This window comes from Emys orbicularis, chromosome 12 (genome assembly GCF_028017835.1).
Source record: "Emys orbicularis isolate rEmyOrb1 chromosome 12, rEmyOrb1.hap1, whole genome shotgun sequence".
NCBI classification, from domain to species: domain Eukaryota; kingdom Metazoa; phylum Chordata; order Testudines; family Emydidae; genus Emys; species Emys orbicularis.
The window spans coordinates 36216996-36288568 of NC_088694.1; the positions used below are offsets into that span (position 1 = coordinate 36216996).

The 71573-nt window shown below is 45.1% G+C and overlaps 4 protein-coding genes and 1 pseudogene across 4 annotated transcripts; 2 read left to right on the forward strand and 3 right to left on the reverse strand.

Moving 5' to 3' along the window:
• Positions 1-539: 539 nt before the first annotated feature.
• On the reverse strand, positions 540-1505 carry LOC135886079 (olfactory receptor 6A2-like; annotated as a pseudogene).
• Positions 1506-10098: 8593 nt separating this feature from the next.
• Positions 10099-11064, reverse strand: LOC135886080 (olfactory receptor 6P1-like). The gene has a single exon (XM_065413965.1). It carries the CDS (start codon positions 11062-11064, stop codon positions 10099-10101), a length of 966 nt encoding a protein of 321 aa, XP_065270037.1.
• A 10238-nt stretch (positions 11065-21302) lies between these two features.
• On the reverse strand, positions 21303-33032 carry LOC135886081 (olfactory receptor 6B1-like). Its single transcript, XM_065413966.1, is given in 3 exon segments — positions 21303-22259; positions 32431-32724; positions 32727-33032. Coding segments are annotated over 3 exon segments (1557 nt in total).
• Positions 33033-44360: 11328 nt separating this feature from the next.
• On the forward strand, positions 44361-47365 carry LOC135886082 (olfactory receptor 5V1-like). Its single transcript, XM_065413967.1, has 3 exons — positions 44361-44399; positions 46403-46854; positions 46915-47365. The coding sequence occupies exons 1-3, from the start codon at positions 44361-44363 to the stop codon at positions 47363-47365; spliced, it is 942 nt and encodes a 313-aa protein (XP_065270039.1).
• Positions 47366-57402: 10037 nt separating this feature from the next.
• LOC135886083 (olfactory receptor 6C4-like) lies at positions 57403-59888 on the forward strand. The gene is made up of 2 exons (XM_065413968.1): positions 57403-57441; positions 58926-59888. Exons 1-2 carry the CDS (start codon positions 57403-57405, stop codon positions 59886-59888), a joined length of 1002 nt encoding a protein of 333 aa, XP_065270040.1.
• Positions 59889-71573: the final 11685 nt, after the last annotated feature.

A 71573-nucleotide genomic window follows, 5' to 3' on the forward strand; every position in this document is an offset into this window, starting at 1 on the left:
TGCAATCTAAAGAATACACAAGCAAATCAATCAATAGGATGGCGGCAAACGTCATGTGAGTGCCACCATTTCTTTCTTCCTTGGGTGAGTTTAATTAGGAGGGTATTAGCAAAATGGAAAGACAAGGGAAGGGAGAAGGAACAGGTGGATAGAACAGGGGAAATGTCTGGGAGGAAAATATGAGGGGCAGGTGCAGAATGAAGCTGAGGTTAAGAGACTGTGAGATGGTGGGAAGGGAAGAGGGTGTTGGAACAAACTATGTCAGAATTGTAGGCTAGGGACATGGGAACAATGTATTGGTTGCTGTGTCCCCAGAGAACACAAGGACTTGATGGTGCTACTGCATGCTCAAGTTGAAGTTCTGCTCATATTGATAGGCTTTAATAGATTCTGAGATTTTAAGGCCAGAAGGGCCCATCATGATCATCTAGTTTGACCTATGGCATAACACAGACCAGAGATTTTCACCCAGCAATTCCTGCGTTGAGTTCAATTTTGTTTTTTCCATTTTCTTCCTTCCCCGCGCCCTCCATTTCTAACTAAGTGTACTGATGTTTCTGCAGTGGAACTCCTTTTCTGATCAAAGTCTTCTTCAGGGCCTCTTTGACCTCCTTGTTCCTCAGACAGTAGATGATGGGGTTGAAGAGTGGGACAACAATGGCGTAGAGAGCAGAAACAATTTTGTTGGTGTTGTGGGATGGAAGGCCCTGGGGCCGGATGTAGATGAAAATGCTGGCTACATAGAAGATAACAACCACAATGAGGTGTGACGCGCAAGTGGAGAATGCTTTCTGGCGGCCCCGTGTGGAGGGGATGTGGAGAACGGTGGAGAAGATACAAGCGTAGGAAAGGATTATTACAGAGGGAAAGGATTATTACAGAGAGGGGAATCAGCAGGATAAACAGGGCAGCAACAAAATCTGCCAGTGCTGCCTAGGTCATGTCTGTGCAGGCTAAGTTCAAGAGAGGGGACACATCACAGAAGAAATGGTTGATGACATTGGGACCACAGTACGTCAGTTGAGATATAAGAAACACCTTCCATGCAGAGATGAAGAAGCCGCAGAGCCAGGACCCAGCTGCCATGCGGATACATAGAGCCTGGCTCACAATGGCCCGGTAACTAAGTGGGTTGCAGATGGCAACATACCGGTCATAGGCCATGAAGGCCAGGAGGATGCACTCAGTGTTCCCCAAGCCGAGGAAGAAATAGAGCTGCGTCATACAGCCTCTGAAGGAAATGTGTTTGCTCCCCGACACAAAGTTGACCATAGTCTTGTGACATACCAGATTTCCAGGAAGGACAGGTTACTCAGGAAGAAGTACATGGGACAGTGGAGGTGACAGTTCACCCGGATCGTCATGATGATGATGACATTTTCTAGCACTACTAAGGTGTAGGCAATGAGAAAGCTCATGAAGAAGAGGAGCTGCAGATGAGAAGCTACGGGGAACCCTAGGAGAATGAATTCTGTGTCACTGGTTTGATTTCTCATCTCCATGTCTAACAGCCAGCTCTGTAATAAATATATATATAATCAGAACAACAACATATTTACTACTAGTGATTATCAGTATGTTATCTATCGATCAATTGATTTATCCCCTTATACACACATCTATCAACCAATCAACCTATCTGCCGATCTAATTCCATATTTCTCTCTCTCTCCCACTGTCTTTTTACATTTTATTTTCAATCTTTTTCACACTACAGATAATGCTAATGCTAATCAGTGAGATTTTCAAAAGTGGTTAAGTGGCTTACTATTAAAAAATTCATTGAAATTCAATAGCATTTGTGCTCCTAAATTACCTAAGTGCGTTTGGCACCTAACCTGCTTAAGTGGTTTTTAAAACCCCACTCAGTGCCGAGCTGCATCTTTAGGTCCCTAAATACCTTTGAGAATCTGGCCCTTATGCATATTTGAAAAGCAAAACTACTAATAATACTGGGTGTCCTTCGTGCTTATGTCAACGCTGGTGAAGAATATATGACTTTAGTATGTAATAATGATGAAACCAGTACACAGGTCATTACTTAAAGATTTGAACTGAAGAAAAGGGATAGTCTCTAGGCACTATTGTAGCATAAATATTGTAGCATAAAAACAACAATGATAATTGTCTATATGTTTGTACAGAGCCTATTACAATGGAGACCAGAACAAGCTGTACTCTAGGAGTTACTAAAATTAATATAAAAGACAGATTTGCATCCAGGGAGTGAGGGAGTAAAGGAATGCAAGGAGCCAAAATATTACCTTGCACTGGATACCTGTACCAACCTTCTACTCAGTCATTACTTAGTCAATCAAGTTGCTAGTTGGATTCAATAGGTATGTTTACATTGCAAAAACAAACAAACCAACCCAAACCTGCAGCAGCAAGTTTCAGAGTTTGGATCTGCAAACACAGGCTCATGCTATGGTGCAAAAAATAGCTGTGCAGACATTTGGGCTTGGGCTGGACCTCCATTATGTGACATGTACTAAAGAGAGTGGATTGTCTTGCTGTGATCTGTATGACACTTCTTAAATAAATGATCAACAGTCATTTGATTTCATTTGAAGAATCTGAGCTAATTATATTTTGACTGATCTTTTAATTGCATCTCTTAACCAATTTGTACAAAATAAGAAATTTAAGAAAGACCTCTATAAGATAGATAGATAGATAGATAGATAGATAGATAGATAGATAGATAGATAGATAGATAGATAGATAGATAGATCTACAGACTGTACAGTCATCACCATCAAAATCTCTATCTCTCCCCTCATTATTCCTCGCACTGTCTAATCTCTATTTTAATGCACTCAGCATCCTAGTAACTAGACATTCTCCATGTATACATGTCATCTATGTATACATTTCTAAAATGCTTCCCTTACACCTCCCGGAATGTGATACCTTTTGGAAGGTTTTGTAAGAAGGCTAGCAAAGTTGCCAACTTTCCCATAAAGTGTTCCCTTAAATAGGGAAGTGTCGAGAAAGAAGACACATTTTGATGAAATACTTTTCATCAGCTCCACGACTCATTCTGTAAAACACTACTCGGTATTCCATGGGAAAACACCATCTGGCTTGTAAAGATAACAATTAGAATAAAAATCAACTTGCTCTTAACAGATATGACTCTTCCCAATGGCTTTATGTAGCTTGGAGTGTTTAAGGTGCAGAGAGAATATAAAGAACTGGCAGTGTTCTTTGCCTCATGCTGATGCAGGTGTAGCTAGCACATTATCAGCCCTTCTCTGTCCTGTGAGAATTGGTCTGTAAATTATCATTACTCTCCCAATGGAAGCAATCACACAAGATAAACAAATATCATCTCACCCTCCTAGCCATAATGTTCATCAGTCTAGAGAAATCAGCCTATCCTATGTTCTCTCACTGATCTGCTGTGTTACCTTCAGCAGGTTGTTTTCCCTCTGACCCTTTGTCTGCCTTGTCTATTTAGGTTGTATACTCTCCACAACCTCTTGTTCTGTATATACAGCACCTGGCAAATTGTGAGTTGATCTTGCATGGAGCCTCTAGGTGCTACTTTAGTAATAATGAGGGGGAAAAACAGCTTCTGAGAGAAGCAACAAGCAGCAGTTGAAATGAATTCAAGATAGAATAGTGTGATTGTGGGCAGGTGTGTAAGACACAGGTATACGGACACTGGGCAGACAAATGGATGCCAGCTGGATAAAGAAGTGCGGATAGACAAATAGATGAGAGAAGTATAAAAAAAGATAAACCAAGGAGGAAGGGGAAATAGATGCTGTGGTTGAAAGGATGGCTCGTGATTAGGTCTGGGATTTTCAAAGGTGATTAAGGGATTTAGGTGCCCAACTCCCATTGAAATGTATGTTCCTTGAAAATCTGACTGTACACAGAGAGATAAGGGGGGGAGGGGGGAGAGAGAGAGAGAGAGAGAGTATCTTGTAGACTTAAGGCAACATTTTCAAAAATGCCTAATGGACAGATTTTCAAAGAATTTAGATCCCAAAAGCTGGAGATAGGCACCTGTGGCTCGATTCACAAAGGAACTTAGGTGCCTCAAAATTCACTGGGATTCACAAAGACTGAGTTGGGTACCCAGGTTCCCTCTACAATGAATGGGGAGAGAGAAGCATCTCAGAATGCTATCCACAAAAGCCAATATGCTAGGCAGGGAGCCGTCTAAGCTAGCCAAAGGGAGATGCCAAGGAGAGGGCTGGGTGCTAAGCCTTGCACCACTCAGAGAGTGTGGTGTCTTAATCCAGGCTGCAGGGAGGCACCTATCTCTGTTTGGGATTCTCAGCCATGAACCGTCTCCCGGAGTTAGGCACCTGTGCCATTTTTGCAAGAAGTCAGGAGGAGACTAACTCCCTGAACAGGGATCTGCTAATTCTCACATGAGGGCCCTAACCTCTGGGCTAGGGGCTATTCTGACATGGGGACCCTAGTCCCTCCTGTGAAAGCTCTTCCACTGTGGATAATTAAAGCATCCTCAGAGCAGGAGGACTGGATCCTTGGTCTCCCACAGCCCAGGAGAATGCTCCAACCACCAGGCTACAGAGTCGGTCTCATGCTCGCAGTCTCTCTCTCGCTCGCTGGTCCATTGACGAATTATTTAGTCAAAGTGGAACAGTTTCAACAATAGCAATTGAGGAAGCTGCACATCAGATTGTCCCTTAGCCCAGTGGTTAGCACACTCATCCAGCAGGTGGCTGAGCCACCAGCAAATCCCTTCTCTCCATCAAGAAGAGGTGGGCCTTGAACCAGTGGTCTCCCAGATAAGTGTCAGTCTCAGGAGAACTGCAGCTGTATTGTCCTCTCCACAAGTGCCCAGTCAGGCCCCACCTGCCACCTGTCTCTGGTCAGGATCCTTGTCCCACTACCTTCTGACTAGGAGATTTTAAGGCTGAACAGCTCCCTGCCTTCCCCTGTGATATCCCCAGTCTGTCAAACTGCCACAGCTGGCACTTTGCTTTCTCTCCGAGGGCTCTGAATGGTGTATTGCCAGTTACCACCCATCTCTTTCTAAGCAAGTACCTTTAATCCGAAGGCGAAAGCATTACAGAGAAACTACAATAAAAACAATAAACAGATTGAAACCCACACAAAACATACCAGGAGTCACCCATCACTCTTATCGGGCCCTAGCAGACCAAAGTCTTTCCAACCCTTCTGCAACCATTGGGGTCCCTGTAGGACAGAAGGTCCTGTCTGTTTTCTGGACCAGAAAGAAGGCCCTGAATCAGTTTAAATGCAGCATTTTTAAGCTAATCGCTTTTTCTTTGGTTTCCTCGTCTCTGGAAATCCAGCTCGAACCATATATGCAATCACCTCTGGTGGTGGCATCCCTCTGGAGGTGTTTAGAATGTGCATGATTCTCCTTACCCACCCCCCACTCGCCGAAGGAGCTTCGGTAACCCTTCCCCATGGAGTAGAACCCAACATCGATACAATCCCTGCCCTGCCATGAAACGTAAACGTAATGCCATATGTTCCCTCAGAGATATTGCATGTGATTGTAATATCTATCATGGTGAGCACCCTGGCCACTGGGCTAAAATTTATGAGGCAAGGCTGCTGCTAGGTGTGGACTTAGGTGTCCTCAGAGCACACCTAGAACGTCAGGGCAAGATAGGCGGAGGAAACCTATGTTTTCCCCAGGCCGTGTAACACACTGGGCCTCTAGGCACTTGGACATCTACCATGCAGCAATGAGCATGGCCAGAGGCAGAAACATAGGTGCCTGGGAAACTTTTACTGCAAACATTTAGGTGTCGAGTGATGTTAGGCACCTTCAGGGTTCAGTGGCAGCTGAGCGGGGGTTTTGTGAATACCAGTGATGCCTAAATCTAGGAATTAGGCACCTAAAGTGTCTGAATAAGTCCCTTTTTGAATCTAGCCCAAGGTGCCTAACTCCCATGATTTTGGGAGTTAGGCAGCTAAATACCTTTATATATCTGGCCCTAGATGCCTAAATCTATTTCAGTGTTGATTTGGGCCCTCCCTCCCTTCCACTCCTTTGAAAATTGCAGCCTTAAGACCTTCGGATGGTGGATTGATAGATGGATATCCGTCCCAAGACATCACAGCACCAACGTCATCTACTGATGGATCTTTTTCTGTTTTCTCATTGTGTCTAAATGGCAACATAATGTAGGTGTATGAGCCTCACTTTCGGTCTTAAGGAGTCTGTTGTATTAATTTAAATGGAATAAATGGGCCGAAGGTGTTAACATAACCCAGTCACTGTCCAACATTAAACATGTTAAACAAGGTTTGATACACAGAGACCTCAGCCTGCTCAGTGCAGTTGCAAACACACCATTAAAACCCCTTTGACCTTTTATGAACGGTACAGAAAAGGAGGAGAAACAGTTAAAATATAATGTATTAAATAAATCTTTCATTGAAACATCATCCCTTGTTCCCTTTCCCTGGAGCTGGAGAGAGCTTTTAGAAGGAAAAAAAACCCTTGTTTGACAGTCTCCGAGGTTGTATCAAAGATGGTGATAACTGTCCATGGGCTCGCAGCCATGATGGAAAAGCTCATTCCAGTAGCCATTTTTCCCCAAAGTTTCTTTTTTGAAGCACCCCAAAAGGGAGTGATGGGTGGAATACCCCATCCCTTCGTTGTTTTTTCTACCAGTCAGGCCTCATTTCTTACATACCAATTTTGTTTCACAGATTTCCACACTTTTCTTGTTTACCAGGGATAGTCTTAAAACAGTCTCTGAGTTTTAACAGGAGACCTTTTAGTTTGAACTAATTCAGTTTTTCTGATTCCCATTTATACCTTTTCCCATCAATGTTTCCCCATTGTTATTAGAGGTTATTGTGATATCTTATGATCTTTCACATACTTTTTACAGTTGAGCTCACAATTAGAGTAAATTTGTAGGCCTAATTATTATAACAGGTCCCATGTTCAACTCTGAAATGAGCCCAAGTTTAAAAGGCTGGGATTTTCAAAGACACTTAAGGGAGTTAAGCACCCAGATGGAATTGGGCACCTAATTTCCTTAACTTCCTTTGCAAATCCTTAGGCAATTGTTATTCTTATGTTTTCCTCCAGAGCATCTGGCAATGGTGACATTTCCAAATTCCTGTAGAGAGAGAGAGCACTAGAAACTACTATAAATATTTATGCTGGAACTTTTAAAGTAGTCTATGGAAGACAGGTATCCCACTACCACTGAATTTCAAAGGATTTTAGCACCTAACTCCCATAGGCACCTTTTAAAATCCCAGTCTTATGTTATGGTAGCATCCAAAATTATTCATTGTCCAAACACAGAAGGATGTGCAATGTACAAAACCAAGGCAGACCAAGAGGGACAGTCAGGGATGTAAACAACAATCAGTGGGCTTGAGTCTGCTTTCACACACCATGATGTAAACAAGCATAAGTGGAGTATGGCCAATGGACTTGATTCTGCTCTCCTTTAAAGAGTTTTAAATCCAGAGTAACACAGTTTTAGTCAAAAGTCCTGATTTCTCCTCTTCTTTACCTGGAGTAACTTAACTGAAGTCAATGGGCCTAATTTTCATTTACTTTTCCAGGCAGGCCAACACACCACAACTTGTAGGTTTGTAGTTTGACATGTGGTGACATTAGTGCTTTCCCATGTGTTTGATATGTAAGTATATTTGTGTTTTGACTTTTGTGGATATTTTTTAGTGTTTGTGGTTGGTGGGCATGTGTTTGGGTTGTTTGTATTTGTGTTTGCGCTTTTGTGCGTATGTGTGTGCTGGGTTTTGTGAGCTTGCTTTTCATTTTGTTTTTGTTTTTTTGTTTGATCTGTATGTGTGTTTAGAGTTTGTATTTGGTGTGTGCCTGAGACCTCTGTGTAGCTCAAAAGCTTGTCTCTTTCACCAGCAGAACTTGGTCCAATAAAAGATATGACCCCACCCACCTTGTTTCTTTGCATTTAGCCGTGTGTTTTGTTTTTATGTTTGTGCTTGGTTTCATTTGGTTCCTTTATTTTGCTGTATGTGTCTCTGTGTGTTTGATTGTGTTTTTGCTTTCTGTTTGTATTATGTTTTTGCATTTGTTAAGTTTGTATTTCTCTCTGGTTTTATGCTTCCCTTTTTCTATTTGGGTTTGGAGGATCTTTATGTGCTGGCATTTGGTTGTGTTTGTTTTGTGTGCTGTGTGTTTGGTATGGATGTGTATTCATGTGCTTCTTTGTGCTACCTGCTGTTTTTCAACTGGGAAAACATAATAATGTATGTGGCTAATATTTGTTTATTTATATTCTTATTTATTAAGCAAATCTGGAAAAATATGTAGGTGCACATGCAATTTATCATCATCATCATCATCATCATCATCATCATAACAAATCCCAAAGAGACGTGGCCTCCTTGCAGATCAAGCACCTCCCAGATTACTCTCTAGCTATGTCCATAAGGTGGTGTGGCTGGGTAGTCAGTTCATGTCCATCATTGGCAATGTTATCATGCCTCCAAAGCTTTGGTGATCATGCAATTGCCGGCCATGTAGCAGCATTCCTTAGTAAACAGTTCCATAATTAATTTTTCTTCCATCCTAACAATATGCAATTTATAGATTCATAGATTCCAAGGCCAGAAGGGACCATTGTGACCCTCCAGTCTGACCTCCTGGATAACACAGGCCAGAGAACTGCCCAAAAATAATTCCTAGAGCACAGCTTTTAGAAAAAAACATTGAAAATTGTCAATAATGGAGAATCCATCATGATCTTGGTAAGTTGTCCCAATGGTTAATTACTCCCACTGTTAAAAATGTATACCTTATTTCCATCCTGACTTTGTCTAGCTTCAATTCCAGCCATTGAATGGTGTTAGACCTGTCTATGCTAGATGGAAGAGCTCATTGTCAAGTATTTGTTCCCCCTGGCGGTACTTACAGACTGCAATGGAGTCACCCTTTAACCTTCTCTTTGTTAAGCTACATCGATTGAGCTTATAAAATACGTACATTTTATAAAGAATCTAAGCCGATGCTGACCAGGCTTTTCAAATAGGCCTCGGGTTCTCAATGCCCACCAACCATTGAGTTTCAATGGAATTTAGGCATCTGATTCTTTTAGATCCCCTGGGACATCCCAGGCACTTTGTTAACTGAGTAGAGCTCCACAAACTACCCAGATACCTTGGTTAGCTCCTGGAGATCCTGATCGGAGCTGCCCAGGTGATTAAGAGCCAATCATAGATGAAATTCACCCCTCTGTAGAAGACTAGCCATGAGAGAAACTGAGGGAGGGAGACCCACGTTCTTCCCCCTCGGTGGCAGGAGGATACCCCGGCTGCAGGCAAGGTGGGTGACAGCTGCAATGTTGCCTTCTGAGGTCCCCTTTACAAGGTCTGAGCTGGGGGCAAGCTGGGGTCTACAGCAGACAGCGATTCCAGTCAGGGCTGTATCCCATGGGCCCACTGGGGGAGGCTGTTGTCAGGGTCACAGGTCTTTCAGACTGTGTAAGCTACATCAGGGGCTTCTCAGGTATGTCGAGGTACCTTTGACAGCTTTGAAAATCTCAATTTAACTGGAAAAAGGTGCCTCAAAGGCCAACAGATTCCCAGACTGTCAGGCCTATCAATAAGAACAGAAGTACAATGAAAAATGCTGGGCCAGATCCCCCACTGGTGTAAATCAATATGGCTCCATTGACATCAATGGGGCCAGATCCCCAGCTGGTGTAAATCAGCATAGTTCCATTGGTGTCAATGGGGCCAGAGTGCCGTCTGTTGAATTCTGAAATGAGTGGAGCTATGCCATAGATTGACAGATGCCCTGGCTCTATATCAAATGAAGATATGACCCTGTCAATTATTTATTTATTCATTTATTCACCACTGTGGGAGCACTTCAAGGCCACAGCCCAGTTGGGCCCTGTTATATTATGTGCTGTACAAAGGTATAGCACTGTTCCCTTGCAACTGGGAGGCAGAGTCTTTACCAAGTAAAGCTGATGCCTCACAAAGCCAGGACCAATGAGTGAAGAATAGGGCTGGAGAACTATTAGGAGAGGAAGGGTAGCTATAGGCTCCAGGGGGGTTACCCAACTTCTAATCTGTCCCATGGGATCTCCAACAGAAGCCATTAACTGAGCCATCCATTCCCCATTAACCTATCTGAGACCCAAGAACATTATTTTCCGGTTTACTTCTGCCCCTAATCATTTTCCTGAGGGCCTTTTTGACATCCTGGTTCCTTAGGCAGTAAATGACAGGGTTGAAGAAGGGTACTATGACCGTGTAGAGCATGGACACCAACTTATTGGAGTCAAAGGCGTACATGGCCCTGGGCCGGGCGTAGGTGAAGAGGGTGGTAGAGTAGAAAATGATCACTACCATCAGATGGGAGGTGCAGGTGGAGAAGGCTTTCCATCTCCCCTGAGCCGTGGGGATCCGCACAACAGTGGCCACTATGCAAGCATAAGAGGCCACCACCACAAGAAGTGGCAGTAGGATCATGATCAAGGCCAGGATAAAGTCCACCCTCTCTGCCAGTGACATGTCGGTGCAGGCCAGGTTTAGCAGAGGTGAGATGTCACAGAAAAAGTGGTTGATGACTGAGCCACAGAAGGTCAAGCGGGAGATGAAGACGACCTTGAGCATGGAGCTCGTGAAGCCACTCACCCACGACCCAGCCACCAAGCAGAAGCAGAGCCCATGGGTCATGATGGCGGAGTAGCGCAAGGGGCTACAGATGGCCACATAGCGGTCATAGGCCATAACAGCCAGGAGGACACACTCGGTGCAGGCCAGAGCGATGAAGAAGTAGAGCTGGGCCATGCAGCCCAGGAAGGAAATGTGCTGGCTTCCCCTCAGTAAGTCGAGCAGCATCTTAGGCACTGTGACGGTGATGTACCAGATCTCCAGGAAAGAGAGGCTGCTCAGGAAGAGGTACATAGGCTTGTGGAGGGGGTAGCTCACCTGGACCGTCACAATGATAACCACGTTCTCCACGAGCGTCAGCATGTAGATGAAGAGGAAGATGAGGAAGAGCAGGATCTGCACCTCCTTCAGAGTGGTGGGGAACCCCAGGAGGATGAATTCCTGGACACTGCTCTGGTTTTCCTTCTTCATCTCCACCTTTGAGAAAAACCTGCAGAGATATAGTAATAAAAACAATACTCAGCGATTGCCTAGAGTCATAGATTCCAAGGCCAGAAGGGTCCTCTGGGATCATCCGATCTGACCTCCTGTATAACACAGGCCAGAGAACTAAAATAATTCATAGAATAAGTGTAGCATGGCTCATCTGAACCTCTCACGCCACATTATAAAGGAGGGGAAGAATTACAGAGAGGTGCTCTTAGAGCCATGCTAACTGTATGTCTACACTGCAGTTAGACCCCCGTGGCTGGCCTGTGCCAGCTGACTCGGGCTAAGGGGCTCAGGCAAAGGGGCTGTTTAATTGCAGTATAGACATTCAGGCAACCCAATCTCTGGGACCCTCCCACCTCACAGGTTCCTAGAGCCCGGGCTCCAGACCGAACCCAAATGTCTACACCGTAATTAAACAGCCCCTTGGTCTGAGCCCTGCAAGCTCAAGTGAGCTGGCATGGGTAAGCCACGTGTTTTTAATTGCAGTGTGTCCATAACCTCTGACTCAGGTGGTCTAGGTTCTCGTCTTGGCTCTGGCTTTGATAGATACCTGCAGGAACAATGGGCTGGGTTTTTAAAGGAATTTAGGAACCCAGCTACCTAGTCCAATATTAATAATAGTCATACTTAGCTCTTTTAAAATAATATTCAGCTAAATATCTCAAAGAGCATTACAAAGGGAGTTAAAAGCAAGACAAGAAGCTACCAGAGAAGTTGCCCATTGGGAGCTGTGAATTCAATAGCTTGCTAGCTCATATAGCATTTTCAACAAAGCATTTTCAAAGGAGTTAAGTCTAGAGACGAGAAGGCTGAAGGGAGGAGGACAGACATGAAAACAGTCTGAATAAAGAGACAGTTCAAAGGGTGTTTGATTAGAGTTAGGGCTCTGTATCTGTCAGGGAGGTCACGGAAGTCGTGGATTCTGTGATTTCTGCAGGGGCCAGAGTGGCTGACCCCAGGGCTGCCCAAGCAGCTGGCTCTGGGGCCAGCTACTGAAGTAGCCCCAGGGACAGCCACACCAGCTGCTGCTCCAGCCTCTGGGCAGCGGTTCCTGGCCGGCCGGAGCAACTGCAGCCCACGCTTCCGGGCAGCAGTCCCCGGCCAGCTAACTGGAACGTCCATGTCTGGAGCCCTCCAGCAGCAGCCCCACACACACACCCAGTGCCCCCCCCCATTTAAACACAGGTATTTTTAGTATAAGTCATGGACAGGTCATGGACCCTGAATTTTTGTTTATTGCCCATGACCTGTCCACGACTTTTACTAAAAACACCCGTGACTAAATTGTAGCCTTAGTTACAGTTTATAAGTACCACATTTTATAATGGGCTCTTCATTCTAGCAGAGAAAGGTGTAGCACGATCCCATGGCTGGAAGTTGAAGCTAGACACATTCAGACTTGAAATAAGGTGTACATTTTTAATAGTGAGGCTAATTACCCATTGGAACAATTTACTAAGGGTCGTGGTGGACTTTCCATCACTGACAACTTTAAAATCAAGACTTGGTGTTTTTTCTTTGTTTTAAGATCTGCTCTAGTTCAAAGTGGGGTAAATTTAGGGAAGTCCGATGGTCTGTGTCATGCAGGAGTTCAGACTAGATGAAAACATTGGTCCCTCATGGCCTTACAATCTATAATGTGGTGGCTTTAGTCAGTGGCAAGCAACCTGAAACTCCCTAGACAACTTGGGGTCAGAGGGATCTGATGTCTAGGGGTGGGATGGGGGCAAAGTAGGAGTTAAGAAACCTGATTTTATTCCTGGATCAGACAAATAAAATCTAGAGACTTGCTAGATGGTGTAGGGCTATTGTTTCTCAGACACCCTCAGGGGTGAACTGTCACCCAGGCGGGTTTAGTGCTTTGAGATCTACCAAGTAGCACCACTTAATACAGCAGCCTAAAGCACCATACCAAAATCTGTTAGTGCCTCCTATGAAACAACACAGGAACCAGCGCATTGCCATCCTGAGCGGCAACTCACCAGGGTCTGGCAGGGAGGTCCTTAAATATCAGGAATGACAGCTGTTGCTGACTGGAAAATGTAATGTAAGGGAGAATTTTACATATACTGCAAACTGGATTATTTTTTACCCTGCATTAAATATCTTACTCTGCGGAGCATTTACATAGTACTTTGGGGCCAGATTCTTAGTGGGTGTAAATTACTGTTGTTCCAAATTAGCCTCAAGTCACAAACAGGTGAGGATCTGTCCTTTGATCCATGCACCTCAAAGTGGGCAGATACTGTTAACCCAAATTCAAGACAGGGAACCTGAGGCACAGAGGGTGTGGTGAAGTGGCTTGTTTGTGGTCACACATCGAGACAGTCAGTGGAAGAGGCAGGAATACAACCCGAGTGTCCTGACATGACTTAACCACTGGACTGTGCACATTTATAAGAACAGATATGGAGACCAAATCAGTAAACCTTACCCACCTGAGTAGTCCTGACTCACACGAGTAACTTCAAATAGGCTTCAAAATAAAAGAAAGAAAGAAAGAAAGAAAGAAAGAAAGAAAGAAAGAAAGAAAAATTAAACAGTTATGTGAATAAGTGTTGCATGATTCTACCAATTAGCAACTCATTGTTATGACATCCATGTCCATCTTCTGGACCATTTGTCCATTCAACAATCTTGGAACAAACCCCCATCTAAGCAAGTGTTCAGTTACTCCTCAGCCTCACATTACTCATAGACTCATAGACTTTAAGGTCAGAAGGGACCATTATGGTCATCTAGTCTGACCTCCCGCATGATGCAGGCCACAAAAGCTGACCCCCCCACTTTCCCTTAACTCAGCTGTTGAAGTCTCCAGATCGTGATTTAAAGACTTCAAGTCACAGAGAATCCTCCAGCTTGCGACCCCTGCCCCATGCTGCGGAGGAAGGCGAAAAACCTCCAGGGCCTCTGCCGATCTACCCTGGAGGAAAATTCCTTCCCGACCCCAAATATGGCGATCAGTAGAACCCCGAGCATACAGGCAAGATTCTCCAGCTAGACCCTCATTTTACCAGCGATGACACGTTATTGCCTAATTGACTAAAATCACTTATCCCATCAAACCATTCCCTCCATAAACTTATCTAGCCTAATCTTGAAGCCAGAGAGGTCTTTCGCCCCCACCGTTTCCCTCGGAAGGCTGTTCCAAAATTTCACCCCTCTGATGGTTAGAAACCTTCGTCTAATTTCAAGCCTAAACTTCCCCACGGCCAGTTTATATCCATTTGTTCTCGTGTCCACATTAGTACTGAGCTGAAATAATTCCTCTCCCTCCCTGGTATTTATCCCTTTGATATATTTAAAGAGAGCAATCATATCCCCCCTCAGCCTTCTTTTGGTTAGGCTAAACAAACCGAGCTCCTCGAGTCTCCTTTCACAGGAAAGGTTTTTCATTCCTCGGATCATCCTAGTGGCCCTTCTCTGTACCCGTTCCAGTTTGAGTTCATCCTTTTTAAACATAGGAGACCAGAACTGCACACAGTACTCCAAATGAGGTCTCACCAGCGCCTTGTATAACGGAAGCAGCATCTCCTTATCCCTACTAGAAATATCTCGCCTAATGCATCCCAAGACCGCATTAGCTTTTTTCACGGCCACATCACATTGCCGACTCATAGTCATCCTGCGATCAACCAGGACTCCGAGGTCCTTCTCCTCCTCCGTCACTTCCAACCGATGCGTCCCCAGCTTATAACTAAAATTCTTGTTAGTCATCCCTAAACGCATCACCTTACACTTCTCACTATTAAATCTCATCCTATTATTATTACTCCAATTTACAAGGTCATCCAAGTCTCCCTTCAGAATATCCCGATCCTTCTCCGAATTGGCAATACCTCCCCACTTTGTGTCATCCGCAAACTTTATCAGCCCACTTCTACATTCGGTTCCGAGGTCAGTAATAAATAGATTAAATAAAATCGGACCCAAAACCGAACCTTGAGGAACCCCACTGGTGACCTCCCTCCAACCTGACAGTTCACCTTTCAGTACGACCCGCTGCAGTCTCCCCTTTAACCAGTTCTTTATCCACCTCTGGATTTTCATATCGATCCCCATCTTTTCCAATTTAACCAATAATTCCTCATGCGGTACCGTATCAAACGCTTTACTAAAATCGAGGTATATTAGATCCACCGCATTTCCTTTATCTAGAAGGTCTGTTACTTTCTCAAAGAAGGAGATCAGGTTGGTTTGGCACGATCTGCCTTTCGTAAACCCATGTTGTAATTTGTCCCAATTGCCATTCACCTCAAGGTCCTTAACTACTTTCTCCTTCAAAATTTTTTCCAAGACCATTACAGGCTGAACTCTACACTTGTAAGGGCATTTCAGTGCCCGGCTCCTGTAAAATCATCGACAACCAGATATGTCAGTATCCCTGTCTTCAGTGTCCTCTTCCAAACATAGTCTCCTCGTAGCAGAGAGATCTGGATTGAGATTTTCATAGGAGGCTAAGGGAGTTAGGTGCCTAACGCCTATTGAATTGCAGTGGAAGCCTTGTGCCTAACTCCCTTAGGCTCCTGTGAAAATCCCAGCCCTGTATATACATTAAGAAGGAACTCACCTCAGAGAGGCAATCTGGATCCTGGCCATTTCGTGTTGCCCACACTCTATAATTCCAAAAATAGTTGTCTGGCAAAAAGAAAGTCAGTCACTTCATTTGCAGCCCACCTTAAAAGTTATTATCACCTGATGCACACCTCTGAGAGGTGTGTTTGTGTCTGTGGGTGTGACTCCTGCTCCCTACTGGACGAAATGAGACCTGCTTCCAGTGTATGTATCTTTATATTCTCAGACCAGCTAATGCACCTCTCAGAAACCGCTATCATAATTTTCACCAGAGAGACATGATCGAATGGCATCAACAGCAGACTGGGAATCAGATACCTCTGGGTCCTAATCTCACACTGAATTCCTCTGTAATCTTGGGCATGTCTCTTAACCCCAAGGGCCTCAGTTTCCCCATCCATAAATTAGGCATTCTGACACTGGCTGAGCTCCCAAACAGGGCTGCTGCATGGATAGACTGACCTCCAAAAGTGCAACATGTTGGTGTAAGAAATTGACCCCAAGCACCACAGCCAGGGGCAAGACATAAGGCTGGGATTTTAAAGGATTTTAGGGGAGTTAGGTGCTCAAATCCCTTCACATTTCAAGGGGAACTGGACACCTAACTCCTTTAGGAGCCATTTGAAAATCTCAGCCTTAGCTCCTACCTGGAAGAGCTGTGGAGAGATGCAAGAGGCACTGAGTTGGGATGTCACTGAGCTAGGAGTGGAACGTGATCTGCACCGTCCGTGCCGTACCTGAGCCAATGCTTCTGTGTATTGCAAATGAAACCAGTTCAGACATAGGAAATTTGCTGTCTCCAGCAGAGCCCTTTCTCTGAAGATCTTCATCGATTTACTCCCCACGCTCACACATATAAATGTATCCACTCTGTGGGCTTCCTCAGTGACCCATGAGGACAGGTGTATAGACAGAGCCCTAGCTGAATGCTTCATATCTGCAATCAGCAGATGCTTAGTCTGTGGGGAAAAGGAACCTGCGACGATTGTGTCTGTGTGCTAATTAGAGGTTCCAGGCTAAGCAAGATGGGGTGTGAAGAAACCTCGCTGAATTTCCCTGAGTGCTGGCAGATTCTGGGAGTGTGGATGAGATTTTCCAAAGCACCTAAGTGAGTGAGGGAAGTAGTGCACCTGAGACACAGTGGCTCCTGGTGCAGGGCCTTATACCCCACCCCCTCTTGCTCAAGGCTGGGCCTGAAGTCACACTTCAGCCCAGAGTAAGGTTCTGAGTAAAGGGGGCTGAACAAAGGGGGCCTGACAGGGCAGCTTGCAGAGGGCTAGATTGTCACCACAAGCCTGGAGCAAAGGAGTGCACTGCCCCCAAAGCAGACCAGACTGGCACTTGGAGATCCGGTCCCTAGTTCCCATTGGTTCCACATGGGAGATAATCTCCAACTGATACAGTTGACTGCCCCCTCTGCACTATCTCAGGGTTGGGGACGGAGTTGCGTGGAAGCAAGATTTTGTCCAATCCTCTTTCTGCCTGTCCACAAACTGATCCCCATCCCCCCACACACACGTTGCAAGCAGCACTAGAAAAAGTAGAGCTGGGCAAAAAAAATTAAACAAAACTTTTTCCCCCAAAAAATTCTGTTTGGGTCGATTGAAACATTTTAGAAATTTCTGTGGATTTCAGCAAATTGGTTTTATTGACCCCTTTCCCACCCTTCCTACCAAAAAAATCTAAATATTTCATTTTGACATTCTCTTAACAAAAAGTTTCAACACTTTGAGTTGAAATGACCTTTTGTTTCAAAATTATCTTTCATTTTATTTTTAAAACAAATTGGGTTTTTTTTAAAGCTCAAACCTGAACTGAAATGTTTCATTCACTAGAAACACAAAAATAATTGACTTTCTGATATGCCAAAAAATGATTTTTGGGTCAAGCCTAAACAATTTCGTTTTCCAGTTTTTCGGACCTGCCAGCAAACTGAAAAATCCCTTATTTGCCCAGGTCTGGTGAAAGGCCCATGCGGGAGATACAGAGCCCAAAAGCTACCATCTGACCCAGATTGAAGTGCCATGCAAGGTGCGTGAAGGAATCAGATTTGCCCTGCACAGCCCACTGTTCCAGGGACACAGGTGCCCTGGCTCCTCTTTAGAGCTATGGGCCTAGACAAGTCACCTTCACCTTTCTGTGATTCTGCTTCCCCTAGGGTGATCAGATGTCCCAATTTTTTAGGGACAGTCTTGATATTCAGGGCTTTGTCTTATATAAGCACCTATTACTCCTACCCCCTATCTTGATTTTTCACACTTGCCATCTGGTCACTCTATATTCCCCTCTCACCCTTTGTTTATTAAATATACCCGTGGCTGGGACTGATATTAGGACAGAACCCTCTAGTCTCTGGCCGTAAAGGCGTGGAACTCTGACCCCTGAGTTAGAGGAATGGGTGTGATGGATTGCACAGTATTACCCCAGGGCTGCTCACAGTGGGGTTGGTGACACCTTCTCCCTCTCCACCCCTCGTGCCACAACTCCCGGCTGGGCTGTGGGGCTCATTTCAGCACACCAGCCCTTGGGTACTATGGACCAGCCCCTCCACATCCAGCTCCCGCTTCCCAGCTCCCCCTGCCATACCTGAATGGCTCCCCTGACAGCTACCTTCCCTGCTATGGCCTGCTCTTTACCCAGCCTCCCTGCTGACTCAACATCTTACAACCAGGGGGGAGGGATAGCTCAGTGGTTTGAGCATTGGCCTGCTAAACCCAGGGTTGTGAGTTCAATCCTTAAGGGGGCCACTTAGGGATCTGGGGCAAAATCAGTACTTGGTCCTGCCTAGTGAAGGCAGGGGGCTGGACTCAATGACCTTTCAAGGTCTCTTCCAGTTCTAGGAGATAGGATATCTCCATTAATTTAAAAATAGCTGGCCTCGTGGTGCAACAGTAGTGCATCTGACTCCAGATCAGAAGGTTGTGTGTTCAAATCACATTGGGGTCAGGCAGGTGACAGTTGTGCCTTTGTCCTGGTGCGCCTTACTTGGGGAGAGTGCCCTTCCAGAAAGGACCATGGCCCTTGCTTTTGGGAGAGGGATAGCTCAGTGGTTTGAGCATTGGTCTGCTAAACCTAGGGTTGTGAGTTCAATCCTTGAGGGGGCCATTTAGGGATCTGGGTCAAAAATCTGTCTGGGGATTGGTCCTGCTTTGAGCAGGGGGTTGGACTAGATGACCTCCTGAGGTCCCTTCCAACCCTGATATTCTATGATTCTATGAACCTCCCCAGTGCCCTGAGAAATGCTGCCCTAGACAGTGATGTCCTTCAGGGAGAAAGGACTTCAGGGTTTGACCCAATAAGAAGGGCATTCTAATTTTAGCCTAATATTATCCCTGCATTTTAGTTCCCCTTATTCCTGATACTGCAGAAGGAAAGGACAAGGATTCACACTGCTCTTCCTTTATTTTTCAGTATTGGTTCATTCTCCAGCCACAAAAGTAAACCTCACCATCACACGCACCTCTGTCTGCAACCCTTCCTTAAGGGGGGAAGGAGATGTCAGAGGAGATTCTGGCCTGAAAAGTGACAGTGTTTGGGAACCTAATAAGCTTTTCAAAAGCCTCCAGAGGCTGAATGCTCAATGAGAGTTGATTTCAATAGATGTTAGGAGCTTAAATAGAACTTAGGAACCTAAGTTCTTTTGAGCATTGAGCCCTGCATGACTAACTCCCATTTAAATCAATGACTTTTAGGCACCAATCTGTCTTAAAACTTCCTACTAGACACATAAAAATCAGGACCTGTTTAAAATTAGCCCTGTTTTCTTCCGCAAATCTACTCCTGTGTGTGTTTAGAGTAGGGCTGGTCAGAATTGTTTTTTCCCCCAGTGGAAAATTTTGACTTGTCACTGAAAAAAAGAAAACTAAACATTGTGCTAATTTCTGGCTAACAATTATTTTTTCGTAAAACAAACAAACAAACAAGGTATTTTGGCCAAAAATTGATTTTTTTTTCAGCTGAAAACTGGAACCATTTTGATTTTCTGTTTTCCAATGAAAAATGAGGAAAAAATGCAAAAAGCAGACATTTTCCATAAACATGTTTTTTATTTGAAAACCCAGTTGTCTGTCAAAAATCATCAATGGAAAATTTTCAACCAGCCTTATTGCTCCCAGTGACTATTGTGTTCCTCCTTTTGGCTTTGCCTATCCAATGCAGCTGGGGGAGAATTAAGTCAAGTCTATGGCTGCTTGTCCAACATCATCAGAACTGTTCACTAAGTTCCAAGCATCTGATGAGGGAAGACTTTGAAGATAATGAGTTTGTACAGGTAGAGCTGAGGGTAGGATTTGGGAAAGGGGGGTTACGCAAAGGTCATGAAGTTCAGGTTTTGAAGGTGATGGGGCTGAACAGGGATCACAGAGTGCAGGGTGAGAAGGGGATAGGGGCTACACAGAGGCCATTGAGGCTGTAATTTGTCCTACAGAAGCAGTGTTGCTGAGGATTCTGTCTGAGAAGGAAAGAAACCAGCTTGACACTCAGATCCCAGGCGGGTTTGTAGGGCCGGTCTACCCTGTATTACTTGTAAACTGAATGCATGTGATCTGGAGTCATCAAGAGACAATAGAGCAGAGGTTTAATCTATTTTGGTAATTATACGGCCCTCATCTCCCTAGTATTAGAGCAGCTCACAACCAGTAAAGGATTTCTTCCTGAGAACAGAAAAAAATATCCTAATTCACAGATGAGGAGCTAAGGTACAGGGTAGCTAAATGTCTTATGTAAGGAAATCTGGCCTGAGATGATGACTGAGTCCCAGTGCAGTTTCCTACCCACATCCCTCTTAACCACCTATGGTGCCTACCTAAGGGAATTATCCACTCAATTGCCTAGTATTTTGGTGCCTAAATCCTTTAGGCCTCTTTGAATTGGGGGAAAAAATGCTTAAACCCCAAAATATCACACAACTGTGAAAATGTAAATCAAGGAAAATAGAAAAAATGCTTAAAAATAAACATCAAAATTATAAAAATACAAAAATCATATTCTGCTGAGATTAATTATCCTATAGAATAGAATCCACACTGACCTGAAGTGGAGACACCCAACTCCCAACTCAATTTTTATTCAGCTATTACTCAAGAAAATTCACAATGACTTCTGTGGAATCTGCATGAGTACAGAATAACTAATGCCCCCTGGATTTGGTCCATTGATTCCTTAGGGCCAATGAAAAAGTTATCGTGGCAGAACATTTCCAGGACTTTGTCCAGCCTTATCCCAGGAGATTGGCCTCCCATCTGTTCCCTTGGGGACTTAACTCCATAGTCTATATCCCAATTGCCAAATCTCTTTGACTGTTAGACACCAAATATTGGCTGGCATTGGAACACCAGGTCTAAAACGCAACCCAAATTCCAGGACCTTCCAACCCATATTGACATTTTTACACCTCAGCCATGTCCTATTTTATGGTCCCCTGAAGGCAAAGAAGAGACAGGATTTGGATATACTGACTAGAAAGGAGATTCGGTATTGAGGCTTCTGGAGACAGACTGGCTATGTGATTGCCTCAGGCTTTTGAGCACCCATCTTGTATTGCAGAGTCTCCATAACTACCAGCTTTAAATTCCATCATAAGTGTGCTCCACCTTCCTTCTTGCCTCCATACCTAATTTTCCAACAGTAGGGAATTCTCTGTCCTACTGAGAGATGGTGACCAGGATAGGAACCTTGTGGACAGCATTCACACCACAGAAAGCTCTCCTCAGAGCTCCCTTCACTTCCTGGTTCCTCAGGCAGTAGATGAAGGGGTTTAGCATGGGGGTGACGATCGTGTACACCACCGAAACCAGTTTGTTCAAGTCAAAAGGGTGGATCCTCTTGGGCCGGGCATACATGAAGAGGGTGGCTGAGAAGAATATGACAACCACAGTGAGGTGGGACGCGCAAGTGGAGAAGGCCTTCCTCTTGCCCTGGGCGGTGGGGATGCGCAAGATGGTGCCGATGATGCAGACATAGGAGACAATGGTGATGGACAGTGGGACCAGCAGGATGAACAAAGCCAGGATGAAGTCCACTATCTCTGCCACTGTCATGTCTGTGCAGGCCATGTTCAATAAAGGACTGATATCACAGAAGAAGTGGTTGATGACATTGGACCCGCAGAACGACAGCTGGGAGATGAAGATGACCTTCAGCATGGAAGCCAGGAAGCCCACTAGCCAGGAGCCCACTGCTAGCTGCAGGCAGATCTGGTGAGTCATCATGACTGGGTAGCGCAGCGGGTTGCAGATGGCCACATACCGGTCATAGGCCATGACGGCCAGGAGCACGCACTCGGTGCATATGAGGGAGCTGAAGAAGTAGAGTTGTGTCATGCATCCCACAAAGGAGATGCTCTTGCTCTCCAATAGGAAATTAACCAGCAGTTTTGGGACAGTGACTGTGATGTACCAGGCCTCCAGGAAGGAGAGGTTGCTGAGGAAGAAATACATGGGCTTGTGTAGGTTATCATTTGTCTTGATCAGGGTGATGATGACCACGTTCTCCAGGAGAGTCAGCAAATAAGTCACCAAGAATACCATGAAGAGAAGCACTTGCAGCTCCGGGACAGTTGGGAATCCCATCAGGATGAACTCCTGGAATCTGGTGTTGTTCTCCCACTCCATGCTGAGAGGCACAGAATCAAGCAGCAAAGAAAGAAATATGTGGGAGAAAAACACAAAGAAGAAGAAAAAAGAACATAAGAAATAGAAAGCAATAGTAAGAAAAAGAGGAAAGGTGGAGAAAGAAACAGGAGAGAGAAATATGGAAAGGAGAAGTGATGAAAAAAAAAAATGAAGAGCGGAAAGACAAAATAAAGTTATTTGGTATTGACTACATACAGCATTTCAAAGATACAGACACCCAATTCCTGTGATTCTTCACAACAATGCTTTACTTCTATATTTTGTGGATCAAATTTTAAAAGACACAAATAGGAGTTGGGTGCCCAAATCCGTTTGACTTACAATGTGCCTTCAAAATTCTCTCCCTCCAGCAGCAGACTCCGCACCATAGTTCTGAGGACCCCTCGCCAATGTCTCGCTCTCAGCTATATTGATTCTGAAAACTTTGTAGCCCTCCAAAGCTGAATGTTTAATGCAGGAGGTCAGGCTGTGGTTTTAAAGAGCATAATGGAGGTTGGCCCCCAACTCACTGGATGTCCCAGCCTAAATCTGTAGTGAATACTTTGGCCAGCTCATAAACTAGTCTACAGTGCCAGAGAACATACTTCAGACCTACAAGAAGCAGTGTGGCCTTATGACTCCAGTACAGGGTTGACACTCAGGCGATCTGGGTTCTGCTCCTGGCCTGCTGGGTGACCTTGCTCATGACCCTGCCTCAGTTTCCCCATTTGTAAGATAAGCGTAATGATATGGCCCTTGTAAGTAAAGAACTCTGAGCTCCATTGATGACAAATGTGTTGTTATTATTGTAACAGATTAAGGCTTAGAATTTCAAAGGAACCTAAGGGAGTTTGGCACCCAACTCCCATTGAAATTTAGTGGCAGTTGGGTACCTAAATCCCTCAGGCAAACTTTGAAAGTCCCCACCTAAGCCCAATGTTTTCCACATTTCTAGTTTGCTGATAACTGCATGGGCCTTATTTAGTCCATGAGTTGGTTTGTTTTATGTTTATTTGTCATTTCTTTGTTTCTTTAAAACAAACAAACAAACAAACAAACAAACAAACAAACAAACAAACAAACAAACAAACAGTACTTTGTGTAATCACAGGAGCAAGAAAACGGTGGGCCAGATACCCTGCTGGTGTGAACTGGTATAGCTTCTTTGACTCCCGCAGCGTGACACTAATTTACACCCACTGGGGATCCGGACCAGCAGTCCTTATTGGTGCAGTGTGGGGAAGTAGACCTGGAGCTTAAGAACAGTGAGAGGAAAATAGACTAATTGATTCACACACACTCAGCTTTGCACCTAGGACTTCACACCAGCATTAGCATCAGACAGGAGCAATCAGGGCCATTCCAGGATCCAATCTCTGGAAGAGACAAACATTTTAACAACAATTAAGAAATTGTATCAGTACCTATCTATCTCTCCCCATTTGTACTTTTCTCTTCTATTCATGAGTGTCAGAATGCCTTTTCAACATAACTTTAAATTGTACTAGTTTAACATTCATTTCATGTTGTAAAAATATTTGCAGTTAAAAAAGGAAACAAAAATATACACAGACTCATATTTACCTCTGATAGATGAGACCTCATTTTCCTAAAATAAATATATTGAAAATTGGCACAAGTAAATCTATAAACAGTCATAGATTCAGAGGCAACAGTGCATATGCCAGACACACTATGGCCCAATCCTGCAAATTTCTGTGCATAGGATTGGTAACACTATGAGCCTTTAGTGACACAAGTAATGTCATTTACTACAACAGGGATAACAATGAGTTAGGGATGTTTCCCCACAGACAGGACTAGAGTAGAGTAACTAGAAGTGATTAGAAACTGAATAAAGAGTTTCTGGTGGTCTGATCTAATCTCTCCCCCTCCCTGCCCCCCCCCCCCTCAGTTCTGTACACACACAATTTTTCTTCCATGGTTTTTATAGTGCTTATCTTAAAGCCTAGCTGTTTAGCAACTTTTTTTAAGTAGTATAATTTCTGCACCAATCTAAAACCAGATACATATTTGCAAAAATTCCCAGCACATTATTGTTCAAGAATCTAATAAATCCAGCCATGAGCAAGCCCTCCCAAGAAGAAATAATAATGACAACGACAACAGCAGTAATGGTGTTTCTAAATTAAACCCACTGTTTATATTTCTCTTTGGCTCATTTTATCTTTCCGTCTATTAAAAGGTATTACCTCACCTTCCCTGTCTGTCTCATATCCCGGGACCAACACGGCTATAACAACACTGCAAACATCTATCTATCTATCATGATGACCCTGAGTGGATTCCCAAAATTCCCTTTAAAATCAACGTAATTTTGGTTACATTACAGATTAAGGATCTTATCCGAGCAGAGTTCCCAAGTAAGAATAAAAGAAAAGAAAATTCCATTCCTTTACTTTAGCAGCAGATCGACAGCGAGGATCTAGTCACATCCTCGGACTCATTAGCCAAATCTCCTCCCTGCATCCTCTCAGGGCCACATGCAAAGGTGATGTAAGCAGGTGCAACTCCACAAACTAAATGCCCTGCTTCTAGCAGTTCTGACTTTGTCCCAGAAGCAAGGAACAGCACAGTAAATATATCGTTAACCCCTGAGGTCTAATTGTCCCTCTGAGCCCCAAGCGCTGGTAGCACACGTATGTCATTCATGCCAGTCGAGAGAAATTTGGGGCCCCCTTACATCATGTGCAATGAGCCCCTAACCCCTCACATTTCACTTTATTTACACAGATGTTACAGACATTTTGGGCGGGGGGCACCTGAGCTCGGAACGCGAGTGCAATTGTCCCTCCCTCACCCTCCTCCTCAGCCCTGTGTATGTGTAACCGACTAAAGGCTGTATAAGCATTGGCTGAATGGGTCCTAGACATCAAACCTGCACACAGACAAAGTTGATTCTGTGCTCATGGGTATGTAGTGACCTAGAGCCCATGCAACCCAACTAAATCAGGGTGCATGTGTCTGGCCCAAGGAGAGTAATTGCTGTTATTATTATTGCTGTTACTTAAAGGAAGATTTTAGGCAGGAAGATGGGTCATCGGGTTAAGACACTGTAGGCGGACTCAAGCAAGCAGCAGTCAATTTCTAATTTTACTACACACTTCCTGTGTGATCTTGGACAACTCATTCAGGTCAGATTTTTAAAGATACAAAACAGGTAATTATTTCCCAGGAGGTCATATTACATGATCATGATGGCCCATTCTGGCCTTAATGTCTATGAGGTACCTAGAAGGCTTTTCAAAGGTGCCCAAGGGGTTTAGGCACCCAGCTGTCATATAAATCTGTGGGAGTTAGATGCCTAACCTGCTTGCATGGTTGGCAAATCTCACTAGGTGCCTGGCTACAGTTTTTGGTACCTAAATACCTTTGACAGTCTAGCCTGTGCCTCTGTTCTCCAACTGGAAAGAGTGGACGATAATACTTAACGTTGTCTGTGCAGGCTGGGCTTTAAAGGAGCCTAAGGGAATTAGAAACCAAACTCTCAATGATTTAGAATAGGAAATGGTTATCAAACTGCCTTGAACCCCTTGGACAATCCTAGCTATAGAGGATCTAGGATAATGTCACATTAATCTGAGATAGGACCTCTCTATGGAGTTATAATAAAAAAAGTATCTCCTGCACTGGCATGAACTGCCTGATCAGTAGTGTGAAAAAATCTGGTTAGTTATTTGGAAAGCAATGGTTTCTCCAATTTATATAAATGCAATTATAATAATAATCTGTGTCTTTATCCATAAATATTTTATGCTGATCTCCTCTCTATCCATTCCCATGCACACATCTATCTGTCTATCAGTGCACAACAGCCCTTGCAATGGGCATACTCACACTATTACATATTGTAATATTGAGAATGAGGGACGGCTGGTTTCGGGCCCAGATTTTCAAGTGTCCACTAAGTTGAGATCCCCTAGGGCCCAATTTTCACTGAGTGTCCTTGACATCAGTGGCTGCCGTGTGTGCTCAGCAGCTCTGGGCATGAAGTCCAAGTGGTGTCAGGTTGGGCAGTTAAGTTTGGTGGAAACTTTTGAACAATTTTGAAAGCACCAAAACGCCATATGTTTAAAGATAGGTAGGCACTGAGTGGGATTTTTCAAAAGCTCCTACGCACTTAATACCCATAGATGTTAGGCACCAAGATCCCACTAAGCACCTAAATACCTTTTAAAAATATGTCCCTAGGTGACTTAGATACCTAAGGCCCACTGACTTTCTATCACACTGTTTAATGGATCTCATTTGGACGTGTCTCAAGATGTCATCACTCATTTGGAAACATACCCAAGACAACCCAATGCTTTAGTAACGTAATAGCTATTTTGTGTATCCATGAGCGGTCCCACCCTCCAGTGGCTAATCCAACAAGCAGAAAAGAGCTTTAACCTTGTTTTTTTCTCTGCTTGAGTGTTGGAGGACTGACTTCTCAGAGCCAAGGGTTCCAGTCCGGTCACTAAGTACAATCTACATAGTTTTGCATGTGGTCAGACTCGATATTCATTGTGGTCCCATCTGACTTTCAAATCTATGAAGCAGGAGTTAACTCAAAAGATTTCCAAAGAAGCCAACAATGTTAGATGCCTACCTCCCATTGAACGGATGGAAGCTGAAGTTACATACATTCAGGTTTAAGATAGGAGGCGAATTTTTAACAGTGGGAGTAATTAACCAGTAGAACAACTTACCTATGGATGTGGTAAATTCTTCAGCACGTGGAAACTTCCAGTCGAGACGGGATGACTCTTTCTAAAAAATATGCTGTAGCTCAACTGCAAGACATGGGCTTAATGCAGGAATCGCCGTATGAAATTCTCTGGCCTCTGTTAGCCATGAGGTCAGATTAGATGGTCATTATGTCCCTTCTGGTTGTAAAACATCAATGACTCTATTAATTTCAATGGGAGTTGGGCTCCTGCTGCCCTTAATCTCCTTTGAAAAGCCCAGCCAGAGTTTTCAGAATGTGCCATTGATTTTGGATGCCTCATTTTTTAAGAGCACTGTTGGACCCAATCTCCAGATGTGCCACAAGTCCAAGATGTCTCATGTACGTCCACATCTTGAACACTGCATGCAAATATGGTCACCACATCTCAAAAAAGATATATTGGAATTAGAAAAGGTTCAGAAAAAGGCAACAAAAATGTTTAGGGGCATGGAATGGTTTCGGTATGAGGAGAGATTAATAAGACTGGGACTTTTCAGCTTGGAAAAGAGATGACTAAGGGGGGATATGATAGAGGTCTGTAAAATCATGACTGGTGTGGAGAAATTAAATAAGGAAGTGTTATTTACTCCTTCTCATAACACAAGAACTAGGGGTCAACAAATCAAATTAATAGGCAGCAGGTTTAAAACAAACAAAAGAAAGTATTTTTTCACACAATTCACAGTCAACCTGTGCAACTCCTTGCCAGAGGATGTTGCGAAGGCCAAGGCTATAACAGGGTTCAAAAAAGGACTAGATAAATTCATGGAGGGTAGGTCCACCAATGGCTATAAGCCAGGATAGGCAGGGATTGTGTTCCTAGCCACTGTTTGCCAGAAGCTGGGAATGGGCGATAGGAATTGGATCACTTGATGATTACCTGTTCTGTTCATTCCCTCTGGGGCACCTGGCATTGGCCAGTGTCAGAAGACAGGATACTGGGCTAGATGGACCTTTGGTCTCACCCAATGTGGCCGTTCTTATGTTCTTATGTTGGGAACCCAAACACCGACACATCCAAAATCACTGGCCAACTCTTTGGCAAATTTGGATGCTATGTGTATTGGTTGCATAACCAGCTAGCCCTGTGTATGTTTTGCATCTTCCTTTTTTGCCTGCTCCATAGGAAGTACAATGTTAAAACCCCAACCAACATCAGCTGCCTCTTCAGCTCATGGTATAGTCACTTATGTCTTCAGCTCTTAAGCACCCTGGTTCCATCCCTGACAGCTATCCTATTTGTGTAACCTGGGTTCTGTCATTTCTTTTGATTGTTTATGCTAGGGGGTTGGGCAAACCAGACTGGAGCACAGCAGTGAACTTTTTTGTCTACTCGTAAGGAAAACAAAAATCCTCCCTTCCCACCATTAAGTAGTTTTTCAATATTTCAGGGATGCATCTGAGCTAATACTGATGCAAGATGACTCTTACCTCTTCCTCTTGGTATCCTAGTCACAGCCATGCAGAGAACTTTGGGATTTTAGAGGGATGGGTTTTGCAGAAGGCAGTGGGGTCTAATCCGGAGGTGTAACAGGGTGGCTTGCCCCATTGAATGGAGAGCCTGGGGCTAAGCAAGCCCTGATGAGCCACACCTGGGTTGAATCAGGTGCTCGCAGAATAAAAGATCAGGAAGTTGCAGCGAAGAGGAAATCCCAGGGGAGTGCAGCCATGTCTGGAGTTACTGCAGGGTCCATGAAGTCTCCTGTGGGACCTTAAGCCAGCAGGGGAAAAGTTGAAAGAGCAAGAGAGAGTGGGAGAAAGCTCTCCAGATAGAGAGGTCTGGGACAGACCCTGCTCAAGCTGGGGAGAGACTGTACAGGCCCAGCTGACATGAAGACTATGTCAGTCTGCATTCTTTGTAATTCTGGATGAAAAAGGACAGGGACACTGAACGGGGCTTGAGGCCTGGTGGGCAGTATGTACCAGAGGACTCCATATGTGGGACCCCTTGTGGGGATTGTTTGAAACCCCTTTGAACTGTGAGTTCTTAAAGGGGCCCGGATGAAGGGAAAATAGAGGTGGGATGGCCACAGAGTTCAACGCTAGCCATGAGGAGATGCAGCACTTGTCTGGGACTCAGCAGACCCTGGTTCTGCTGTAGGCTTTGCCACTGATGTGCTGTGTGACCTTGACCAACTCACTTCCCCAGCCTGTGCCTTTGTTTCCCATCCCAGTCTTCGTCTGTCTTATCTGTAAGCAGTAAGGACTGCTTCCTGCTCTGTGTCTGTGCAGTGCCTGTCTGTGGGAGTTGGGTGTAAAATCCAAGTGCTGTGCCTATAGCACCCTGAGGTCCCATGAAGTCTTGGATCTCCCCCTCGGAGGTGGATATCTGTGTGAGGGGTCTTCATGAGTGCTCTCCAATTAAGGCTTTATTAGGGATGTCACTTGCTATGGGGCAGGGGGGCAGTTGCCCCCCCCTCCCTGATCCCCAGACTTTCCCCCAGCCAGCTCTGTGGTGTTTCCCCTGGGTCTGTGGGGGTTCTTGTGGGTATGTCGACACTACAGCTGGGCCCGTACTAGATTTGCGTGGTGTTGCGGCCTAATGCACTGGGTCCCACACCAGCACTCACATTTGGCCAAACCGCCCATCCATCATAACGTAAGGGCAGCCAGGCCAAATCTGACACCCCAGGCCTATGAGGCATGGGGGTGGCAGATTATATTGAGCGAATCTGTCAGCACCACCCCCTTCTCCCTGCCAGACAGAGAGGAATCAATGGTGGTGGCCTAGGCTTCAGCTGAGCATGGCGCAACCTGGGCCCAGATATCCACCCCAGCCTGCCACCCAGCTTATTCCCTGGGATAGGACTGGTCTGTCACATCCCTGCCCCTGTCTGGGATAGGAACAGCCTGCTAACCCCACACCAGCAACTGCAGCCTCAGCAGGAAGGAAGAGACAGGGATATTGACACAACTTTGCCCCCAACCCTATTTTTTTTTCTAAAATGATGCCTTTGGACTTTATGGTAAGAATTTTTCAAAGGAGACTAAGGGAGTTAGGTATCCAAGTCCCTGTTGACAGATCCTGTGAGTAGAGGTGGGTGAATTTTTTCAGGTGTGTGGCTAATTCACCAAACAACATGCAGTTTGGGGTTGAGCAAAATTCATTGTTGACTTTGGGTACAGTTGGCCAAATAGTTTAATTGAACCAAAAAAATCTGAAAGGTTTTGGTAATGTCAAAACCAAACAAAATGTTTCATTTTGAGCCCCAACTACAGCTTTGTTGCTCAAATTTCCAGGCTTTTGTCAAAAGCAAAGGCGGGGTCACTAAATGAATGAAGTACAGGTAGGAGGAAGTGGTAACATTTTCTCCTTTATCAACTTTAGCTCAGGCTATAGAGTTTGCTTATAGACAGCAGATGTGTTCATCACAAGATCCTGTAATGCCCTGTCAGGTATAGCTGAGGTTCATTTAAATAAGGTATGTTGCACACAATGGCTGAGCAGAATAATACGGATTAGCATTCTGTTACAGTTAGCATGCCTACCTGGAACATCAAAGGCCTGCATTCGATTCCGCGCTCTGCCTGAGGTGGGAAAGGGTTTTGAACTTGGATCTCCCAAATAACAGAAGAATGCACACCACAAAAGGCTGACAATCAAAATGAAATATTTCAGGTCAAAACAAAACATTTCATTTCAACATTACTGAAAGGCTTTATTTCTACTTGAAAAAAAATGAGCTTTCAATTTGTTGAAAAATTTCAAACCATGTCAGTTTCCATTCATCCTGAAATTAAAATGTTATTTATTTTTTGAATTGGCAGCAAACTGAAAAAAATCATCATTCATCCAGCTGTAAATGTGAACTATGTGATGACTCCTGTATACCCCTTTAAAATATTCAAGACTGCGTGTTCTTAGCGTTTGGTTTGGTTTTCTCTTTAATCAGAAATAAAAACTGACTGAAAATGCATGATCTCTTCTCTCTCGATCTGGGGGGAAATGTAACCTGTAACCACTTATTGTTTCACTTCTAATTCAGGGCCTTATTCTGGTGTCACTTACTCTGCCTTTAATCCACTGTAACACCAGGAATGTCAATAGGGTTACTTTTGGTTTACACCAGGGTGAGTCAGAGAAGAATCAGACCCATTGACTCCAGAGGAGTTATTCCTGAACAAAAATGGGATGCATAAGAGGAGAATGAGCCCCATTGACCCCCTGGAGTTACTTCTGATTTACCCCAATCTGAGTCAGAGGAGAATTAGGGTTTTCAGTTTCAATGAAGTTATTCCTAATGCATACTGGTGACCGTGGATTGAACCCATAACCCTACTGGGTGGAAGGGGGTTCCGTTTGTGATGGCTCAGTGAAACTGCAGCTTTGTTGCTCAAATTGGCAAGAGTCTGATTTTATCCTTGTTATCATTAAATAGAATTGTTTTACTTTCAGTTCGGTAGCCAAACTGAGCCAGAACTGAGCATACACTCAGCCAGAGAGAGATCCAGACCACACAACTCATTTCACATAGACCTCAAAAAGGAAAGAACGACCTTTCAGTTGTCTTTGCCCTTGGTCACAAACCACTTGATTTATGTTCAGAGCTTGCATAAATGTCCTTCCTCCTGTTATAGGACCATAACAATGTTTAAAAGGGGACTGGATAAATTCATGGTGGCTAAGTCCATAAATGGCTATTAGCCAGGATGGGTAAGAATGGTGTCCCTAGCCTCTGTTCGTCAGAGGATGGAGATGGATGGCAGGAGAGAGATCACTTGATTATTGCCTGTTAGGTTCACTCCCTCTGGGGCACCTGGCATTGGCCACTGTCGGTAGACAGATACTGGGCTAGATGGACCTTTGGTCTGACCCAGTACGGCCTTTCTTATGTTCTTATGTTCTTATGTTCTCCTCTACATCTGTACATTCTTTGCTTCTTTACACTCAACGTACTTCGGTCGAGATACAGCTCAACCTTGACATGAAACTCAGTTCATACTCAGGTGACCTCATGCCACCTATTGTCCCGAGTAGAATCCCATCCAGCCATTCTTAAGAGGTCACTTCCAGTGGGCCCCTTGTGTGTGATGAGAGAAGGCAGATTCCAAGGGTGGGATGATTATCAGCCCCATCCAAAGCTAGTGTTCACTGCTGAAGACCTTGGGGACAGCACTCTTGACACACAGCATATTTCTTAGTGCCCCCTTCACCTCCTGGTTCCTCAGGCAATAGATGAGGGTCACAATCGTGTACCCGACTGACACCAGCTTGTTGAGGTTGAAAGAGTGGATCCTCCGGGGCCGGGCATACATGAAGAGGGTGGCCGAGAAGAATATGATGACCACGGTGAGGTGGGAGGCACAGGTGGAGAAGGCTTTCCACCTGCCCTGGGCAGTGGGGATGCGCACGATGGTGCCGATGATGCAGACATATGAGGCGACGGTGATGGACAGCGGGATGAGCAGGATGATCAAGGCAAAGACAAAGTCCACCATCTCCGCCACCGTCATGTTGGTGCAGGAGAGGTTGAGCAGCGGGGAGATGTCGCAGAAGAAGTGGTTGATGACATTGGGGCCGCAGAATGACAGCCGGGAGATGAAGAAGACTTTCAGCATGGAGATGAGGAAGCCGGCCAGCCAGGAGCCCACCGCCAGCTGCAGGCAGAGTTGGTGGCTCATGATGGCTGGGTAGCGCAGCGGGTGGCAGATGGCCACATAGTGGTCATAGGCCATGACGGCCAGGAGGACGCACTCGGTGCAGACCAGGGCGATGAATATAAGTATAGCTGGGCCATGCAGCCCATGAAGGAGATGCTCTCATTCTCTGCCAGGAAATTCACCAGCAGTTTTGGAACGGTGACCGAGATGTACCAAACCTCCAGGAAGGAGAAGTGACTGAGGAAGAAATACATAGGCTTGTGGAGGTGATGGTTTGTCCTGATCAGGGTGATGATGACCACGTTCTGCAGGAGGGTCAGCAGGTACACGGTGAGGAATACCACAAAGAGCAGCACCTGCAGCTCCAGGATGGTCGGGAACCCCAGCAGAATGAACTCCCGGCCTCTGGTGTGGTTCTCCTGCTCCATCTTTAGGCTGAGGGTCCTCAGAGGAGAAGGAGGAAGTCAGAAGAAGGGAATGAGAGAAGGGGAAAGAAAGAACAGACATTTTAAAATCACAGATGCCCATTTCATGAGATCTTTTTTTATCACCGCTCTTTAGTTTGATATTCTTTATTATGAGATTCCCATCCTGCAGTTTTTAAATCCCTCAGCACTGAGGGGAAAAAATAAACTTAATCCTCAGATACCTGCATGGGGAACAAGTATCTTTAATAACGGGCTCTTCAATCTAGCAGACAAAGGTATAACACAATCCAGCGACTGGATTATGAAGCTAGACAAACTCAGACCGGAAACAATGTGTATGTTTTAAACGTGTATCCTCCATCACAGGGAATTTTTAAAGCAAGGTTGGATTTCCCCTCACCCCTAAAATATCTGCTCTTGTTCAAACACGGATTATTCTGGGGAAGTTCTACAGCCTGTGTTATACCGGAGGTCAGGCTAGATTATCACTATGTTCCCTTCTGGCCTCTATGAAACTAATTGCTGCCAGATCTCTGCCAATTTATCCCAACTGAACATCAAACCCAGGATCCCTCTCTCAACTCAACAGTCCCTAATTCATTAAAACTGAGTAGGGGAGATTTTTCAAAGGGACCTAAGGGATTTAAAATCAATGTGATTTGTGTTCTTAGGCACATCTGAAAATATTGCAGGTGGTTGGAACACGATTTGGGGAAGGTGGTTATGGTAAACACTGACTTTTTGTGAAAACTGAAACCCACAAAACTGAAAATACTCAGTTTTCAGACAAAAAAGATATTTTCAGTTTTTGGATGAAAAGAGAAATGTTCCATGGAAAGCAGACAAGTTTCATAATAACGTTCATTTTGTCACAACCTCAATTTTCCATCAAAACCAAAATGAAATAATTGTTCTATACTGAAGATTATCTTTTTGATGTTCATTTAATAGCCCACTACGATCACGTTCTATTCAGGGGACAAAAAGGTCAATATAAAATCAGCAGCAGCAGCAGAAGAAGAGGAAGGACAGACAGAAATTTTGGGGTTTTCGCTTCAAATCCTGCCAGTGTCAAACTCAATTCCTATTTGTTTGTTTGTTGTCTTAAAAAAAAAGGTTTTCATGCTTAGGCTTAGAAGGATTTTTTTTTTTTTGGTAAATGCCAGTAAATAGTAAATATCTATTTCATCATACACACACACAGATGAAAAAATATTTCCATCGATAACTGAAATTTACAGCTCGGCAAAGTAAGAAAAATGCTACTTGAGAACTTCTTAGTTTCATCTAAGGCTATTTACTTCATATCTATTGACACAATGTTGACAATTTGTGTTTTAATAGTTATAAAGCTTTGACACTCAATCTCAGTGTCTACCATCATTAATAATTAGACCCGTCCATCATTTTCCAAAACGGAACGCTTAAATTGATAAAAAATGAAAAAAATATTAAATAGACATTGATATTATCTGTTGAAATTATGAGATTAAAAAACCAAATTCTGCCAAGCCTACTTATTTCCCAGTTTGGCAAAGACTTAAGGCATGTCTACACTATGGGAATGACAGTGGAATAGCTACCTTGCCATAGCCCTGCCAGTATAATGCAGGCTACATGTCTGGAAGGTTTTTTGTTAGTGTAGAAACACCACCTTCCTGAGCGACAGTCGCTATGTTGACCAAAGCATTCTTCCATCAACCCATATGTGTCTACACTGAGGGTTATGTCAGCATAGGTATATCAGTCAAGGATGTGGATTTTTCATACCTCTGACCCATGTAACTACGTTAACCTTTCTTTTAAGTGTAGAGTAAGCCTTAATCAAATGCTTGACTTAGAACACATGAGTAACTATATTTTCTTGAAGGGGATGACACAGGTAAATAAAGATCAGTGTTCTGTCTTTGCAGGGCTGGGGCTTTATATGTAAATTTCAAAATTTTACTACAAAAATATTTGAGTTACAAAAAGTTAAAACAATAATAACACTTGCATTGTTTATTACAGTGGTTGTCAACCTTTTTTTTCGTGGACCACTTGAAAATTGCTGAAGGTCTCGGCGGATCACTTAATGATCTTTCCAAATGTTGTTTGTACTGTTAGCTAACGTGCTTTGGATGAAAGCGCTATATAAAAAAAACTTAATAATAATTGTCATAAACAGACAGTTAAGAGTTAATTCCTCTTTTACCAGTAAAGGGTTAAGAAGTTCACATAGCCTAGCTGACACCTGACCAGAAGGACCAATAAGAAGATAAGATACTTTCAAACAGGAAGGAGGAAAAAAGTCCTTTGTTCAGCTCAGTTCTGTAAGTTTTGTGCCGGAGTGAAGGATCCAGGAATCAGCCATCTAACATTTCTTAAAAGTAGTAAGTGTTTAGAGAAGGAATGTATTAGATTATGTTTATTTTCTTTTGTGACTTCTTTTGCATAAGAGGGAGAATTAAATTGGGTTTTTCTTTTATGTAACTTCAAGGTTTTTGCCCAGGGGGGACTCCTCTGTGTTTTGAATCTGTTGTCTGTGAGATTTGCTTGCATGTTTATCTCACAGAGGTTTTTCATTTCACCTTTCCTTTTCTTTAATTAAAAGTCTTCTTTTAAAGAACCTGATTGATTTTCCTTGTTTAAGATCCAAGGGGTTTGGATCGGTGTTCACCAGGGAAGGGTTATAATACTTGGGAGGGAGATATTTTGGGGGGAAGACAGAGTTCCCAAATGACTCAAATGGTTGTTTAAATGATTTGGTGGTGGCAGCATACTGATCTAAACTGGTAATTAAGCTTACGGGTTCTCATGCAGGTCCCCACATCTGTACCCTAAAGTTCAGAGTGGGGGTGAAACCTATGACAATAATTAACATTTTTTATTCTACAAATAAAAGCACACAACTCATATTTTAATATCAGTAGTCTTACCTTTCTAATGTTACGGATGTGCCCGCACTCCCCTGCCACAGCAGCCCCTGAGCTGGGGCTGGGAAGGAGGGGGGGGTCTCTCCCCCCACCACAGCAGCCACAGAGATGAAGCTGGGAAAGAGGGCCATCTCTCCCTGGCAGTCACAGCCCTGGAACTGGGGAAAGTTGTCTCTTTCCCTGGCCGCCCCAGCCCTGCACATCTCAAATTCCCCCACCCACTCTTCTCCCCCCTGCCCCCTCCCACCTACCCCCTATTCCCCCCAAGGGCACCACCTCATCTTCATGTGCGTCTTCTCCAGGGTCCAGGCACCTAATTAGTGGAGCCTCGCCTGCACGACTCCACTTAGGTGGGTGGCCCTTCATTCTCTTGTGTGTGGCCTCCCAGGTGCGCACCTTAGAGGGAACTATCCGCCTGGTGGTCCGCGGACCACAGTTTGAGAGCCTCTGCATTAGATCATTTAATCTGGCCTCCTGCATAGCACAGGCTATTAATTTTCACTCAATTACCCTTTCTCCCCATATATTATTATTATAATAGCTACTATGATGTGCCACTTCCTTTATTCCAAGTCAGAACTGTTTTGTCTCTCAAAAATCAATTTCCCAGAAAACAGAAATTCTGGTTCCTCACCAGCTCACCTTCAAACTCTCTTGGAAAATCCCATCTTAGCAAAGATGAGTCTTCATTTTCATAACAAGACATAGGTTAAGAAATAGCACAGCTAAGAAAATGAAGCTAGTAATGATTTATGACATTCCTATTTAGGAACAGCACGGACAATACATTTATGTTGCAAGGTTTATCTACATAGGAAAACATTTTGGGCTGCTTTTCTAGTGGCGTGGAGATCACTTTCTGCATCATGTTTAGATCCAAGTCAGCAGGAAAGAGAGAAATTTAGCAACAGAAAAATAAACTGCAGAAATTACAGCAAAATAACATAAAACTGGTTTGAGCATTGGCCTGCTAAACCCAGCATTGTGAGTTCAATCCTTGAGGGGGCCATTACGGAATCTGGGGCAAAAAATCTGTCTGGGAATTGGTCCTGCTTTGAGCAGGGCATTGGACTAGATGACCTCCTGAGGTCCCTTCTATCCCTGCAAGCGGGAAGGGATAGCTCAGCGGTTTGAGCATTGGCCTGCTAAACGTAGAGTTATGAGTTCAATCCTTAAGGGGGCCATTTAAGGATCTGGGGCAAAAATCTGTCAGGGGATTGGTCCTGCTTTGAGCAGCAGGTTGGACTAGAGGACCTCCTGAGGTCCTTTCTAACCCTGGTACTGTATGAAAACAAAATACCTCAAGTGTGTAGACCTTTAGCGATCTGAGAAAATAAGATGAGTCTGTAGCACTGATATTCTCCCAGGAAGCATGTTGCCCCTCCTTGTGACAACTGTGCAAAGGGATAAAAATTCACTCACTCCTTTGTGAATGTAACATAACCAAATCTGGACATTTTAATTTCATTTTATTTTGCTTAGTTCTTATTCAGGCAAAACACTCAATGCAGTTTTGCCTGACTAAGGATTAACTCAAATCTAGGCAAGGATTTTGCTTTCAAATCTATTTATCTGTCCATCCGTATACAAATCTGTTTATGCATTTATCTACTCTCTATTTCTCTGTCTTTCTGCCTACATACCCCTCTATTTAATATCTGCATGTGTCTCTATACCTCAGACTTTCTGCATGATCCTGTGCATCCCAACTCTCCATCACCACTTAAACTCATGATTCGGGGTGCACGGAGAATGCTAGACTAAGCCCTGAGAAAGTTCCCAAAGAACGATAGATGAATAGAAATTTCTGCCCCATCACCTGTGCAGCAGGTCAACAGCTCCAGGCACTTCTCATCTTCCAGTTCTTAGCCAGCACCTTTGCCCTTTGTTTTCTTCGCAGGATCCAGCAGGCCGGATTCTGAACTGCGAGTAGGTGCAATTCCACTCACTCCTGAATTTGGACCAGCTTCCACTGGGCGGGAGTTGTTCCAGGTGTGTCAAGAGCAGCTCATTAAATTCTACTTGGCATCCCCTGAGATCTTCCCTCTGAGCCTCCCACCCCTGGTTACACACCTAGATGTGATGGGCTTCCCTTCCCGCCTCCCCCCCCCCACCTTTTACTTTGTTAAATACTTTTTGCAAGAAATTAAGCTGGGCTTTTCAAAGGCATTTGAACAGCAGATTGGGATTCTGGAGTCCTGGGTTCTAGGCCCTGGTCTGTCACTGACCTGCTGGCTGACACATCCCTGCTCTGTGCCTCAGTTTCTCCAGCTGTAAAAGGGGCATAATGATAGTGGCCCCCTTTTGAATTGGTACCTGAGCACAAAACTCCCTGAGGTTCCTTTTGAAAATCCCAGCCTTCATTCAAAGACTTCTGGGCATTAAAAAACCGGTGGAAATGAGGAACTAGCGCCCACAGTAACAGAAGTAGATACAGGTGCATTACTCTCTTTTTCTCCTTGGAAAACCACAGCCTAAAGTACCAATGAAAGAAAAAGCACAGATCACAATTTTCAGTGATTCGGGGTGTCTCAAGATTGGGTCTGCCCAGTTCTGGCCTGGTTTCCAGCGGGGCTGAGCAACGAGGCCAATGAGAGCCACAGGCCCTCAGCATACCTGTAAGTCAAAGGAAGGATCGTTGAGAGGTGAGGGAGCTAGCCTGGGTCTCAGAAAACCAGGTTCCTTCATCTCTAACAGGGCACATTTACACATGGCCATGAGTCTCGGATCCTGGGTCAACTGACTGGGGCTCACACTATGGCACTAGAAACAGATGTTTCCGCTTGGTCTCTGAAAGCGGGCAAGGGGCAGGGATCTCACAGCCCAAGTGGGAATGTCTGCACAGCTGTTTTCTATCACTGGAGTGTGAACCCAAGTCTGTAAACCCGGGTTCAGAGACTCGCTGCTGGTGGTTTGTTTTGTTGTTGTTGTTGTTGTTTTTTATGTGGTATTGATGGGCTCCGTGTGAATTTGGCACAGGTCACACAGGGATGGATTTTCCAAGGTATATAGGTGCTAAAAGACCAACCCAGGAGCCTAGTAAGGTTTGCAACAGGGTCTAAGGGAGTTAGGTGCCTGACTCCCATTTAAATCAATGGCAGTTCGGTGCCTAACCTCCTGGCTGCACCGTAGGAGCCCAAATATCTTTGGAAATCTGATCCAAAGAAGAGGCCAAATCAAATTACAATTAAATTATTATTATCATGGCAGCCTCGGTGTCCCACTCACAGACCGGGAACCCAATTGCATCATGGCACTCACCTGAGCTGTGGGAGACCCCCCCACTTCAAACCCCCACTCTGCTGAGGATGACAAGGTATTTGAACTGGGGGGGGTGTTAATTTCATCATCCAACCCCCTGGTTCTTGCATTATGTGAAGGGATAAATTACATTTCCTTATTCACTTTCTCCATACCAGTCATGATTTTATAGACATTTATCATATCCATCTTAGTCGTCTCTTTTCCAAGCTGAAAAGTCCCAGGTTTTTTTAATCTCACCTCATATGGAAGGTGCTCCATATCCCTTGTCATTTTATTTGCTCTTTTTTGTACTTTTTCCAATTCTAATATATCTTTTTTGAGATAAGGGTGACCAGAGCTACACACAGTATTCAAGATGTGGGCGAACCATGGATTTATATAGAGGCAATATGATATTTTCTGTCTTATTATCTATCCCTTTCTTAATGATTCCCAACATTCTGTTCGCTTTTTGACTGCCACTGCACATTGAGTGGATGTTTTCAGAGAACTAGCCACAATGACTCCAAGATCTCTTTCTTGAGTGCTAACAGCTAATTTAGACCCCAACATTTTTTATGTCTAGTTGGGATTATTTTTGTCCAATGCACATTACTTTGCATTTATCAACATTACATTTCATCTACAGAATGTCAAACTACAAAACTCAGCCCTATGTAAAATCTCGTTCCAGATGAACTTCTTGCACGCTTTCCCAGCCAGTGGTTTTCCAGTTGTGTGACTCTGCGTGTGCTGTGTCAGAGGGAGATCTTCACACGGACTGATCACCCCAATCCAACCGTGGCTTGGTCTCAGACTGCACCAGGGAGAGCTCCACTAATCATTTGTGGTCCAAGGGAGAACAATGTGAAAAAGAAATCTGAGCCACCAGCTGGTGGACAGATAACCTCAAGTCCTCCCTCCTCCTTGTTCAACCAAATGTCCCACAGAGACAAAGTTTGATGACCTTACTTGTTCCTTATTTAGCCAAAGCTTCCACTGAACTCAGAGTCAAGTGCTTATGGGCTAGATTCACAAAGGGACTTAGGCGCTGGGATGCTGAGCGTTGCAATGCCTAACTTTTATGGGCCTAGAAAATCACAGCTATTCTCAAAACCTGAGTTTGGTGTCTAGGCTCCTTACACAGTTAATGGGGAAAGGTAGGTGCCTAAGGATGGGACTGGCAAAAGCCAGCAAACTTGGAGGGGAGCTGCCTAAAATAGCCAAAGAGAGATGCCAAGTAGAAGGGTGTGTGTAAAGTCCTACCCTCTCAGGGTGTTTGACACCTGAATTTGGGCTGTAGGGACGAGCCTCCATCTGCATGGGATTCTCAGCCATGCATAGGCCAGGGCTGGAGCACCCACCAGCCACCTGCTGATCAGCTGTTCAATGGTGGGTGAGAGGCGCTGGGGGGAGGGGGCAGAGCCCGGTCGGGAAAAGGTGGAGCAAGGGCAGGGTGCACTTGGGGTGGGGGCGCCGCCGAAGACCCGGACGTGCCGCCCCTTTCTGTTGGCGGCCCCAAGCACCTGCTTGCTGCGCTGGTACCTGGAGCCGGCCGTGCACAGACACGTGGGGACAGGGGGAGGGGGACAGGGACACAAAGAGATGGGGTGGCTGGGTGGAGGCACAGAGACACATGGGGACAGGGAGGGGTACGGGGACAGGGGAGTGGCTCTGTGGGGCACAGAGACACATGGGGACGGGGGGGAAAGGGACACATAGGGATGGGGGTGGCTGGGTGGGGGCACCGAGACACATGGGGACAGGGGGAGGGGGACAGGGACACATAGGGATGGGAGTGGCTGTGTGGGGACACAGAGACACATGGGGATGGGGGAAGGGAACAGGGACACATAGGGACAGGGGAGTGGCTGTATGGGGGCACAGAGACACATGGGGACAGGGGGAGGGGGACAGGGACACATAGGGACGGGAGTAGCTGTGTGGGGACACAGAGACACATGAGGACAGGGGGAGGGGGGGCAGGGACACACAGGGACAGGGGAGTCGCTGTATGGGGGCACAGAGACACATGGGGACAGGGGGAGGGGGACAGGGACACATAGGGATGGGAGTGGCTGTGTGGGGACACAGAGACACATGAGGACAGGGAAAGGGAACAGGGACACATAGGGACAGGGGAGTGGCTGGGTGGGGGCAACGAGACACATGGGGACGGGGGGAGGGGGACAGGGACACATAGGGACGGGAGTGGCTGGGTGGGGGCAACGAGACACATGGGGACGGGGGAAGGGAACAGGGACACATAGGGACAGGAGAGTGGCTGTATGGGGGCACAGAGACACATGGAGACAGGGGAAGGGGCTTCAGGGCCACATGGGGATGTGCGGAGTGGGTGTCTGAGTGGGGATGGAGGGACATGTGAACAGGGGGTGCAAGGACACATGGGGGTATATGAACACATGGGGACAGGGGCAGATGTGCCTGACTGAATGAGAGAGGCTAGGGGTCACCAAGGGTCTGCATGGGGGAAGCTCCCTAACAATCCCTCCCTGCCCCCTGAAAAAACCTGTTCAATACTTCTCCCACTCATACCCAACAAGCCTCCAAGTTCACACCCAGGCTTCTTCCCAGCAATTTACTTCCCTCTCCCTCAACTCCTCTGTTACCCCAACTCCCTCAAGTGTTTGCAAGGGACGGTTCTGTATTGTAGTTTAAATTAATTATTACTCAGAGTTCTGTATTAATATGCTTAACAAGGAATCTATTTAAAAAAAAAAAACATTTTCTAAATCTTTTTTGTTGTCTGTATTGTTACAGACATACTTGCTGACAGGTATTTTGAAATAAATGACCAAAAATAATTGAAACTGCTGTGAATATATTGTGTAACTCTGACAAATAAAATATGCAGAATTTTAAAATATTGTGCACAGAATTTTTATTTTTTGTTGTTGCATAATTTTTAATTTTTGTTGCAGAATTCCCCCAGGAGTAATTGTAATACATTAGTTGCTATTTCCATAAATAAAGAGCTGCTGCATATAACTAGGCTTAGCAAAATTCAATTTTTATTTTTTGATCATTTCAGACGGTAATATTAATGTTCCCTTTTTAAGAGAAACAAAGTGTGTAAGGTAATATCTTTTATTGGACCAACTTCTGTTGGTGAGAGAGACAAGCCCACAAGCTAAACAGAGTTCTTCTTCAGTTCTTCATGTAATCAGAGTGTCAGAGCTAAATACAACAGTGGGACAGATTGTGTAGCGTAAGGGGTAAACACATGTTGCAAGGGAATATTTAAGATGAAATGGGCAATTACACCTTTGCAGTCATAGGAAAAAGGAAAGTTAGGGGGTTACATATATTTGTAATGACTCGTAAAAACAGTATCTCTATTGGGGCCATAGTTTTTAAGTGTTTGTTTGTTTGTTTGTTTGTTTGTTTGTAATTTTAGATTTTTATACATGTCAAATTTTCACATCTGCACAAAATGATGGGTTTTAAGCATTTTTTTTTCAATTTTTATTTAATTAAATTTTAACAGTTGAGTGAAACTGGGTGAAGGAGTTTTCAGATAGTAATTAATTAATGACAGTAGACATTGAGATTCAAAAAGTTAAAGTTTTATAACCGTTTAAACACAAATTGTTAGCATCACCTATCACTCAAACCCCCAGATCCTTTTCCGCAGTACGACCACTTAGCCAGTTATTCCCCATTTTGTAGTACTGCATTGATTTTTCCTTCCAAAGTGAAGTACTTTGCACATAGCATTACTGAATTTCTTGATGTTGAATTCAGAACAAGTCTCCAGTTGATCAAGGTCATTTTAAATTCTGATCCTGTCTTCCAAAGAGCTTGGTGTCATCTGCACATTTTATAAGCATACTCTCCACTCCAGTATCCAGGTCATTAATGAAAATATTGAAGAGAACCAGACCCAGGATTGACCCCCCAAGGCCCTGCATTAAATAGGCCCTCTCATCAGTTACCAATATTACGGTAATAACTACATGTTAATTATAGCTATAATATTGTAAACCAGGAGTCATCCCATGAGTTACATGGTGATTCATGAATGGAGTCATTCATTAATGGAGGAGCTAGCCAGCAGGGCTATACCATTCTCATGCCTCACTCAGACAGGTGATTCATACCTTTGCCTTGATATTAAGGGAAGTAAGAATGAGTTGGTGACAGAGGATCTAGGGTATGGACCCGGAATTAATGACGAAGGAACCCTAAGAGTAGCCCAGCCTAAGGAGTATTAGAAACACTCAAAAGAGTCGGTCACTAGACTTATACCATTCTGCTGAGTTACTGACATAGGTGATTCTTTGCCCCACATTTATATAAGGGATTGGGGAATAGCTGTGTGGTGGAGAGATGATCTAGGGTGTGGGATGAGGAGTCCTGAAGGAGGAACCCTAGAATAATCTATATCAAATGAAAAGTTTCCATTTGGGAGGAGACTTTGGATATTACACACTTGACCAGATCCTCCAGTGATATATGTCAGCAGTGTTTCATTGACTTCCCTAACATTTGAGCCTCTAAAAAACAGATAAAGGATAACTCCATTAACTGGTAACTCCAGAAGATTCTTATACATTTGTGTAGACAGACAGATTTTCTATAGTGTCCCTCAAACTAGTACAGGGGTTCTCAAACTGGGGGTTGGGACCCCCCCCCAAGGGGTTGCAAGGATCTTACATGGGGGGGGGTGTTGTGAGCTGTCAGCCTCCACCCCAAAGCTCGTTTTGCCTCCAGCATTTATAATGGTATTAAATATATTAAAGTGTTTTTAATTTATAAAGGCAGGGGGGTCACACTCAGAGGCTTGCTATGTGAAAGGAGTCACCAGTACAAAAGTTTGAGAACCACTGACCTAGTATGTAAGCCTTTGATAATTCAGCTAAGGTTAGAAGTTTGATTGTCTTGAGAGTTAAAATTGCCAACAAATTAAATGTTCTCTTAATTAAGTCCCCCATCACCTTAACTAAAATATCCTGCAGTAGCTGCCTCAAAGGAAGATGACATGAAGGATATAAAAATAAAAGATGCATTACTACCTTTACAAATGCTACTAAAATGAATCAATGCTATCCTACACATGGTCTTAGTTCAGTTTACTAAGAGAAAGAAAGTATATGAAAAGTTCTGAGAGAAACTTCAGGCAGTTAGAAAATGACAAGGCTAAGAGAAGATGTCACAGCATCAGTCTATTAGGACTGCAGCTTTACAGGTAAGATTTATGCTTCCTATTAACCAAAGGGGTGTTAATCTTCTCTGTCATTTACTGTGTCTTAGTTGAGTTTGCAAATCATATGAAGAAACTCAGACCAAGAAACATGGAATAAAATCTAGAGTTAATCAGAAAAAGTCCCCTCCCCCCCTCCCGCCATGTAAAATTCTATGAAAATGAAAACTTTTTCATCCGGATCAAAGTTTTCAGTGGAAAATGTCAACCTTTTGTCCAAAAATCACAAACTAAAAATGTTTCCCTTGGCATCAGATTTTCAAGGCTATTTAGTCACCTGAAGATGCAGAAAGGCATCTAAAGGGATTTTCAAGAGTACAGGAACAGATTGGACACCTAACTCCCTTTGATTTTAATGTGTGTTTAGGTGCCTAACCTGCTTAAACTAATGTGCAATTTTAGGTAAATAAATACCGCTGGATATCTGCCCCATAGCCTGAGATTTCAAAGCTATCTCGAAGATTTGTCTTGTTTGCACTTCAAGGCTGGGACTGTGTACTACTTATAAATATTTGTAAAGTATCTACCATTATAGAGCCATAATCAAATAAGTGACACACAATCATACTTCTGCTTCTCTGCCTTCTCCAATATATAACTTATCAGGAGGCTTGAAAGGATTCAATTTCTATCCATGCATGTCAACAAATGTTGATTTCACTGTAAACACTGAATACCAAGGAAAAGATATTTCCACTGATAATAATAAAAACTTACAAATTGGTAAAGTAAGGAAAATGGTGCCTGAGAACTTAGAGTCCAAATCCGGTGACTTAGACTCTTAAATTAGACTTCTTACACATAGACTACTTAATGAAATAAAGCAAAACCAGATTTCAGGTTACTTGCTTTGTATATTTTGACATGTGTTGTTGACAATTTGTGATTTAATAGTTATAAAGCTGGAACTTTTTCTATCTTGATATCTGATGTCGTTCAATAATTGTCTGTCCTACCATCTCTCAAAACAGGGAAAATTTAAATAAATGAAAATAGTAAAAACTGCTTAAAAATGAACATTGATAATAGCCATTGAAATGATTTAAAAAATGATTTCTGACAAGCCTAGGTATCAGCTCTTACCTATTACTGGATTGCTTCAACCTGGGCTCATATACAAACATACACCGTAACTCTGACATACACACAGGAGGGAGACATAGGTTAAAAATATATATACTTCCTTTAAGATATGCTTTTGCTCTTGGATTTCACTGAAATATATGGTTTCAAGATATGGTTTTCTTTTTTCATTTCTTATATCAAACAAAAGACCAAATATTGACTAATATGACCAATCAATTTCCACGTAGAGATCTGTCTCTGCCTAGCAAAGAGCATCATCAAATCGTTAGTGCAGAATTTCAAAATGTGTGCAGCTCAAATCAGTGATAAAATCATTGGTCTCCTATATGGCAAAGCAGAAAATATAACAGTGGTATGTGTATAAATTACAGTTATACAGGAGCCTCCCCTGAAAGTTCACTTTATAATGTCAGTGAGTGCTCTTTCTAAAAGAGTTCCAGGGAAAAAAAGTGAGACACCTTGGACTTAATTTCAAAAGGCATCTGCTTCTATGTCCATAATATTTTTAAATACGGGACTCCCCTGCAAATAACAACTGCACAGAAATTCAAAGCCCTCCGACACTCAGTGACATCTACTTTGTTTGTTTTCTGGAGTAAAACATTTAATAGATATTCCCATTCTTTTTCTTGGCTAATCACTAATCTCTGATGCGACAGCATGTATGGCTTTGCTATCACTCCATCATCATTCACCTTCAGCAACAACCTCTAAATGAATGAACGGCCATCCAACTCTGACACAGCTGAATGGAAGATGAGAAAAGAAAATGTGAAACATGGAGGCGTAGGTACTTCGCCTAGATGAGAACAATATCGTCTCTGAATGAGAGAATAGTCGAATGACTAGCAGGTTTTTTTTTAAAGCAAATTATTATTATTATTATTTCTCTTTTCCTCTAGAGAAAACTCATGGAAAATGTAGAGTGGAGCAATCAAACGTTCATCACAGAATTCATCCTATTGGGATTCGGGAATCTCCCAGAACTGCAGACCCCTCTCTCACTGCTGTTCCTAGTGATCTATATTGTAACCATGGCTGGGAACATCCTCACTCTTGCGCTAGTTGTGACTGATCAGCACCTTCACACACCCATGTACTTCTTCCTGGGAAACTTGTCCTGCTTGGAGACCTGTTATGCCTCCACCATCCTGCCCAGGATGCTGGCCAGTCTTCTGACTGGGAACAGGACCATTTCATATAGCGGCTGCATCACACAACTGTACTTCTTTGTATTCATGGTGACTGCCGAATGTTTCCTCCTATTAGTCATGTCTTATGACCGCTACTTAGCAATATGCAATCCCTTGCATTATGCAGCACTTATGAGAAGTTGGGTTCGCATACAGCTAGTGTCTGGCTCTTGGATAATGGCCTTCTTTACTAGTACCTTGATAACTCTTTTGATGGCCAGGTTAACATTCTGTGGCCCCAACAAAATTGACCATTTCTTTTGTGATTTTGCCCCAATGCTCAAACTCTCCTGCAGTGACACCAGCCTGATTGAACTGGTAGATCTATTACTGTGTTTTGCAATTATACTTCCTACATTCCTGTTAACCCTGATATCCTATGTTTGTATCATCACCACCATCCTGAGAATCCCCTCCACCACCGGGAGGCAAAAGGCCTTTTCTACCTGCTCCTCCCACCTCATCGTAGTTGCTACTTTCTATGGATCACTCATCATTATTTACATGATACCAACTGCTGGCACTGCAGGAGACCTACACAAAGTGTTCTCTGTCTTCTATACTGTCCTGACACCCTTGGTCAATCCTCTCATCTACAGCCTGAGAAACAAGGAGGTCAAAGAGGCATTGAAGAAAGCTGGAGGCAAACTGGCTGCTTTCATAAGGAGGTGAATGAAATTCCTACGGTCTCTCTTTTAGACTGAGTAGAACCTTATCCTGACCCTGAAGGTGCTGAAGAAAATGGCATTATGCATGGAATGGGTGAGGGTGATAGAATATCTCCCCTACTGTAGTTAAAATGAATTGAGGATACCTCAATTTACTCCTACTCTTTCACTATATCCAATAAATAATACTTGCCCATATGATACTCCACTTTTCTTCCTGTGATAGGTGTTTGTTGCCGGCCCAGATGGGCCCCGAGAGGGCAACAGGGTTCGTTGCCCGGTGTGCTTCACGCCAATAATCACACCAGGTGTGGAGAAGCAAAACCAACTTTATTCAAGAGCTCTGAATAGGCACTAGGAGACCAACACGTCTCAAATCAAGCACAGCACATATCAGCACATGTTTCATTTTATATTCCAAGCAGTTTCTGTGTAAGCCTTTGTCTGTTACTCCCTCTTACCCCTCCCACCCCTCCCTCCTCTAGCAGTTACAGTTAGAAAAATTCCCATTCATCTGCTTATCTTTGACCTTGGTAGTGTGAATGAAACAGCAGCTGCCTGCTAGAAAAGCTGACCCTTACATTTCTGCTTCAGCATGTAAGCAGTTAGCACAGAAGTAGGTGAAAGTTTACAAGACGGAGTCACTGTGGCTCACTTAGACCCAGAGCAGAAGAGCTTCATCGGCTCTTCTGGCCTTCCACTCCTCTGAGTTACCTGGTAGCTATGCCTAGTGACACCAACAATCCCTCCTTTGAGAACACTCAACAAACCTTTGTCAGAATTTTCTCATACTCTAAAGACAAAATGCGATTAAGTTCCATACAATTGGGATCATCAATGAGAGAATATAAAGGAACCTCTGGGGAGGGGGAGGTACAAATTTTACATATGAACACTTTACAACAAGTGAGCAAAAGGAAGAGGACAAAACATATCACAACACCTGTGAGCAAGATGCGAACAATGCTTCCCCCTAGTCCCCTTAGACCAGGTAACCAACCCCAAAGGGAATCAAAAATAGTGGGTTCCCCTTCCTGGGCCTTCCACTGGTTCAAGGCCTGTTCGGCCAACAAGATATGCTTGTTAATATCCTGTGAAAACTCTGGGACATAGGTACAACATTCTTCTCCAATAAGGGCACATACTCCGCCCCGTGAAGCTAACACATAATCTAGGGCCTGGCGGTTTTGCAAAGCCAGCAGTCGAAGCTGGTACAGGTCAGAACTTATGCGTTTCTCTATGGCCAAGGCATCATTGGCAAACTGAGTGAGAAATTTATCAAGTCTTCTGTAGAGTTGGGTTAGCCGTCCCACCCCATAGGTAGGGAGAGATATCACAAAGCATTCCCAACGACCCTTACTGTCTTTTGAATAACAGCTTAAGTCCCAAATCGTCACTGGCAGTCTTTTCCGCAGGCTGGACAGTCCACTGTTCAGGAGCGGGTACTGCTTTCAGTCGAGAGTGATGAATCCAGTTCTTGTGTCCTTCGACCTTTGCCACTGTGTGGGAGACAAGCAGGACGGTGTGGGGTCCCTTCCACTTCTCTTGGAGGGGTTCGTCCTTCCAGGTCCGAACTAGTACAGAATCGCCTGGCTGCAAGGAGTGGACCGGGGCATCCAGCAGAAGAGGCTGTGAATCTTTGGTGTATCTGTGAAGAGAAGAAAGAACAGCAGACAGAGAGCACATGTACTGAGACAAGAAACCACACCCCATCTCCCACTCCCCTGCCAGAACCGGTGTACCATTCAGAGGCCATGCCCTTCCAAACATAATCTCGAAGGGACTAAGCCCTAACCTACCCTTGGGGAGAGCACGAATGCGGAGTAACACAAGGGGCAAAACATCAGGCCACCTAAGAGAGGCCTCCTGACAGACCTTTGAGAGGTGCCGCTTGAGTGTCTGATTTGTGTGTTCCACTACTCCACTGGCTTGTGGTCGCCATGGTGTGTGGAGCTTCCAGGGGATTTGCAGAGCACTTGATATCTTTTGAACCACTTGAGATGTGAAGTGTGTTCCATTATCAGATTCCATCCACTGGGGGAGGCCGAAGCGAGGAATGATGTCCTTGACAAACTTAAGAGCCACTGTTTTGGCAGTGTTGTTACGACATGGGAAGGCCTCAGGCCATCCACTGAATCGATCCACCAAGACGAGGAGGTACCTGTATCCTTGGGTCCTGGGAAACTCAGTAAAGTCTATTTGCCATACCAATCCTGGGCCTGGGATAGGTTCCAGAGTGGCTGGTAACACTGCTACTCCTGGTCGAGGGTTGTTCTTTTGGCAGATTAAACATTCAGCCTGTACCTGTGATGCTAGGGGTTTAAGTCCAGAGGTTAGAAAATATTTATTCATAAGCTGGGTAAGAGCCTCTCTGCCTGCGTGGGTGGTTTGATGCAGTTTCTGCAACACCGGTCTGATTAGGCCTTTGGGCAAGAGGATTTTTCCCTCTGTGGAATAAAGCCATCCCTCCTTTTCCTGGAGACCAAGCTTGTCAACCAGGTTTCTGTCCTCATGGGAGTACTGAGGAGCTGCAAGCTCACCCACTGATGGGGTGAGGGCATGCATTTGGGCATTCTCCTCTGTTGGTGATTTCAGGGTAGCAGCGCGCTTGGCTTCCCTGTCTGCTCTGGCATTGCCCTTGGTTACATCTTGATCTTCCCTTTGATGGGCTTTGCAATGTACCACTGCTACTGCTGCAGGGAGTTGTACCACTTCTAACAGCCAGAGAATTTGAGACCCATGCTTAACTGGAGAACCTTGGGCTGTTAGCATTCCCCTTTGCTTCCACAAACCAGCAAGAGCATGCAATACCTCAAAAGCATACTTTGAGTCAGTAAAGATATTAACCTGTTTGTCTTTTGCCAGCTCGAGTGCACGAGTCAGGGCCACTAGTTCAGCAAGTTGGGCAGATGTCCCAGCAGGTAAACTTTCAGCTTCCACGGTATCATGGAGAGACACAACAGCATACCCAGCCCTCCTTTGCCCATTTACAACAGTACTACTGCCATACGTATACCACTCCAAGTCAGCATTTGGGAGTGGTTGATCTTTTAAATCTGGGCGGCTAGAGTAGTGTACATCTATGATTTCCAGACAATCATGTTCCTGCTTTTCTGTCTCTGGTAGCAGGGTAGCTGGATTAAGGGAGGGACAGGTTTGTAGGGTAACTTCAGGATTCTCTAACAGTTTTGCCTGGTACCGAGCAACCTGAGCCTGTGTGAGCCAGAGACCACCCTTAGTATCCAACAGGGCTTGGACCATATGGGGAATATACACTTGCACAGTTCCTCCCAGTGTCAGTTTTTCAGCTTCCCCAAGCACTAGGGCAGTGGCTGCGATGGCCCTCAAACATGCTGGCCAACCCTTTGAAACTTGATCCAGTTGCTTAGAGAAATATGCCATGGGACGTTTCCAGGCACCTAGTAACTGAAATGCCCTGTTCGCTTCTGGGGACCAGCGGCGGTCTCTGCTCCTGCTGCCTTTCCTGCAGCTCAACCATACGCTGGAGCATATCAGTTTGATGCTCCAGCAGCCGGAGCATCGACTCTTGCCTTCTGTCTGCAAGCTGACGCCACCTATCATTTTCAGCCCGCGATTCAGCACGCCACCTCTCCTCTCGTTCATATTGTGCTTTTCTGTAATCAGTCATTGACTGCCTCCACGCATTCTGCTGTGCTCTGTCAGCGTGGGAGGACATCTGTAGCTCTGTGAACATGTCATCACGCGTCCTACGTTTTCTCTTTCTAATCTTCACTAGCCTCTGTGAAGGAGAAACATTTGCAGCTGGTGGAGGAGAAGGGAGAGGTGGTTAAAAAAGACACATTTTAGAGAACAATGGGTACACTTTTTCACGTTAAATTTTGCTGTTCACATTACACAGCACATGTGCTTTCGTTACAATGTCGCATTTTTCCTCTTATATTGAGGGCCTGCTGGTTTGGTGTGAGAGATCACTCACGCAGTGCCAGGCCACAGATTTCAGCTTGCAGGCAGCCATGGTAAGACACAGTCTTTTGGCTTTTTTAACCTTCTTAACATGTGGGAATGGTTTCAAACAGTAGTGCTCTCATTTCAAATACCAAGCACCCGTTGGGTTGGCCATTTAAAATGGGTTTGCAATGTAAAAGGAAGGGCTGCGGTTTCAGGGTTAACATGCATCACAAACCCAACTAACTCCCCTCCCCCACACACCCAATTCTCTGGGATGATCACTTCACCCCTCCCCCCCACCGCGTGGCTAACAGCGGGGAATATTTCTGTTCAGCAGAGCAGGAACGGGCACCTCTGAATGTCCCCTTAATAAAATTGCCCCATTTCAACCAGGTTACCGTGAATGATATCACTCTCCTGAGGATAACAAAGAGTGATAAGGAATGGATGTTGTCTGCATGCCAGAAAACACCGGGACCATACGCTGCCATGCTTTGTTATGCAATGATTCCAGACTACGTGCTACTGGCCTGGCGTGGTAAAGTGTCCTACCATGGCGGACAGGATAAGGCAGCCCTCCCCAGAAACCTTTTGCAAAGGCTTTGGGAGTACATCCAGGAGAGTTTTCTGGAGATGTCCCTGGAGGATTTCCGCTCCATCCCCATACACGTTAACAGACTTTTCCAGTAGCTGTACTGGCCGCGATTGCCAGGGCAAATTAATCATTAATCATTAAACACGCTTGCTTTTAAACCATGTGTAATATTTACAAAGGTACACTCACCAGAGGTCCCCTGTGTGCCCTCAGGGTCTGGGAGCATGCCTTGGGTGAGTTCGGGGGTTACTGGTTCCAGGTCCAGGGTGATAAACATATCCTGGCTGTTGGGGAAACCAGTTTCTCCGCTTCCTTGCGGCTGTGAGCTATCTACATTTTCTCCATCCTCATCTTCCTTGTACCCCGAACCCGCTTCCCTGTGTGTTTCTCCAGTGAAGGAGTCATAGCACACGGTTGGGGTAGTGGTGGCTGCACCCCCTAGAATGGCATGCAGCTCCGCGTAGAAACGGCATGTTTGCGGCTCTGCCCCGGACCTTCCGTTTGCTTCTCTGGCTTTGTGGTATGCTTGCCTTAGCTCCTTAATTTTCACGTGGCACTGCTGTGCGTCCCTGTTATGGCCTCTGTCCTTCATGGCCTTGGAGACCTTTTCTAATATTTTGCCATTTCGTTTACTGCTTCGGAGTTCAGCTAGCACTGATTCGTCTCCCCATATGGCGAGCAGATCCCGTACCTCCCGTTCAGTCCATGCTGGAGCTCTTTTGCGATCCTGGGACTCCATCATGGTTACCTGTGCTGATGAGCTCTGCGTGGTCACCTGTGCTCTCCATGCTGAGCAAACAGGAAATGAAATGCAAATGTTCACGGGGCTTTTCCTGTCTACCTGGCCAGTGCATCTGAGTTGAGAGTGCTGTCCAGAGCGGTCACAATGAAGCACTGTGGGATAGCTCCCGGAGGCCAATAATGTCGAATTCCATCCACACTACCCCAATTCCGACCCCCTAAGGCCGATTTTATCGCTAATCCCCTCATCGGAGGTGGAGTAAAGAAACCGGTTTAAAGGGCCCTTTAAGTCGAAAGAAAGGGCTTCGTCGTGTGAACGTGTCCAGGCTTAATTCAATTTAACGTGGCTAAAGTCGACCTAAACTCGTAGTGTAGACCAGGCCTAACCCCCTGCTCAAAGCAGGACCAATCCCAAAACAGATTTTTGCCACAGATCCCCAAATGGACTCCTCAGGCCCCCTCACGGATTGAACTCACAAACGTGGGTTTAGCAGGCCAATGCTCAAACCACTGAGCTATCATTATCGCTCCCCCCCTGTAGTGTGCTGTTAAGTTGGACAGGAGTCCTGGGGTGGGGGTGGGGGAACAGGAGGTTTTTAAATAGTGTTTTTGATTCCTGCTCCAGCCTCTGGACTATGAACGTATACTGATGGGGGCATGCTAACCAAGGGACTGAAGACTTTAAGATAATCTGGAGCCTTCATATTTCCTTGATCCTTTGCAGATGGACTTATAAGTTGGATATGGTACAAAAGACTGTTCTAGCCTCATTGGTTGCTGATTTCTCCCTTGCAATGGACAAAGATCAGATGTCTGCTGACTTTCTCACGTGAATCAGCAGCCTTCGATACCTGTGGTATAAGCAACATAGCCCTTGCTTGAGTGGTTTTGTTCTTTCCTCTGCAATTGTCAAAGCCTGTTCCCATTGAACTCAATAGCAAAACTCCTTTTGATCTCAATGGGAACAGGATTTGCCCCAAAAGATCAGAGAATGTGATTTTGATCAATTGCTTATCTGTCCAGAGACAGTTCTCATGCACGTTCTGCCAGGCTGATTTTGATTGCCCCTCCTGTATGTCATGCTGGGGAAAATAATAAAACAATTTGGGTTGTAGTTCTATCAAGATGTACATGGCACACACAGTTCTAAGCCTATTTTCCATCAAACCCAGGTGATGCAGCATCTTTGCTTTCCTAGTGCCTGGCGGAGAGCAATACTTAGGCCTTGTCTACACTGCCACTTTTTATAGCGCTGAAACTGTCTCACCCAGGGATGTTAAAAAAAAGCCAACCCTGAGAGATGCAAGTTTCAGCGCTGTAAAGTGGTAGTGTAGACAGTGCTCCAGTGCTGTGAGCCACACTCCCAGCACTGGTAGCTACTCCCCTCGTGCGGGTGTTTTTTTACGTCGCTGGGAGAACTCTCTTGCAGCACTGGTGCCGCGACTACACAGCCAACTTAAAGCACAGCCATGACAGTGCTTTAATGCTGGTAATGAAGACATACTCTTAGATAAAGGCAAGCTGGCAGAAGCTTAGTTTGGACATAAGACAAGCACTGATAGTGTGTTAAGGGAAAGTGGGGTGATTGTCCTTCCTATTCTTCTTTCATTTAAGAAGTTTTCAATTTGGGGTGCTGCTGGATCCTCAATGATACCTGGACGTACAGGTGGCACCAGGGGCCCAAAGCATCATTTTACAAATGCATCTGTTTTTGTCGGAGAGGACGGAGAGAGTGTGGGAGACCCGGGTTGGGGGCAGGGTGGGAAGGAGTCACATGGAGAGTCACGTGGGGAGGTCATGTGCCCTCCCCTTGTGTCCCTCCCATGAGTGCAGTACCAGCAAAAAATGATTTCTACTTGCACCACTGCAAAGAACGGAGCTGAAATAAAACATTTTGGGTCAAAAAAAATTACAGTTCGAGTGGGACTGAACCTCCCCTCTTGCCCCTGCCCCCAATATATTTTTGATTTTCCTGTTAGAAAATTGAAATGTTTTGGTAAAAATTGAAATTTTCCCATGTGTCCTGGGCACAGGTGCTGACTTTTGTTTTTGTGGGAGGGTGCTTCTCTCTGCCCCCTCCCCCCATGCGAGGGGCAGGCGGGGCCTCCTGGGGAAGAGGCCGAGCGGTGGAGTGTGGACAGATCAGGCGTAAAGTCCATAAAAGATTGCTGAGCACCCCCTATTTTTTTCGGTGGGTGCTTGAGCCTGAGAGAACCCACGGAGTCAGCGCTTTTCATCCTGCGACATCCTCCAGCAGCAGGTCATGGCGGAACAGGAGCTCCCGCCTCAATTTCCCTTATTCTTTGTCACCATTCACTCCACAACAGGCTCTCTTGCTTAAATAATTCATCTCCTCTGGGCTGGTTTACTGCTAAAACATGGTTCAAATGATCCCCAGTACAAATCCCAAACTTAAATGCATTTCTCACACTCAGTGACTGTAGGCCTTAAAACCCCCGCTCTTCCCAGCAGGAACTTGCACCACCTCCTTGCTGGGAGTTCATATGCAGAATTTTGCAGAATTTTGAAATAATGTGCGCAGAATTTTTTGTTGTTGCTCTTGCAGAATTTTTTATTTTGGGCGCAGAATTCCCCCAGGAGTAATTGTAATACTTTTGTTGCTATTTCCATACATAAAGAGCTTCTGCATATAATTAGGCTTGGCAAAATTAATTTTTTATTTTTTGATCATTTCAGCCGATAATATCAATGTTTATTTTTAAGAGAGACCAACTTCTATTAGTGTGAGAGAGAAGCCCACAAGCTAAACAGAGTTCTTCTTCAGTTTTTCATGTAATCGGAGTGTCAGAGCTAAATACAACAGTGGGACAGATTGTGTAGCATAAGGGGTAAACACATGTTGCAAGGGAACATTTAAGATGAAATGGGCAATTACACCTCCACAGTCATAGGAAAAAGGAAGGTTAGGGGGTTACGTATATTTGTAATGACTCATAAAACCAGTATCTCTGTTGGGACCATAGTTTTTAAGTGTTTGTTTGTTTGTAATTTTAGATTTTTATATATGTAAAATTTTCACATCTGCACAAAATGATGGGTTTTAAGCATGTTAGCGCCGGAGGTGTTCCATACTGCCTCAGATTAAGCTCCTGTTAATTTTTAACAGTTGAGTGAAATTGGGGGGAGGAGGGTTTAGACAGTAATTATTTAATGACAGGAGACATTGAGATTCAAAAAGTTAAAGATTTATAACCGTTTAAACACAAATTGTCAGCATCACTCAACCCCCCAGATCCTTTTCCGCAGTATGACCACTTAACCAGTTATTCCCCATTTTGTAGTTGTGCATTTAATGTTTCCTTCCTAAGTGAAGTACTTTGCACTTAGCATTACTGAATTTCTTTATGTTGAATTCAGAACAAGTCTCCAGTTTATCAAGGTCATTTTAAATTCTGATCCTGTCTTCCAAAGAGCTTGGTGTCATCTGCACATTTTATAAGCATACTCTCCACTCCATTATCCAGGTTATTAATGAAAATATTGAACAGACCAGACACAGGACTGACCTCCATGGACATGCACTAAATAGGCCCTCTCATCAGTTACCAATATTACGGTAATAACTATATGTTAATATGTTAATTATAGCTATAATATTGTAAACCAGGAGTCATCCCATGAATTTACATGGTGATTCATGAATGGAGGAGCTAGCCATCAGGGCTATACCATTCTGAAGCCTCATCCAGACAGGTGATTCGTAGTTTTGCCATGACATTAAGGGATGTGGGAATGAGTGGGTGACAGAGGATCTAGGGTATGTGCTGGGAATTAATGAGGAAGGAACCCTAGGAGTAGCCCAGCCTAAGGAGTATTGGAAACACTCAAAAGTGTCAGTCTGTAGACTTATACCATTCTGCTGAGTTACTGACATAGGTGATTCTTTGCCCCACATTTATATAAGGGATTGGGGAATAGCTGTGTGGTGGAGAGATGATCTAGGGTGTGGGATGAGCAGTCCTGAAGGAGGAACCCTAGAATAATCTATATTAAATGAAAAGGTTCCATTTGGGAGGAGAGTTTGGATCTTACACACTTGACCAGATCCTCCAGTGATATATATCAGCAGTGTTTCATTGACTTCCCTAACATTTGAGCCTCTAAAAAACAGATAAAGGATAACTCCATTAACTCGTAACTCCAGAAGATTCTCATACATTTGTGTAGATAGATAGACAGATTTTCTATAATGTCCCTCAAACTAATACAGGGGTTCTCAAACTGGGGGTTGGGACCCCTCAAGGGGTTGAAAGGTTCTTAAATGGGGGGCGGGTGTTGTCAGCTGTCAACCTCCACCCCAAAGCCCGCTTTGCCACCAGCATTTATAATGGTGTTAAATATATTAAAAAGTGCTTTTAATTTATAAAGGGGGGGGGAGGGTTGGGACTTGCTATGTGAAAGGGCTCACCAGTACAAAAGTTTGAGAACCACTGGCCTAATATGTAAGCCCTTGATAATTCAGCTAAGGTTAGAAGTTTGATTGCCTTGAGAGTTAATATTGCTGACAAATTAAATGTTCTCTTAATTAAGTCCCCCATCACCTTAACTAAAATATCCTGCAGTAGCTGCATCAAAGGAAGATGACATGAAGGATATCAATATAAAAGGATGCATTACTCCCTTTACAAATGCTACTAAAATGAATCAATGCTATCCTACGCATGGTCTTAGTTCACTTTACTAAGAGAAGGAAAGTATATGAAAAGTTCTGAGAGAAACTTCAGGCAGTTAGAAAATGACAAGGTTAAGAGAAGATGTCAGAGAGTCAGTTTAGTAGGACTGCAGCTTTGCAGGTAAGATTTATGCTTTCTATTAACCAAAGGGGTGTTAATCTCCTCTGTCATTTACTGTGTCTTAGCTGAGTTTGCAAATCATATGAAGAAACTGAGAACAAGAAACATGGAATAAAATCTAGAGTTGGTCAGAAAATGTTTCCCCCCCACCCCCACATGTAAAATTCTATGAAAATGAAAACTTTTTCATCCAGATCAAAGTTTTCAGTGGAAAATGTCAACCTTTTGTCCAAAAATCACAAACTAAAAATGTTTCCCTTGGGGGTATTTAGTCACCTGAAGATGCAGAAAGGCATCTTGAGGGATTTTCAAAAGCACAGCAGAAGATTACATACCTAACTCCCTTTGATTTTTATGTGTTTTTAGGTGCCTACCCTGCTTAAACTAATGTGCATCTTTAGGTAAATAAATACCGCTGGATATCTGCCCCATAGGTTGAGATTTAAAAGCTACCTCAAAGATTTATCTTGTTTGCACTTCAAGGCTGGGACTGTCTACTACTTATAAATATTTGTAAAGTATCTACCATTATAGGGCCATTAACGAATAAGTGACACACAATCATACTTCTGCGTCTCTGCCTTCTCCAATATAAAACTGATCAGGAGGCTTGAAAGGATTTGATTTCTATCCATGCATGTCCACAAATGTTGATTTCACTGTAAACACCCAGTACCAAGAAAAAATATTTCCACTGATAATAATCAAAACTGACAGATAGGCAAAGTAAGAAAGAAAAGAATGTCAAACAAAAGAACATCAAACAAAAGAACAAATATTGACTAATATGAGCAATCTACTTCCACGTAGAGATATCTGTCTCTGCCTAGCAAACAGCATCATCATATCATTAGTGCAGCATTTCAAAATTTGTGCAGCTCAAATCAGTGATAAAATCATTGGTTTCCTATATGGCAAAGCAGAAAATGTAACACTGGTATTTGTATAAATTGCAGATATACAGGAGCCTCCCCTGAAAGTTCACTTTACAGTTTCAGTGAGTGCTCATTCTAAAAGGGTTCTGGGGGGCGGGGGGGGGGGGGGGGAGAAAGGGAGACACTATTTTCAAAAGGCATCTGCTTCTATGTCCATAATATTTTTAAATATGTGACTCCCCTGCAAATTCCAGCTGTACTGAAATTCAAAGCCCTCCAACACTCAATGATATCTCTTTTGTTTTGTTTTCTAGAGTAAACCTTTCCATAGATGTTCCTATCCTTTTTCTAAACTAATCACTATTTTCTGATGCGACAGCATGTATGGTTTTGCTATCACTCCATCATCATTGACCTTCAGCAACATCCTGCAAATGAATGAAAGATGAGAAAAGATAATGTGAACCGTGGATGCTTATTTACCTCTCCCTAAATAAGAAATATATTGTCTCTGGACCAGAGAATAGTCAAATGACTAGCAGGGTTTTTTAAAAGCTATCTATTATTATTATTATATCTCTTTTCCCTCTTTTCCCTCTTTTCCTCTAGAGAAAACTCATGGAAAATGTAGAGTGGAGCAATCAAACGTTCATCACAGAATTCATCCTATTGGGATTTGGGAATCTCCCAGAACTGCAGACCCCTCTCTTCCTGCTGTTCCTAGTGATCTATATCGTAACCATGGCTGGGAACATCCTCACTCTTGTGCTAGTTGTGGCTGATCAGCACCTTCACACCCCCATGTACTTCTTCCTGGGGAACTTGTCCTGCTTGGAGACCTGCTACACCTCCACCATCCTGCCCAGGCTGCTGGCCAGCCTCCTGACTGGGGACAGAAACATTTCATATAGCGGCTGCATCACACAACTGTACTTCTTTGTATTCATGGTGACTGCTGAATGTTTCCTCCTATTAGCCATGTCTTATGACCGCTACCTAGCAATATGCAATTCCTTGCATTATGCAGCACTTATGAGAAGCTGGGTTCGCATACAGCTAATGTCTGGCTCTTGGATAATGGCCTTCTTTACTAGTACCTTGATAACTCTTTTGATGGCCAGGTTAACATTCTGTGGCCCCAACAAAATTGACCATTTCTTTTGTGATTTTGCCCCGATGCTCAAACTCTCCTGCAGTGACACCAGCCTGATTGAAGTGGTGAATCTATTACTGTCTTTTGCAATTATACTTCCTACATTCCTGTTAACCCTGATGTGCTATGTTTGTATCATTGCCACCGTCCTGAGAATCCCCTCCACCACCGAGAGGCAAAAGGCCTTTTCCACCTGTTCCTCCCACCTCATCGTAGTTGCTACTTTCTATGGCTCACTCATCATTAGTTACATGATACCAACTGCTGGCACTGCAGGAGACCTGCGCAAAGTGTTCTCTGTCTTCTATACTGTCCTGACACCCTTGGCCAATCCTCTCATCTACAGCCTGAGAAACAAGGTGGTCAAAGAGGCATTGAAGAAAGCTGGAGGCAAACTGGCTGCTTTCATAAGGAGGTGAATGAAATTTGTACGGTCTCTCTTTTAGACTGACTGGAACCTTATCCAGTCCCTCGACTTGCTGAAGAAAATGGCATCACGTATGGTTGTGGGTGGTAGAATATCTCCCCTACTGAAGTTAAAAATGAATTGAGGATACCTCCATTTGCTCCTACTCTTTCACCACATCCAATAAATAATACTTGCCCATATGATACTCCCCTTTTGTTCCTGTGATAGGCTTTGATGTTAGATAATTCAGGGATATTACATGCTCTCTGTTTGTCTCATTGATGTAAAGGGGTTTGTCATATGAACACAAGAGATTAAATGCTGGGATATTTACTGTGTGTTTGTGTAGGACTAAGTCAACAGAGGGAGGAAAAAGAACAATAATGAGAACATAACTGCTCATCTAATAACTGTTAAGGAACAATGCTATAATAATTCACTTTGATGTCCCCATCTCTGACCATCAGCGGAGGGAGGGATTCCAGTGTGTAAACACAAAATCCCAGGAACCAGTGACAAAGGGCTTCTAGGGCAGATAATAGTGTAATTTTCAAGGGAAGTGACAGTTGTTTTAGGGAGCTGCTGATAAGAAGTGGGTCTCACAGATGGAGACCAGTGTTTAGGGTCCTGGAAGAAAGAGGGAACTGCCTGTGGTCTCTGCCAATGGATAGTAAGTCTCTAGGTAAGACAGACTTGCACATAGGACTGTTGTTAGTATAAAATCCTTTATTTTCTCTTACATTATCCTTTGTTCCTACTGTGGGAAATAAACAATACTCGTTTGGAGACAGCCCTCTGCTCATCGGACTTACCAGTAGAACTGGGCAAAAAATTTCAACAAAATGAGCTTTCATCAGAAGATGCAGCTTCATCGTAACCAATACAGAGGCCACAAAGGTTTCCTCAGATCTAGGATGGAATTTCAGGTCAAAACTAGTGAAGGAGCCAGTTGTCGAGTGGTTAGTGCACTTAGTTGAGATGTAGAAGACCCCGGCTCAAATCTCTGATTTGGAGCAAGAAGTTAGCCCTACGTAGCCTCCCATATGAGTGTTCTAACCAATTGGCTACAGAGTTTGTCTTGTTTTCACTCTTTCCTGTTAGAGCTGTTGCACTTTGTCCAAATAATTAATTATTCATTGGGCTAAACACAGTGAGTGAGATTAACTCAGTGTACCACCGAGCTATGGCACCCAGCCTGGTTGTGAGATATGTAGATTCATGTCCCTGCTCCAAGAAATATTTAGTTATTTATACAAAGTGGAACAGCTACAAGAGGGAAAACATCCACCCCAGAACAGCCTTGCAGCTCAAGCACTTATGTGAGATCCAGGAAAGTTTAAAGTCTCTGCTCCAAACCAGGCAGAACAGGAATTTGAACTCAGCTCTTTGGCATCTAATTAAGTGTCCTTACCACTGAGCTATCGCCTTTCTGTCTCTGAATTTTCCTCAACAAAACTTTGGAAGGTCTCAGTTTCATCCCGAGGTGCTATTAGAAAATCTTTTGACATCTCAAAAAAGTTTTGTAGCGCAGGAAGAACATTTCCTACCCAGCTCTCCTTACAACTGGTTGCCCAAGGGAAGAAACAATGATGGCAAAATCAGTTGGACCCACTGAGAAATCACATTGATACCTAAGATGCTGTAATCCCAGCCCCAGCATGACAGTGGGAGAATCACCTCTCTCAGTGGGGAATTCTGTAAGTGTGGGGCCTGTTTCCTGAGCAGGTGCACTGAGAGAGACCGGAGATGGGTGATTCCCACATTCTTACCTCTGGTCCAGGATCCCTGGCTGGGCTACAGTTCTCATGATGCAACCACATTCATCTGACTCCCCTGATGCCCTCCCAACACACTGCTAAAACCGCTGGGTCCACACTGCATTGTGGGAGATGTAGTCCTCCTGTGATGGAGACAATGGGGACTGGAACTACTACTCCCATCAGGCAATGTGCTAGGGAAAGGCAGCTTAACATTTACAAGGAACGGAGCTGAAATAAAACATTTTGGGTCAAAAAAAAAATTACAGTTTGAGTGGGACTGAACTTCCCCTCTTGCTCCCCCGCCCCAGAAAAAACATAGTTTTGATTTTCCTGTTAGAAAATTGAAATGTTTTGGCAAAAATTGAAATTTTCCCATGTGTCCTAGGCACAGGTGCTGACTTTTGTTTTTGCCGGTGCACGCTCCTGTCTGCCCTTCCCCAATGCGAGGGGCAGGCGGGGCCTCATGGGGAAGAGGCTGAGCGGAGGCAGGGCCTCAGAGCGGAGCATTGGCAGGGCCTCAAGGAAAAGAGGCCAAGCAGGGGTGGGGCCCTAGGGCGGAGTGTGAGCAGAGCAGGGTAGAACCCACAAAAGATTAATCAGACCCTGCGGGTGCTGAGCACTCCCCATATTTTTTTCGGTGGGTGCTTGAGCCCAAGAGGACCCATGGCGTCGGTGCCTATGGTCCTGCTGCATCCTCCAGCAGCAGGCCATGGCAGAACAGGAGCTCTCACCTCAGTTTCCCTTATTCCTTGTCACCATTCACTCCACAAACAGGCTCTCTTGCTTAAATAATACATCTCCTTTGGGCTGGATTACTGCTAAAACATGTTTCAATTGATCCCCGGTACAAATCCAAAACCTAAATCCATTTCACCCACTTAGTGCATGTAGGCCTTAAAACCCCCGCTCTTCCCAGCGGGAACTTCCACAGCCTCCTTGCTGGGAGGTCATCCTCAATGGTGTTTTCCACCATACCTGGGAGCTTCATCACTCCTCTCTTGTCCATTCTGCAGGAGAGCCACCCTGCCCCCAGACCCTCCACTTGGGGAGCAACCCTGCACTTGTCAGCATGAGCCCCCACCGCCTTTCTGCGGGAATCACTTCAGCTCTCCAGTGTGGACACAAGTGGGAAAGCCCCCTTCTGCTCCCCTGCCTTCAGCCCTCGGCTCCAGCTTTCTAGTTTGGAAGCCAGCAGGCAACTCTTTCTGTGTCCACTCCTGCCTTCAGCCCTCTCCAGGTCTCCAGACAGCAAAACCTTCTTGCTGCTCTTCCATCTTCCCTGTCGGAAACACCTACAGCTTCCTTCAGGGGCCTCCTCCGGTTGCCTGGTCTCAGGCAGCTCTGACCTGCTGATTTCTGAGTCTTAGGCAGCTCTCACCTGCCATTCCCCTGACTAATTCACCAGGTCTCTCTCTTCCCTCTAGGGCCCCACATCCCCCCCTTAAACCTCATTAGGAGGCAGATGACTCACACATGCACTGACCCCTGTTCTGTCATACAGAGCCAGTGTGACACTGTGACACCACAGAAAATTTGAATTATGGAGAAACTGTATCCCATGGAAAAATCATTCCAATGGAAAATTCCCAGTCAGTTCTACTCACAGGCAGAACTGCTCCCTAAAGTACCAGGGATGTGGTAGAACTTCCTGTAGATGTCCACTCATGTTCTTCCGTGTGGAAAGACTAGAGTTTATTTATGGTAGTGTCTTGTGTTTATGACCAGCACTCAGGTCTGAACCTACCAATGGTGCGAACAACGTCTGCCTTAAATCCATTCAGCGCCCAATGCGAGCTTGGATGTGGGATATTCGCATAACACCACATTCCTCGGGACACTACCTGAAAGCTGTGATAAGTGGAAAAGTGAAGAATGCACCTGAAACTGAACGATGCTCACGCAAATACAAGTGAGCCTCAATTTTCCAAGGATCTCAGGAGACACCCAAACCAACAGGAAAAACAGTGTTTGGATAATGAGAATCATCAGTGCTGAAGAGGCTCTAAGCTCCACAGGGCTGAACTGAGGCTATGTCTCCATAGGGTGACCAGATAGGAAACATGAAAAATTGGGACAGAGTGTGGGGGGTAATAGGTGTCTATATAAGAAAAGCCTAAAATATCGGGTCTGTACCTATAAAATTGGAACATTTTGTCCTCCTATGTCTACACTACACATTAGTGTCAAGGAAATAGAAACCACGCTGCGTCCACATTGCTGCATAAGCTACATGTCTTGGGGAAAGGCTCTGGCAGCAGAGAGCTGATGGAGTGTTACCCCACTCCTGCAGTCTTTTCCTGCAGAGGGGAGAGGCCCCTGCAGCTGGAAGGAAGAGGAACACTACACTCCTAAAAATAGAGGTGTGGACAAGAGGCCACAGCTTGGGTGTGTAGAGAGTCATATAGGGTATGTACTCGCATAAATATCCAGCCTCTTTAGGCATGTCTTTACTCACCTAAGCAGTGTGTCTCTGTCTACATCACTATTTATACATATGCTGGGGGTGGGGGCTACCCGTGTATATGCTGTACAAGCCACCAAAAGAAGCGTGCAGTGAAGATGTACCGTAAGAGTCTTCAGGACTCTATATTCCATAGGAAGTTAGTGGCAAAGGAGTGTCATGGAAAAAGTCACCCACGCATTGATTTTAGTTCACAGACTCAAGCCTGAGGCCAGTTTATTGCAATACATACCAACGCGTTGGGGTTGCAGTCCAAAAACTACATCACCGAGCACAGCGCGCAGACTGCCTTTTATTCTTACAAACCGCAAGCATAGTACAAATTATACATCATTTGCGTGAAATAAGAGTTGGGGTCTGTCCCTTTTTCCCGATACCTTCCTTATTAGTTTTCCGAGAATTGGGTGCATATTGGGTGGTGGGCTTCTTGGTGGTTTCCGATATGGGCAGTATTTGGCACCAGTTGGGGTGTATTCTCGGCAGGGTGCATATTATTTTTCCGGGGTTTTACCATTTTAGGGCATAGGGTTTTATTACAGGACGCCCAAAGAAGATATATGATTGGCTAGCATTGCAGTTAGCTGGAATTATAGGAGAAGTTGGCCTTTTGCTAGAAGCAGTTTCTTCATGTAAGCGGTTATTATATTTCATAAACAAGCGGTTATTATGTTACTGAGGCCTTCCGCACTACTCCTTCTCCCTCCCTCCTCTGGTCATAACCCTTGACCGAATTTGGCAGGAGACTGTGTAGCTTAGTCTTGTTCAGGCCTTAACCTATAAAGGCCCTTGTAAAGGCCAGTACACCGAGCCCTTGCTGGAGTCGCGTTGGGACCTTCGATGTCAGCTTGACTGACATAAGAAAGGCCAGCCAGGCCCATTCCCTCACAATCTCCCTCCTCTGATGCCTTGTAGGCATCATTATCAAGGGGTGCAGAAGAGTGCATAGGGACATAATCAAAGGCTCCAGCGGGGCACGGGGGTTGAAACTGGGACCCAATGGGTTTGAGATCGGTTAGGACTGGAGATTCTGTTGGGGAGGAGTGGGGATCAGAGGAAATAACACTGAGGCGACTAATATCTGCTTTGGAGGGACAGTATAGTATTGGTTCAGAGGCATCTAGAGAAAAAAGCTGAGCTTGGGGTGGAGACTGAATCTGTTGGTAGGGTAATCGACATGCCTTGTACAGACAGCAAAAAACGGCTATTAATAGGCAGCAGCAGATTGCAGCTATTACACAGAGTCATATTTTCAGAACCGTAGAAGTGAGAAGGCTAGGTATGGCCTGGGTGACTTCTTTAGAGGCAAAACACAAAACGTCATGGGAAGAGCATAGGATACCTACGCGATAGGCAGCTTGAAATGCCTTGGCCTCACTGTTGTACTCGACCTCTAGTAAATGAATTTGGTCTTGGAGGTGAGATATGTTGGAGAGTAGGGAACGAAGAGAAGTTAGATTTAAGAATCGGTTTGGAATCAGGGAAGTCCAGTCGAAGGTTATAGGAACAGCTGGGTGGAGGGTTACATAAATCTGGGGATTAACAGGCCACGAGATAAAGCGGCTACCTTGTGCAGTGGATAAGTTAAGGTGGAAGGGGAGAGGGGTGTGAGGATTTGAGGGCAGGGCACAACCATTTTCTTTCTGAAATAGGGGCTTTCCCCCTGGGGCCTTACCTACAGCATCTCCCGCCCAACAGACTGCATCAAAGATGTTCAGTAATTCCCCAGGGTGCAACTTGCGGAGGCAAAACAACTGAGGAGGTTCCAAGGGCCACAAGGTCCACAGGGTTCTGATCCCTACCCAAACATGTTGGTTGGAGAAATCATGGGGGGTGGTTACAAAGCGGCTGGGTCCGCGGCATGGCTTGACTTCCCACAGCTGCTGGCCAATAACCCAGTCCCATAGACAGCCCGCCCAGGGCCCTGGCAAAAGTAAGTGCACCGGGGCCCAGGTACCATTAATTGGCCCCGAAGCCTGGAATGAGCAATTTGAGGAGTCGCAGGCCCATCCTGACAACGTCCACGTATGCATCCATTTCCATAGCTCGGGTGGCACTCCCACAGTAGTGGTAAGGGCTTTGGGCCATCGCTGACTGAGGACATTGCTCCGCATCTCTGCTAAGAGACCATTGAAGAAGTCTTGCATTTCGCTACAAGCCGAATCCCATTCGGTGTCCTTTCCTATTAGGACGAGGGTGTCTATTAATTTTGTTAAGGAGGTCTGGGTTGCGGTTCCTAGTCCTGACAGGGTATGGAGGGTCCCTATATCAGTATGGGTGTTGGTCAACCCTGCCTCAGTAATGAGACCTGTTGCCCTTTCCAAATTTCCTAGGCGCTGTTCATGGTCTTGGGCCTTGTCTATGGTCCAGATAGCAGCTGCTCCAGTTAGACCATGTAGGGCCCCCTCCAATAGGCCTCTTTTTCTTCGAAATTTTTCCCATTGGATAAGTTGGGCCAACCAAATGGCCACTCCCTGGGTACAATTAGGATATAGGGTAGTTATTTGGAAGGTGGAGATGGGAAATGAGAAAGTAATAACCCCTATAGTAGCATTTAGCACAATCCACTGTTGGAAGCGAGAATCCTTTGGTAGGGTGTGCTATACCATAGGGTTTGCTTGGAGACCTTTATGCTTCTGGTCCCGTTGGCGGATAAATTTAAAAGGGAGTTGGGTGAGAGATAAGGGGGAGTAGCTGGGGAATGAGGATTGTGACGATAGGCTATTGGACAGTCGTGTAGGGTAGGGGCTCCCCTTCTACACGTGAAAGTAAATTTAGGGTGGCAGCTGGAATAAGTGGAAGGGATACCAAAAAGCAGATAAGTGATTGTGAAGCATTGCCTGGAGGTTCCCTTCTCGAATGTTATCTCGCAAGTGCCTGCTGTTGCTAATATTTCAATTCCTGCTCGGGAGTTTTCCCCCAGAGCTTCTAAGTTAGTGGTGCTAAGGTCAAAGGAAAAGGTGTCCTTGGTGACGTTTCCGTTTTTACGCCACTTGATGGTGTGGCCGTACAGACGACTGTCAGGTCCCTTTGAAAACAGGGAGGAGCAAAACCTTTCAAGGTTGAAAGGGCCCTCTGGCCTAGGCCAATCTGAAGCATTTTTAAAAGTGACCTCGGATCTAGCTAGGGGAGTGGCCAAGGGGTTTGCGGTGGGAGTTAGCTTCAAAGGGGAAGGGGTGGCTACCTGACCAGTTATTGTCTCATCCACCCAGTTGGGGAGTGCCGTACATGCGGAAGGAATGTGAGGGTATTTACAGGAGGCTTCCCCTGGCAGGAAGCCCAGGTAATAGTGGGTCCCACACTCCCAGGACGTTATACCACATGTCCCCCCCGCCAAGAAATGATATTTCTTCGCTGATACCACGGCAGGTTTTCAATGTCCTTTGTTGTAACAAGTCTCTTTTTCTTTAGGGTATCCAAAGATCAGGTGACTCGGGTTCTCTGGAAAGCTTGCGGCTGGGAGGTAGAGGGTGGTGGTCCAAGGGTTGAGGCTGGAGAAGGAGTCAATCCAGAGGTCCAAAAGAAAACAAGCGAATCATGAAATTTCAAGATTAATAATAAGAGCATAGTCACGCACATACACCAGATCGAAGGCATGAGCCATTTCCGAACTTTGGCTGATTCCTTAATTCTGTCGGCCGGGTCTGTCATTGTCACAGGGCTGTATCTGCGGGCGCTAGGCTCACCGCAGGATATTTAAGAAGGCTTTATTTTGGCCTTTCCACTTAATGAGTAGCAAGGGTTTTTATGAGGGAGGTCTCGGGTTACCTCCGCAGCTTCCCATGGCTCCTGTGACTCGGGGCCAATGAGAGGAGGTGAAGTTGTTGGGTCAGCTGGGGCCTGGACTTGCTTGCACTGGGAGGCGTGGATCCAGTTGGGCAAGTAACAACACTTAACAGCTGTGTGGGTGGTTAGTAATATCAGGAACGGGCCCTTCCACCGTGGATCCAGGCAATTTTTTCTTTGATATCTCTTTACATATACCCAATCTCCTGGCTGTAGATCGTGGCAAGGGGAGTCCACTGGAGCAGGAAAGGCACACTGTACCTGTGTGTGCAAAGACTTAATACATTGCATGAGTTTCTTACAATATGCCAGGACCTTCTCGTCCATTAGCTGTGTATCCAGACAACTGGGTGCCATAGGAGGGGCCACTGGCATCCTCATTGGTCTAGCCATCAAAATTTCATGGGGAGAGAGACCGTGTTTCCGGGCAGGGGTGCTTCTCATTTCCATTAGGTCCAGGGGCAGTGCGACTGGCCACTTAAGGCCGGTTTCTGTACATATCTTAGCAATCTTGTTTTTAAGGACCCCATTTATTCGTTCCACTGCCCCAGCACATTGTGGGTGATGAGCGCAGTGGAAGTGCTGGGTTATTCTTAGTGCCTTGCAGACTTGCTGCATGATTTGGCCTGTAAAATGGGTGCCCCGGTCACTGTTGATGGAAAGGGGCAGCCCGAATCGGGGAATGAATTCCTGCAGCAGTTTTTTTGCTACGGTCAGGGAGTCGGCTTTGGCACTTGGGTAAGCCTCAACCCACCCCGAGAACCTACAGACACATACTAAAACATATTCATACGAGCAGCATTTAGGAATGCTAATGAAGTCAATCTGTATATTTACAAAAGGGCCCCATGGGGAGGGATGGGCTGCAGGTTTGGTTCTGACAGGTTTTCCCACATTATGAGCAAGGCACACTGGGCAGGTACTGCAATACTGCTGTGCCACTGACGCAAAGTGTGGGGCATACCAATGCTGCCCAATTGAATCTTCCATTCCCCCCTTTCCCACATGGGTCAGGCCATGGGCCAGGCGGGCAAGATAAGGGAGCAAGGCTCCAGGTGCCACCGGGAGGCCGTCCAGTGTGCGCCATATGTTGTCGGGAGATTTTTTACAGCCCACCGCCCTCCAGTGCTTTTTCTCCTCTTCTTCTGCCGATTCCTGCATGTCCGCCAAGTCCCGTAGAAGGGTTGGGGGCATGTCAGGGGAAGATGGTTCGGCGGGGGATGGGCCTGGGGCAAAGTTGGCCAGGGCCATGAAACAAATAGCAGAAAATTCAGCCGGAGACCCGGAAAGGGCCACCTGCCTGGCTGATCCGTCAGTCAGCGCATTTCCTCGTGTGACCTCATCACTAGGGGTTTGGTGAGCAGCACATTTTATAATGGCTATTTTAGAAGGGAGTAAAAGGGCAGCAAGAAGTGCATCAACATAGGGTCCATTCCGGATGTGGGCTCCCCCAGAGGTGAGGAACCCACGGTACTTCCAGAGCTGCCCATAATCATGCACTACACTGAAGGCGTAGCGGGAGTCGGTGTAAATGTTAACTGACCGTTTTTCCGCTAGGGAGCAGGCACGGGTAAGGGTGATCAATTCGGCCACTTGAGCAGAGCTCACTCCTGGAAGAGAGTGGGCCTCCACTATCTCGTGGGGTGAGCATATGGTATAACCTGCAACAAGGATGCCCATCGGGTTTCTTAAACAGGACCCATCGACAAAATATACTAGGTCAGGGTTGGACAAAGGGGTATCTTTCAGATCTATCCAGTGGGAGCATAGCTCGGTGGTTACCGCTTGGCAGTCATGTGGCTCCCCATCCCAGGCTGTTGGGAGCAGTGAAGCAGGATTGAGAACAGGGCATTGGACTAGAGTTACATTAGGGGCATTCAGGAGCAACATTTCATATTTGGTCAGGCGGGAATTGGACAGGTGTTGGATCACTCCCCTTAGAAGGAGCGCCGTTACTGCATGGGGTACCGCCACAAGAAGGGGGGAGCCCAGAATGAGTGTGGCCGAGGTGTCTACCAGAATTGCCGCTGCAGCCACTGCTCTGAGACAAGGTGGCAGTCCTGCTGCCACTGGGTCCAGAGGGGCGCTATAATAAGCGACGGGCCGTTAGGAGTCCCCGTGTTTTTGAGTTAACACCCCTTGGGCTATGCCATCCTTTTCATGGCAAAAGAGGGTGAAGGGTTTGGAGTAGTCAGGCAGGCCCAAGGCGGGGGCACTAGCTAACCGCTCTTTAAGCTCTTTGAAAGCAGTTTCGGCTGTCTGGGTCCAGGGAAGGGGCTCCGGCACATCCTTGTGGGTCAAGTTATGTAAGGGTTTGGTAACAGAGGCGTATTCAGCCACCCACTGGTGGCAATAGCCTGCCATTCCAAGAAAGCCACGGAGCTGCTTTTTAGTGGTGGGCCTGGGAACCTGTAGTAGCGCTTTAATCCGGTCATGAGACAAATGTCTCTCCCCTGCTGCCAAATCGTGTCCTAAATAGTGGACGCGAGGGAGGCAGAGTTGCAATTTTGATTTTGAAGCTTTATGCCCCTTTCTTGCCAGAGCCTGTAGCAGGGCCAGAGAATCAGCCTGACAAGCCTCTAAGGTTGGGGAGGCTATCAGGAGATCGTCCCCATATTGTACCAAAGTGGACCCTTTGGGAAGCGTAACATTTTCCAGGTCCTTCCGGAGGATCTGGTAAAAAATGATAGGCGATTCCGTGTAACCTTGTGGCAGTCTGGTCCAAGTGTATTGTAGGCCCTGGAAGGTAAAGGCAAACAAATACTGGCTTTCCAGGTGAATGGGAATAGAGAAAAAGGCAGAACACAGGTCCACCACGGTAAAGTAGGTGGCCGAAGGGGGAATGCAGGAGAGGATGGTAGCAGGGTTAGGCACAACCGAGAACAGGGGGTGGACGACTGCATTCACAGCTCGCAGGTCCTGAACGAAGCGCCATTTTCCCGTACCTGGCTTTCGTACCGACAGGATAGGGGTATTACACTCACTACTGGTCTGAACAATAACCCCCTGTTGAATCAGGGATACCAAAACAGGCCTGATCCCTTCGTCAGCAGATTTAGAAAGGGGGTATTGTGGGATCTGGGGAAGGGGTTAGGTTGGGTCTAGTCGAATTTTGACGGGTGCAATACAACCCACTTGATAAGAACATAAGAACATAAGAAAGGCCGTACTGGGTCAGACCAAAGGTCCATCTAGCCCAGTATCTGTCTACCGACAGTGGCCAATGCCAGGTGCCCCAGAGGGAGTGAACCTAACAGGCAATGATCAAGTGATCTCTCTCCTGCCATCCATCTCCATCCTCTGACGAACAGAGGCTAGGGACACCATTCTTACCCATCCTGGCTAATAGCCATTTATGGACTTAGCCACCATGAATTTATCCAGTCCCCTTTTAAACATTGTTATAGTCCTAGCCTTCACAACCTCCTCAGGTAAGGAGTTGATTTGCATGGTCCTCCCACAATGACGGGGGAACTTGGGCCAATATTTCTCTCTGAGCTGGGGAGAGATCTGAGCTTGATGTTTTGTCGGGGGGGTATGCCTGCAGGACCCCCAAGACCTCGTGCTGGGCGGTTTCAGGAGCCTCCAGGAACACCCCCTTAGGGGTACAAAAGATGGAACAATTTAGTTTACATAACAGATCCCTTCCCAGGAGGTTGACCGGGGGACAAGGGGTGAGGAGAAAGGCATG

What these genes read in the sequence shown, in the direction of transcription:
- LOC135886082 (XM_065413967.1), top strand. Translation starts at nt 44,361, where the DNA reads ATGTCACAGCATCAGTCTATTAGGACTGCAGCTTTACAG. An exon ending in TTAGGACTGCAGCTTTACAG is followed by an intron (nt 44,400 to 46,402) that starts GTAAGATTTATG and finishes CTTTTCCTCTAG; the next exon opens with AGAAAACTCATGGAAAATGT. An exon ending in TGGGTTCGCATACAGCTAGT is followed by an intron (nt 46,855 to 46,914) that starts GTCTGGCTCTTG and finishes TTTGATGGCCAG; the next exon opens with GTTAACATTCTGTGGCCCCA.
- LOC135886080 (XM_065413965.1), bottom strand. Translation starts at nt 11,064, where the DNA reads ATGAAGAAGGAAAACCAGAGCAGTGTCCAGGAATTCATCCTCCTGGGG.
- LOC135886083 (XM_065413968.1), top strand. Translation starts at nt 57,403, where the DNA reads ATGTCAGAGAGTCAGTTTAGTAGGACTGCAGCTTTGCAG. An exon ending in GTAGGACTGCAGCTTTGCAG is followed by an intron (nt 57,442 to 58,925) that starts GTAAGATTTATG and finishes CTTTTCCTCTAG; the next exon opens with AGAAAACTCATGGAAAATGT.